The sequence below is a fragment of the Megalops cyprinoides genome, chromosome 1 (genome assembly GCF_013368585.1).
Source record: "Megalops cyprinoides isolate fMegCyp1 chromosome 1, fMegCyp1.pri, whole genome shotgun sequence".
Taxonomy (NCBI): domain Eukaryota; kingdom Metazoa; phylum Chordata; class Actinopteri; order Elopiformes; family Megalopidae; genus Megalops; species Megalops cyprinoides.
The window spans coordinates 71,358,516-71,419,463 of NC_050583.1; the positions used below are offsets into that span (position 1 = coordinate 71,358,516).

The 60,948-nt window shown below is 40.5% G+C and overlaps 2 protein-coding genes across 3 annotated transcripts; one reads left to right on the top strand and one right to left on the bottom strand.

The window, feature by feature from the left end:
* The first annotated feature begins 18,977 nt into the window (after positions 1-18,977).
* Positions 18,978-47,425, top strand: phkg2 (phosphorylase kinase, gamma 2 (testis)). The gene is made up of 10 exons (XM_036534996.1): positions 18,978-19,350; positions 20,649-20,752; positions 32,221-32,396; positions 40,054-40,108; positions 40,284-40,349; positions 40,725-40,888; positions 41,671-41,761; positions 42,260-42,413; positions 45,025-45,150; positions 46,552-47,425. Exons 1-10 carry the CDS (start codon positions 19,264-19,266, stop codon positions 46,795-46,797), a joined length of 1,269 nt encoding a protein of 422 aa, XP_036390889.1. The 5' UTR covers positions 18,978-19,263; the 3' UTR covers positions 46,798-47,425.
* Positions 47,426-52,476: 5,051 nt separating this feature from the next.
* On the bottom strand, positions 52,477-55,002 carry ccdc189 (coiled-coil domain containing 189). Of its 2 annotated transcripts, none has more exons than XM_036548225.1 (8): positions 54,718-55,002; positions 54,516-54,544; positions 54,354-54,419; positions 54,029-54,192; positions 53,742-53,812; positions 53,457-53,573; positions 53,233-53,317; positions 52,477-52,863 (listed from the first exon to the last, which is right to left on the bottom strand). In XM_036548225.1, exons 1-7 carry the CDS (start codon positions 54,718-54,720, stop codon positions 53,234-53,236), a joined length of 534 nt encoding a protein of 177 aa, XP_036404118.1. In that variant the 5' UTR covers positions 54,721-55,002; the 3' UTR covers positions 52,477-52,863; position 53,233. The 2 variants fall into 2 exon arrangements, with proteins under 2 accessions (XP_036404118.1, XP_036404110.1); XM_036548217.1 differs by having other exon boundaries at positions 54,700-55,002.
* Between the last annotated feature and the right edge of the window lie 5,946 nt (positions 55,003-60,948).

The window sequence follows — 60,948 nt, forward strand, 5'->3', positions numbered from 1 at the left end:
GAAGACGGCTGAATGGGCAGGCATTGTGTGTGTGTGCATGAAGTGTTAAAGAGGATAAAGAGAATAAAGAGTAAAAAGAAGTAAAGAGTAAAAAACAAAGACAAAAAAGGGCAAATAAAGGTAAAGAGCAAAGAATAAGGGTAATATTGGCCAAAAGTAGCATATGAGTGTGCTGGCAATTGTATGAATGGGTATGATTGAAGAATGAATGAGGAGACTTTGTTGTGTCGTCCGTCATATGTGTTAACTCAGCTGAGCAATTGGGCACTTGAAAACGAAAGACAGGAACCTGCATGGGTTTGGAGTCATAATACAAATATAGAAGTGCATGCATGGGAGTATTTTGAAATTGGAAACATTCTAATAACAAGAATAAAGATTGAGTTTAAACTGAGACTAGACCGTGCAGGTATTGATAATAGTCCATGGCAAGTAAATCGAGTGATAGAGGTAATAAAAATCCACGTAGGCGAGTTTATAATTTGGCAGACTCACGGGAAGGAGGCAGAAAGAGAATTGTTGTCACTGAGATTAGGTTACCCCAGAAACTTTTCCTTTGAAACTGATAGCATACCTACTCCACCTTGGGAGCAGCATAGAGATGAACAGGAGGTTGCAGCACTGAGAATAGGCTATTATGGGGGCCCAGCACCTCATTGGGTTAAGTGTGCACTTAGTTACAGATATGTTCATTTAACCCCCTCCACATGGTTAGAGAAGAGAGGTAAAAAGAGAAAGCGCAGCAGCAGCAGCAAAGGTGAAGTGGATGCCCCTTGAAGGGCTAGTGGATGCAGAATATTTTGCAAATACCAGAAGGGTTTGCTGTACAGGGACAGGATAGACTGTTGTTAAACCCCAGACTTTGTATTACTGCTGTTCCCAGGAAGGTTAGGTGGGAGACAGGAAAGTGGGCACAGCTTAAAAGTACAAAAGAAAGTGATGGTTCAGAGCAATTGGAATTAGATACTTATAATCCAGGACCTAGCAGAAAGTATAAAACTGGGACTACAGTAGGGAAAATATTTGTGCTAATCAGGACAAGGGAAACAGACGGGGAGCCAGAGATTCCTAGGTCACTACCCAGCAGCGCCAGGCAGGCATACATGGGATCACAGACAGGAAAAATGGTGAGGAAAAGGAGTGCTGTGGGAGTGAGGGTAACTACTCCTATGGAAATAATGATAAAACATCATCCAAATTACCAGAAACTGATTCAAAAGTGTATGGAGAAGTGGCATAAAAGAACCACAGGTATCTCACAATGGCCAAAGGAGGGCACTTTTGATCTTGCCTGCTGTGAGGAGGTGGAGGCTGCTATTAAATACCAGAAACCAAAAGATGTGAGTGACAGACGCGAAGGCAAAAGAGCAAGAGAAAGAGAGGCGTTGAGCTGGTTTAAAGAGGAGGGGAAACAATTTGGGGAATCTGAAAAACAATAAGAAGCATGTTCAAAAAGGAGCGGGCTTTCCAGAACCACCACCTTACAGATGCAAACAGCACCAGCATTAGGAAATCCCGATTATAGCAAACCTTTCCACCTGTACGTGGCAGAACGTGCAGGTTTTGCTAGTGCAGTATTAATGCAGGACACACCTACGGGTAATAAACAACCATTAGCCTATTATAGCACGAGATTAGACCCAGTGGAGCAGGGTCTGCCACCATGCTACCAGGGTCTGGCAGCAGCTGTGTTTGCCTATTAGAAGGCCTGAACATTAACAATGGGGCATCCAGTAACACTGTATACATGTCACCAGCTTCATGCCTTGTTAACCAGCCCAAGACTTGTTCTGACCCAAGCCAGGAAAACTGGCTATGAGGTCATCCTTTCAGCCCCTGAAATTAACATTCAGAGATGTACAACTGTTAATCCAGCAACCAGAATGATTTTGCCAACTGAAGGGAGTCCTCATGAATGTGTCCCAAAAACAGAGGCCTTTCTTAAGGCTCGTGAGGACTTGCATAATCAACCCATTGTGGCTGACATGACGTTGTTTATAGATGGGTCCTGCTCTAGAGTTGAGAAAGGGAACCAGGCAGGGTACGGCATAGTGCGGCTGAACGCAGATGGGGCAACCTTTACTGAAGTGCAGGGAGAAAGAGTAGCACAGCCATGCTCTGCACAATTAGCAGAAATTAAGGCTTTAACAGCCGCTTGTCAGATGGCAGCCGATAAGCGTGTTAACATTTATACTGATTCAGCCTATGCTTATGGCGTTTGTCACATGTATGGTACAATCTGGAAACAGAGAGGGTTTTGTAGGGCAGACGGTACACCAATTATGCACGGGGAAGCCATTTCAGATTTATTAGAAGCCATGAAGTTGCCAGCAGCAGTAGCAATTGTTAAATGTCTAGCACACCAAAAAACAGACACCTTAATAGCCAGGGGAAATAAGATGGCAGACGAATTAGCACGAAAAGTAGCATTAGGAAATGAAGGTATCGGCTGGAGCGCCATGCCAGTAGTGGTAGCGGAGGATCTACCTCCTCCTGAAGCAGATTTAGTCTACCTTATTCAGGCCCAACAAGCAGCAAGCATATATGAAATTAGTATGTGGATAAAAAGGGGGGAGAGGAAGACTCAGGAGGGACCCCACAAGGGGTTGTGGAGAGGACCAGCAGGTCATTTTGTTGCACCCACATCACTAGTTCGCACTTTGATTCAAGATGCCCATGGTCAAGATCATTGCGCAAGGGGGGAGGTTATTAATCGCATACAACAAGCTTGGTGGTCACCATATCTGACAAGCATGGTAGACCGTGCATTGTATGAATGTGAGGTGTGTGTAACGTATAACATTAGAAAGGCCTTCTCAGCACCCATTGGGCACATTCCAGCACCAGATGGACCCTTTAGACACCTGATGATTGACTATGTAGATATGATTGTACGGGTCCAGGGGAAAAGATATATGTTAGTGGTTATCGACAGGTTTAGTCGCTGGCTAGAGGCAGTACCAACTAGTGGCCCAGATGCAAAGTCGGTGGCAAAGTTTTCGTGCAAGGAGGTGTTCCCACGGTTTGGGATCCCAGATAAACTTATTTCTGACAATGGGCCGCACTTTGTGGCTGAGTTGATGAAGATTCTGACTAGAATGTTGGGGATTAGGCGAAGGTTTGGGTGTGTCTACCATCCGCAGTCACAAGGGATGGTAGAAAGGGTGAATGGAACTTTGAAGGCAAAAATAGCAAAAATTTGTGCAGATGGCAATATTAACTGGGTAGATGCATTGCCATTGGCATTAATGAGCATGAGAATGCAGACTAATAGAAGTACACATCTCACTCCACATGAAATGTTGACTGGCAGGCCCATGCCAGTGCCATACTTGAGAGGCCCATATAATGGGCCACCACTTGAACAGCTGGAAAAAGAACTGTCACACTATGTCCAGCATCTAACCGCAATACACAAGACAATCTTACAACAGGTGAGAGGGGCCACTGAGGGAAGAGAAAGCAATATCCCAGGAGAACATCAAGAAATTCGTCCTGGGGACTGGGTGTACATTAAATGCTTCAAGTGGAAGTGGAGTGAGCCAAGGCGTGAAGGACCTTTTAAAGTGGTTCTTACGACGCCCACTGCACTTAAAGTCGAAGGTAAAACTGTTTGGTTTCACTTAACTCACTGTTGCAGGGCACCTGAGCCTGGACAAACTTTGAAAGACATAAGAGCAGCTCAGAATGAAGAAGCGGTGCCAGAAGGGGATAATAACCAAAGGGGGGAACCCGGAGCTGACGAGGCTGACACAGCAGAGGAAGCAGCAGGAGAAAGTGATGGCAATGGAGAAGAAGGAGCAGGAATGTCTGCAGCAGGAGCGTTGCCACCTTCAGGAGAAAGCAGGGGAAGCAGGAGAACAAGGAGCCAAAGAGCTTTAACAGGGGGCATTATAGAAGGGGAGGGGGGCCACCCTGGGCGTACTTACTAATGTTGCTACTAGTGGAGTTATGTCCAGCAGTGCATGCCTCATCCCCAGCCATAAGTGGAGGTCAGTTGGATGAACTGTTACAAACTCTGAGCAGACAAAGCACCTCACAATGGCAGACAAACATGTTTTATCAATGGATGAACTTCTCAGCTAGACAAGTGTCGCAGGAAACATGCATAACGTGTTATAACACAGACGCCAGACGAAGCCCCCAGGTGAAGCCATTGCCTTTTACACAAAAGGACTGTACACGAGATAAGATTTGTGGATTATACTGTATTCTGTGGATTATGGCTAAAGGACAATGGCGAGAACCTGCTTTGCGCGTGAAAAACTCGGCCAACTGGCCTGAGATTGGCGGAGAGGCGAAACACATGAGTGAGTGTAAACAAAGATTTCCAGAAGTGCTCGTTCAGCTGGCTGCAGGGAATGTTGGGGTACCACCTTTGGTTAAAGTGCATGATGGCACAGTGTTTCCATTTTGTATTGCGCGACATGAGACCCTGGAGGGGGAAATAGGTCTCTATCTGCTAGGGAGGTCCAATAGTACCTCAGATCCATGGCTAAGCTGCAGGGAGTGGGACAAACAGGGTAACCGAGTGTGTACCACAACAAAAGTAGCACCCATCAGATGTCAGGAAGTAGTTGTTAGTTATGGGTGGACAGCTAACCGTACAATGGACAACGGAACTGAAGTACAGGTCTCCTTTAGTGTGCCAAACTTCTTTGTAACCTGTTGCTCCGCGGACCAACCCGGTTTGCTGTATATGACTGATCACCATATGCAATAAACCAAATCCTTAATTACATCAGACTCTGTAAGAACTCTTATTTACTTCCAGAAGGCACCAAAGTGTGGAGGAAGGCCCTTGGTCCCTCTGGCCCAAACCCAGAGGATAGGCACCACAAAAGTTATGCTGTTGTGTGATTGATTGTACAAATAGATTCAACAAGAAATCGGAGCTATCTTTTTACAGACTGTCGAAAGCTAAAGAAAAGAGAAGCAAATGGATCGCTGCAATTCGCAGAAACACCTGGAATCCAGGCACCAAAACGTGTAGCTTACAGTTTTCCAAATACAAGTTGTAATCAAATAAAAATATTTGTACAAACCACATACAACCGGAATATCCATGGTGTTCTCATCACTTTAATTTCGCCAACAAATCCTTGAAGTAGGCTAGCCTACGACCACGCGTCAAGGCTTTTGTGGACATTCTAAAACGCTTAGGCCTACGTGAAACGGCTTAACGTGATTTAATGTTCCAAAACAGCGACCAGTGATCACCAAATTTCTCTCGAACATCTCTTGTCATAGGCCTAAACACTTCCACCTGTCAAAAAATCAAAACCAAAATCCGAGTATGGACGTACGTTATCTTAAGCGTTTTCCTCTCCATTGACACCCATTATAAGGAAAAGGCTTAACGTGGCTTAATGTTCCAAAATAGCGTCAAATGATCACCAAATTTGTCTGACATCTCACATGTCATGAACACCATCTCCTATCAAAAAAGCAAAACCAATAGCCTTTTTCATTATCAAAATGTATTTATTTTTCATTTATTCATTTCTGTATCTATTTATTTATTTCTGTATGTATTTATTTATTTATTCATGCTTATGTCATTTTTTGTCCTCCATATGATCAACGATTGCATCGGAACATCTGTAAAGCGGAGTGATTATAGTTAAAAGTGCCAGTGCTGTTATACTGAATATCAGCACTCATGGAATGCCTCTTGTCCAATCAAATTACTTGGTCGGAACTAACGGTTGTATAAAGCACAATTTAAACATAAAATGCTTCTCACAGCAAATATTGATATATGCGATTAAAGTAGATTAATTAATCACAAAGCATCTTTGCAGCCGTGTGTTTCTATCTACTACATGGAAGCAATATAGTGCTGTTGCTGTGATATCAACACTGAATAGATACCAGCAGTGTTTTTTCCCCGGAAGGATTTCACATGGCCTCGGAAAACTGGAGGTGTGCTTCTGCATCAGGTATGATTAACGGGAAACAGAACCTACCGCCACATACCGGGATTAGCTACTATTACACTAAAAATAGCTGTTCGATACATCGCGGGAGCTATATCGCCTAGCCCTACTTTAAGATTGCAAGAACTCACCTAAAACCCAGTCAGATACTTAAAACCTCAAACTAATGATGGACTGTTTGGATACACATTTGATTTTGCCAGATAAAAGCGGAAGTAGGGCGTGGTACGCCCGCTTTGTGTATTGGTAAGCATTAATCTGCCCCTCAGATGTAGAGTCTTAGGCTAAACGGTGGCCACAGAAATGTTTGGTTAATCTGAAAGAGGTTGGTGCCAAATACTTCTAATAAAATATTAAAGAACTCTGCCTTTTCAGCCAATCTTAAAGCAGTAACATCCAGATAGACCATAACTGTGGAGGGTTGCCTTCTCCCCTTCCTGAGCACAATCAGCGTGTGTGTGTGTGTGTGTAAATGTGTGTATCTATGTTCGGGTCATTTACCCTTTTATACCCAACAGTTAATTATACCCTCATGTCATGAGTAAAATGTTGGAAAACCCAATGTCGTGTGATAACGTGTATTTCTCAATATAGCAGCAAAACCACCATTTTACCAGTACCAGTTCCTCTGAGCCAACTCTCTCCTCTCAACCCATGCCTACATAGGCGGTTTTACCATAAGGCATCGGTAGGCAATTGCTTGGGGCCTTGTCCGACAAAAGGCCTTGTGAATTTGTGTTTCCTTTTTTTTAATTTATAAAACATTTTTCCTTTGTCACTCCAAACAAATGATAATCTGTAATCGATAAAAAAATCTGTCTACATATAAATGCGAGTCTATCCAATGAAATATCTATATTTGCTCATATTTATTATCACCCACATTTCACATTTAATGGACTATTCCACCTTGACCTTCCACCTTTGCATGGCTGTATTTGCGCCAAATCAAATGACGCAGCAATTCGAGCTACCATCAGAGACAGACAGTCACTATCTTTGTGAAGCGATTTCAAAGGGGATTTGAGAAGAGAAAGAGGAAGAAGGAAGATGCCCAGTTTAAGGAAAGTTTGCCTAAACTGATGAAATTCTTAAATAAAACAGCCAGAGACTCCAGGACAGAGGAGCAACAGGTAGCTGACATTATAACAGGTGTAACGTTAGTTGAAGAAACTGAGCTAGCTAACGTTAGCGCGCTTGTTCTGCAAATTTGCTAACTGTAAGTAAGCATGATGTTAATATCAGTGCTTTGGGTTGCAGACATAGAATAGGTCTGCTTTTGCAAAAGTGTATGAACTGATGTATGGAAAACATATGATTTGTACCTATGAGTTACTTTGCATGTTGCAATCTAAATGGGTAGCTTGCTGACAAGCTTGAGTATTCATCATTGGTAACAGACACTACAGCTAGCAGAAAATTAAAGATTGGGCTATATTACTTATAATCTTTTTCTTGCCATATTGTCTTCTTCTAACTGATTGAAGGTCATTTGAAATTCTTCAGTTAGAATTCTCATTTGGGTCTGTCCTTTAGTTCTGTGGCTTTGTTAACTGAAAAGAGCTGCCTCCAAATAGTTTTTGTTCACTAGCTATGATTGTGCTAAGCAAAATAGAGAAGAGCCTTACATTGGTCTTTGCCTGCGGCCCCTAAATCACTAAAACCACCTGCATGCCTATTAATGTTTGGTGTCATTGCAATGCTCATGAAGAGCTGAATGTAAAAATGATAATGTCAAAAATATATCTGGTATTTCCAGATGTTGGGATCTGAAGCACAAAAGTCCTCCGTTCAGTCCAGTCATCCGTTCAGTCATCCAGTCCGTGGCTCAGTTTCTCCTGAAACTTTTTGGATTTTTCCTTTTGGAGTTTTAATCAATTTTTAAAATTATTTTACACATTGGTTAAGTGAGGAGTTTTAGTAATTGGTGTCATTTGTGCTCGGTATTAGAGTGCCGGACGATAAACAAGGGCTTTAATTTCTAAGACTGTTGGGTTCAGACCATCTAATTTTTATTAAATTCTCATTTCCTTGACATTATTGTACATACTTTTACTTTCTAGTTTTAATCTTACTGTACATATTTTTTCCTTTTATCTATTTTTATCTAATTTATTTTTATTTCTGCTATTTTGCACAGTCTAAGTTGGACCAGTTTTACATTTCACTACAAGTTGTACACTGTTTATAACTGTATGTGACAAATAAAGTTCTTGAATCTTCTTGAATCTTGAAATGAGCATTGTTTAAATGCTATAGCCTACCTGAGCATTGTTGCTGACCATGTGCATCCCTTTATGACCATGGTCTACCCATCTTCTAATGGCTACTTCCAGCAGGATAACACGCCATGCCACAACGCACACATCATCTCAAACTGGTTGCAAGAACATGACATTGAGTTCAGTGTACTCCAATGGCCTCCACAGTCACCAGATATCAGTCCAATAGAGCACCTTTGGAATGTGGTGGAACGGTTCCCGACCCTGTTTTTGTCCACGGACTGCCTTCCGGTTTTTGACCCTGCCTGCTTTTTGGTTTCGCTACTTGCCTGTCGTTATCATTAAACCCGCCTGGAAACTGAAGCTGTCTTGGTCTGCAACTGAGTCCTTGCCTGAGCCGTTACAGGTACAATACAACACAAGCAAAAAACTATAGAGTCAACAATATTAGAAGCAATGCATTACCAGGTGTCAGTGGTTGGCCAGGCAAGATGCAAACTAACGAGTGCATTATAAACTATTGGATTACTTTTTTTTTTTTTTTATAATTTTAATTTAGTTTGGTAGGAGACACTTTGAGGCATGAGAAGTTCCTTTAGGGGGTAGTGTTTCAGGTGCTCAGGTGAGAGCAGAAGAGCTGTGCCTGAAGATGGGGAGGGACTCAGCAGAACAGATGAAGTGTGGTATTCGTATTAGTAGTAACATGTTTTAAGACGTGTAAAATAAAACACACCCAACATTAGGGTAGTCAAAATAGCAACTAGGGCATAGTTTAAATTTTAAAACAGTCCATTAGCAGCCAGTGATGGGCATATGACTTTTTACTGAACTGCATTATTTCTGTCAGTTCAGTGTGAATATTCATGAAACAATGCATTCACTGAGTCACTGATTCCTTCAGTAAACTCAGACTTTGAGATACCTTGAACCTAGATGACAAGTTGTGTCATTAAGCCACATGGCAGACATGCCATTTAAATTCAATCTGACAAACAGATGTAAAAAATAAAAATACAACCATTAAACAATGACACAGAATGCCCTTCCTTCCTTAATTCTACCAAATACAATAGCTACAATGGTGAAGATCCTAAATGGTGGTAGTTATTAACCAAAGAACAATGTCTCCGTGAATGGTAGACTTCATGATAGACTACTTTTCCAATACTGAAATAATATAAAACACAGGTCATACTGTAGACCCATCCCAAAGTTGCAGGAAGTGCTCAAGTGTCAAGGCACAGAAGTGAATTTTACAAAAATTGAAAAAAAATATACTATTAGAGTTAAAGAAACAGTAAAAATGGGGAGGCAAAGGTCAAACTCTGAAGATTTAAATGGGTTGGCAGAGATTAAGGACAAACAGGACATCAAACAGCTTATTGCCTACAGGAAATCTCAAAACCAAGAAAGAGAGATTTTTCACACTGGAGCATGACCCCCATCAGATTGTAGTTTTAAACTATTCTGTATGGTCAGAACTCAGGCAGGGACTCAAGCACAGACAGAGGAGATGGATGCCAAAAACAGGTTTAATAATCCAAACGGGTAATCCGCAAAACGAAGTCAGGGCAGGCAGAGTCAAAAACCAGGCAGACACGGCGACCAAAACCACAGGGCAAAAATGGGGAACGAAGTCAGGAAAAACAGGCAAAGTCCAAAACCAGAAAAACACAGCAAACATACCACAAATCAGGTCCAGAAATCAAAGTCAAGAATAAACAGGCAAAGCAAACGGAACCAACAGGCAAACCAGAACAGACAGCGAGTAGCAAAACAGCAAACTGAGACGAACTGGCAAACAAGACAGAGACAAGCAGGGTAGATATAGGGCTAGGCTGATGAGGTGATGGGAAGCAGGTGTGCTGGCAGGCAGGTAGAGACAATCAGGTGGGCGGAGACAGGGCGGAGAGTGGGGCAGGGCTAGAACACAAGGAAAACAAAAGCACATGGACAGGGGAAAGAAAACAACCGGCTAAGATGCCGCAGTCATGACAGAACATGACAATATCAAGTAAAATTATGCAGATGGGCTGCAAGCAAATCATTCCATTAAAGAATCCATTCAACGATGACAGCATTGTAGACCAGCTTCTTACAAGTAGGCCTAAGTTAGCTAGATAGCTAGCGATAATGTTAGTTGAAGTTACAGTTACAGCTATTCTTTAACTGCAGTAAACCTATGCTGGCAATGTTCACATTTTAGTCACAACCTTGCTATAATTTAACATCAACATTGATGTTGTTAAACGGTTAAACTACAACAGAAATTCAACATGCTAACATTACAGAGGTAATGTTGCGTCACTAATATATATGGGTTGCTGTCATAAGATGTTAAACATTATATTAGTTGGCTAGCTTTTTCTAAAATGGTGTTCTTGAAGTTTTAGCACATATTTTTTGGTAAGGCATATCTTGCCAGTTATTTTTTCATAGAGAGCTAACATTAGCTTGCTGACAGAGCACTTTTTATGCCCCCTATTTATTGTCTCTGTGTGTGACACAGATGGGGGGGTTGGAAAGGTCTTGGCACTATTTGCATTACCTACTGCCCTGGTCTGGGCACAGCTCAGCAATAATATGATACTGGTGACAGCTGAAGTCTTTTGTATTTTGTTATTCACTAGAGACAGACTTAACTGACTTAAGTCTCAGAACTCTCTATCTAGACTTCTCGGCTCTCCCTGAGTGAATAGCACAGTATTAGACAGGTTATTAGCAGGAAATGAACAAGCAAAGTAAACAGATTTCTAACATATGCCTACACCATGCCATTTTCTACCTCTGATTCTAGGTAAGGATAATGAACCAACCAACAAAGGAGCTCTAAGACCAGCAGTCCTTCCATGGTCTTCAAATAAGTGATGGGACAGATTTGACAGATCTTCATTAAGAAATGTTGTATACTGAGAAGAATATATTTCATGCTGAAAATGCCAGACTCCAGAGGGAGGTGTTGGTTCTACAGAGAAGAGGTGTTGCTCCTTCAGAAAAAGAAACTGACTTCTGAATGCCAGACTGCAGAACATATTTTAATGAGCGTTGAATGATTCATAGGAAATACACCCTGGAAACAGTACCGTATACTCCGGTACTGTTAATGATTGTGTTCCCCCCTAATTGTTTACATGTCCTCATTTTTAAAAGCTATGAATGTAACAATTTATTTTGTTATTTTTAGTATTTTTATATTGTAGATGGACTGAAAATTTTTGGTAACAATAAACTGGATTTTATTAAAACACATCATTAGTGTATTCTAATCATTTTTTCTGCCTTGAAGTGACCCATCCAAAGATGTTTTCCAGCTGTCAAAATAAATAAACAAATAGTGATAGGGATGAAAAATGTACACATTATACCAATTATAACAGTGCATGGACATGGACATAGACATCACCAGTAGAGAACAAAAACACTACCAAGTATGCTTTGAAAACTCCTGTTTTATCAAAAGATATCAATTTTCTTTTGAAAAACATCCTTTTCTTATCTTATGTAGGCTTTAGCTCCAGCCCAGCAGAGCAAAAGTGTGACACCAATGTGGTCTTCAAGGAATAGAGTTTCCCACCAGTTTGTAAGCTTATGTTAGAAAAAGACCAATTTTATAATTACATTTTCTCTTCCTATGCGTATACCAGACTTAATATTATATACACACTACTAGACAACGAAATGTTGTTCTATTAAGGCTCTTCTCACAACATTCCTGATGTGGAGCTTGACAGCCCATATCCTTCTCTGTTTCCACCACCTGGTCATTCTCTTCAGGTGCAGGTAACTCATCACCTTCTCTCTTACTGAAGCACACTACATTACCTCATTTAGCAGACACTCTTACCCAGAGTGACTTACAAATAAGTGCATCACCATGCTAAGAGTAGACATTGTAAGGTATTACAAGAGGTCAGTAAGATACAAAGTTAAGTGCTAGGTTTAGTGTGGAGTTTTTTTTTTTTTTGAACATAACAATACATGACAAAACATAACAATACATAACAAACATAACAAACGATAGGATAGAAAAACATGCATAGGGGGAAGGTAGACTACAGACACGGCTTGAACAAGTTTTTTTTTTTTTTTCTCTTGCACAGGAAGAGCAACAATAATTGTCAATGTTGTTGACAATTTGATGCAAAGGCATCAAGCATATGAATCTGCATTTCCACATACTGAAGTGGCAGCCCTGGCATGAACATGAGTAGAGTTGTATGTTTTTTATGCTATTGATGCAGGGTTCAGCAGAGGGGTCATCAGGTATCTTTGACATGGGTATCCATTGTCACTAAGTAGATGTCCTTCCATTTCCCATCCATCTAGTGTTGATCCATCTTATCTAGCAGCAATGTTTGTGACTTACGCCCTGTACTTCAGGGCTGCAATGGCTTTTGAAACTCTACAGATGATCCTGCTTACAGTCAACTTGTGAGCCCCACAAAGCACCCTGTAGCATGAAATCTCAGGGTCACTAGTAGCATTGGTGAAACAGCAAAGTTACTTGCATGTTCGATGGTAATTTCATTTATCCTATTCATAATAGTAACTGAATCTTTACTGAAGCAGTAGCGTTGAAAAAATTCATTGTTTTAATAGAACTCAAGTGGATTGAGTCTATCACTAATTTTCCTGTGAGGAATATGCCACTCCTGCTCCACCAACAGTATGCTGCCATTGTATGATTTCATAACCACTTCAAAAGACAGTTTAAAATGGGTCCTCAATCATGATTTAAATCTGAGTTTAAAATTCTGGAGCAGCCCAACTAATTTCAAACCTCATTTAAAAGTGCAAAATAAATCTAAATTAAATACAGGTATAAATCAATATTGAATTACATGTAATCTATGTTTACAGTTTTGTGCAACATGATTATCAGATAAAACAGATTAAACTAGATAAAACTGAATCCTTGTTGGTGCAACCCACCCTTATGTCCAAATTAAGTTAGCTAGCTAGTTAGATAACTAACTAAAGTATAATAACATTACCAACTGACTTACTATGGCTTCAGCAGTGAAAATGTCCAGGTTTTGGTAGAGTCCATTAGTCAAAACTCCCAGGTCACCTTTGCAGAGGATGTAGCAATCCATATGTGAATGATATGAGGATGGAAGTTTGAGAGGGATAACAGTTCTTAGTATCTTCTAGAAATTATTTTTTATATTTTATTCAGCCCTGAAGCAAACAAATCTGTTGTTGCTGCGTTAAGTAATATCTACTATTTTCTGTCCATTTATTTATTTATTTTTCAGAAAATTCTCTCAGAAGTATGACAAGGGATTCATGCTTACTGCAGGATTTCTTCCTATAGGGAAATGCCTCCCAAATCCTGTGGGATATTCTGCAGGATTCCTGCAGTATTCCTGCAGGACATTTCCTGTAGGATTCCTGTAGGAGTTTTTGTAAGGGTGCTGTGTACAATCTTACCATGCATCAACTTAGCTGCAATGATCGCTCAAACTAATCATATGTTCATCAGTTTAATTCTAGCCATGGGAGCATTAACCATCATAAAATCTTCCACCTAGTAAATGAAAAAGGAAAAATAATCACCACAAATAAGCAATACAGCAATTCGCTAACCGTTTCTAAAGGTTGATCAAGACTATATGATTTTCTAACTCATCCTGAAAGGATATTAAGGAATAAAAATTAATCCTGAAAGAAAACCTTTCTTGTATGAATATGAGTAAATTCAGAGGCATCCTTTGATTGAAGGGAGAGACCATTCTATGAGCTGAGTGTTCGGACTCTTGCTCTTTACCCTACTCACATTATTGATTTTGTTAATGCAAGTTATGCTGTTTTCATTTTTCTTCTTTCAGAACAGCTAAATGTGCTTAATCTGCATTACCCGGTTAAAAGGCGATGCCTCCCTTTCTAGCTTGAATGCCCCCTTGCCAACAACTTTTGCCCCACGAAAACCCTGAAGGGGGTGGTACCACCCGTGTTGAGAAACCCTAAGTTATTATATCTGTTTATAGGTGCTCTAAAAATCCCCAGGAGGGAATTTCCCCAGCTTTCATTTGACATCCAAATTGATATGCTCCTATGAACTTCACACTTCTCACGGGTCCTTTTACATGGAATTGCCCTGGTAATAAGTGTTCGGGGACAACTATAGTATGCACTGCCATGAGTCATTAAAATCACTCATGTTGTACTTCAGGGCTTCTGGGGGAAATGGAGTCCAGTCTTCTGCAATGTTTAAGATGATTTCACACACTTTTGTTGTTTGCCTTCTGATGTGTATAGGCAATAGTCTGACTCATTACAAACTTGCCACCTAACCTCATGTAAACATATAGAACTTGGGTAAAGTCTCATACTGACACAAAGCAAATAGCAATAGATAATAGTTCATTTTAATTTTCTTTGTTATAAAATTCTTTATTGTCCTCTGATTTCTGTCTCACATTTTCTGCCCCGTCACCATCACAAAAGGTTCAATCTTTCTCACCATTGGTTTTGACATATTTTACATCGACATGCACACCTGTACATAGTGGCCAATTTTCAAATTAATTTATCTTGGCAAAAAGTTGATGACCACGATCATTGTTATGAATGCAGGCCACTTAACAAGCCAACTAAACCCCTAACCAAGTGGTTAATGCCACTAAGAATAGACCTGTATGTATACCTGTCTTGTTTAGTCAGTTATTTTAAAATTAGTAATTGTATGTAATCAGAAATATTTATGTTTTTGTAGTTTTCTGTCCGTCCACATTGTTTATTCTGACTTTTATTTTGTAACCGTGGGCAAGACAGCAAGCATGGAGAATGGCATTTGGCCTCTCTTTGTATTTTTTCCTTATGAACAAAGAAAATTCACCATCCATAGCAAAACACTGCTATGCAGGTGTTGTAGCAAAAACAAGGACCCTGGCCACCACTGAAATGGGGGAAATACAGCAACCCTTCAGCATGATTAGCAAAATAATTGGATAAGCAGTCACAAAAATAAATGTTTTCAGTGAGATTAAAGTTATTGATTTTGTATTTTTACAAATGATACCTTGTTCTGAAAATGTAACATCTGTGCATTAGTAGAGATTATTTGCAATCGGATGTTGGAATATTCACAGTCTTTGCACTCTATACTTTCTCTATGCTCCTCCCTGGCCATTACTACATTCTCACTCTGTCCTTTATCTGGCTCCTCCAACTTTCCCTTCCCCTCCTATCTCTGTTGGTTCCCTATCCCTACTTTCCTCCCTGGTAACTGTTTCCTCTACCTCTGCTCATCCCTCTCATCCATCTCCCTCATTATTGCAAGCCACTATGGCTCTCTCCTGATCCTCTTCTTTGGCATTTTCACCATGTTGGTTGTGAAGTGAAGGATGTTGCACAAGTTGCTCAACATAATGGACAACACTATACACCCCCTACACAACCTACTGGTCAGACAACACAGTGTCCTCACTCGGAGGGTCCTTCAGCTCCGCTGCAATAAGGACCGTTACAGGAGGTCATTCCTGCCCACTGCAACAGCCATCTACAATGATTCCCCTCTGTGCCAGGAGAGGAGACTCCTTCACTGAGTGGAAATGCACAATTGCACATTTTACTTTTAACTTGCACATCTCAAGTCCTATATCCTTGTACCCTCTTGGGGGGGGGGCTGACTCTGTGAACCTAACCAGGTTTTCTTTATCAAACCCTGAGTTTCGCCCTATCTCCTCCCTCCTGCTGAGCCTGAAGCAGCTGTTGGACATGAGGTGTCCTAACTCAGTCGATGTTGAAGCTGAATTCATTCGCATAGCCAACGTCGGGAGAGGATTTTGAGACCCCAATTAGATATGCTATCATTGCCTGATGACTACCTAATCGAACGTTACCGTTTTTCATCACACTCTATCATTTATCTGAACAACATTCTCCGGCCTTACACCTCTGATATTACACACCGCATATTTGCTCTCAGATCAGAGCAAATTCTTTGCGTTTCTCTTTGTTTTTCTTTATTTCCAATGTGTTGCCTTTATAACATAACAGACCATATCGGGAAAGCAACTGTTTGTAGAGTCGTATGAAAAGTGTCCCTTGCACTTAAACGCCTACTGCACATTTTAGTAGTGTTCTCTGGGCACAAACCTCTTAGGATCATCAAAGAGGAATTCCACAGGATTGCAGGTGACTGATGTAGAAATCATTCAGCAGAGGTTAATGATGATCTTAAATTATATTCTGTTCATGACATTCTGCTGTGACCTCAGACTGGGATCAGTAGTTTTTATGTTGCAGGGGTATGGGCAATGTGATAGGCTGCATTGATGGCACACATATACCTATCACTGCTCCTTCAGTTAATGAAGTAGACTATGTGAATAGGAAGTCTTTCCACAGCATTAATGTGCAAGTACATTGACTACTGTCTTACAATAACAAAGACAATGCATGACAATATACTGCAACTAATATTTCTCATTCTCTGCACTGTCAAGATCATATGTGATGCAGCACACTTGATCACGAATGTTGAAGCTAAGTGGCCCAGCTCTGTGCATGACTCACGAATATATCATGAGTGTACCCTGAGCAACAGATGTGCACATGGTAAGTAAAGCTTTGTACAAAATTCCCTTCTCTGCTTTTAACACCCTCAAAATGTATCCACTATATAATTACAGGAGAGTTTGATGGCCACCTGCTTGGTGACAGAGGGCACCCACGCCAGCCCTCTCTGTTGACACCTTACATTTACATTTATTCATTTAGCAGACGCTTTTATCCAAAGCGACGTACAAAAGTGCATATAGTAGGCAAACAGGCACAGGCACAAGGGCAAGATGTGTACAGGTCATACAAAGCAGATAGTGCTGAAGCTGAGCACAAGGTCAGTGTAGCGAGACAGAACTAATCTGATGTAAGGGTACATATATCAAATACAATCACTGGGACAATAAAGTGCTGCTATAGTACCTAGGCAAAAAACGTGCTACAAATACAAGGTAAGAGAACTACAAGTACAAGCCAAGAATCTTAGATCTACAAGGTCAAAATGGCAAGGGTGTCAGTCCGGTAGAGCCTGAAGAGGTGTGTCTTCAGCCCACGTCTGAAGGGTTGGATTGAAGGGGTTGTTCTCAGGGGGGTGGGGAGTTCATTCCACCACTGGGGGGCGATGATGGAAAAGCGACGTTGTGAGGAGAGTGGGCCTTTCGTTCTGATGGTGGGAGGAGCGAGGTGTCCGGATGTAGCAGAGCGAAGTTGTCGAGCGGGTGCGTAAGGTTGGATGAGTTCCTGGAGGTAGGTTGGGGCAGTCTTTTTTGCAGCAGAAAAGGTATGAGTCAATGTTTTGAAGCGGATCCTGGCTGTGATTGGGGGCCAGTGGAGGGATCTCAGCAAGGGGGTAACAAGGGAAAACTGGGAGGATGTAGATGTATACCTCTGTAGACCTTTCTGAATCCCTCTCTGTGGCAGCAGACATGTCTTCAGCATCATCCTGTGATGAAGAGCATTTGGTTTCAGTATACATTAAACTACTATATTTAGGAAAATCTCTGGAGTATTGAGTACTTATAACTGCAAGGAGTTCTGTTGTGGCAGGAGGCTAAACAGGGCAGATGACACCATCAGTGACTGTTGGGAAAAAATGAAAAACCCAAAAAAGGAATATATAACACACACACACACAACACACTCTCACATCTTATTTAGGCACTTGTGTCCTGGGGGGTGAGTGGCTTGGATGAGCTCCCTCCAGCGATGCCTTCAGCCACTGGTCGCCCAGTGTTATGGCTCAGGGCCAGCTCTTCTGCCTCTGTCAGAGGTAGCGGTGGTGGCCCTCCACCCATTTTGCAGGCCTCTGCCTTCTTTCTATTAATTGAATAGGACTCAAATGTTAATCTACTAAACAGGATATTAGGTGAGAGGACATTTATGTGTGTTAAAACATTCTGTTGGGGGGTTAAAGCTACTACAAGTTTATATAACCACTGAATGATATTTATTTTGTTTGTTTAATTGTCAAATATGATTAAAACCAAAGTGAGGTACAATCATGAGCCTGTAGGCCTAAGCAAAATATGTCTTACCTGTTTGAACTATGTTTTTATATTTCATTTTCAGCTGTTGCCAAGTGAGCTTTGTGCCCATGGGATTGCACCTAAATGAAAACAGAATTTTATTCAATAATATTCCACCACTTTTTCACCTGTAATATTAAAAGGAGGTGTGGTTAAATGTTAAATTAATAGACAACTGCATTCAAACGTACGCATTGACTCGGGCAGCAATTCTCTCCCACGCCAATTGTCTCTCCTGCTGCGTTGCTTTTTGTTCTGAAAACGTGCTCATACTCGCCATAAGCACGTAACGGAATTTCTAACTCCAGTGGGGTGAAGTAGGACGACCTTTTTTTTCTCGCCGGTTGCCATGGTGAATCGTAGTATCGGAGTTCCATTGATGATGGCTTGTATAGTCGTCACGCACGCGCTTAACTCAGAGTGAACATACTCAGAGATGATTGAACTAATTCAGATCAGCTGTTCTGGAAACGAAAACTCGGAGTTTCCCATCTCAAGGTTCATCAACTCAGACTTCAGGGTTAGGCTCAGAGTTTGTTAAACCTGTTTTGTGGAATACCCTCCCGCGACGCTAACTTACATAAATTATTACAGATATAATGGGAGGGTCGTTGCTAGTCAGGAACCAATGAAAATCATGATATGCAATTTAATGTACTACAACCAATCAGGAGCAACAATTTTCGGAGCCAATAAGGACACAGTTTGAAAAGTTCCTCACAGGGAAGTTCCGGTGGAGCTTTGCTTACAGCCAGTCTAAGTTCATTTAACGTACATTGGAAGTTAGCTGTCATTCTGCGGAAACTAGCGTTGGGGTGTTTCCTTCGAAGTTTCCCAATGATATTTCTAATGAGCAGGAAAGGCGATCAGCAAACGTTTGACAGACAGCGACCTGTTTAAACTTTTATGATAGTAAAACTTGATTAGCTCCCTAGCTAGCGGACTGTATGTCGATGATATGCACTTTGAAGTAATTTTACCAATATGTAGGTAGTAAGTCATTTGTTTTTAATTTAGGACACAGGCAACATTACAGACGCGCGTTACCGAAGAATATACCAGAATGGAATGAGCATTCGCTATCTAGAGAGTATTGCCGTTCTACTTGGAATACAGGCTTGGAATAGGCCCCGTCGTCAGAGACAGACTGTAAAGGTTGGTTGTGTGGGTTTGTGGAATTGTGCTTTTTAGTTTGATCTCCACAAAAGTGTTATAGTCACACGCAGTAATTGCTTATTCTGTATTAATAAATACTGACACTTGCGAAAACATGTTTTTTCAGCCCTGCGTACACTAAACTGTCTGGGTAGCGTACTTCCTCAAACAAACCGAAATTGCACAATTCTGAAACCAGACATATCTATTGTTTACTAAATTGATTGATATAACTTTTTCGTGTCAGTATTTTTCCCCCAATATGTATCTTTCGTGTAAGGTATAATGTGCACAATTTAGTATTAAAAACATTTTATTAATAACTGGGCTAGTCTAGTCTCTTACAGTATCATTAAACTACGAGCATTTTTTTGTGTGAAAATGTTTATTAGTTGCATAGATAACAGTAAATTATCTTTGGCCTATGTGGCCACCTTTCTCTGGTGATTCATGTAAAAATCAGTTATTTGATTCCGTCAGTTTGAATCAGTGCTTTGATTCCGTTAACAGTTTCCTTGTCAAGAGAATTACATTTATGAAATGTTGTCTCATTCTTTGAGAAAGTATATTTCTACTGTCACCAAGTTTGTCCACTAGATGGTGCTTCCTGGAGTTGGTCATTAGAAAGACGACATGAATTTAAATATAATTCTCTTGAAAAGATCATCACATCCTTTTAATTAAATCATTAAATCATTAAAACCAAAATGACTCCTGTTAGTTCAGTCCAGATTGACTTGCCTCTCAGGATGCATGTGGGACAGGTGGCAAACAAAATTTGAGGATGTTCCAAGTTTGTGTTCAGTTTTTCTCTTGCAGTTTGTGCATACTTCCAACACTTTATTGCTGTCATTGATAGTATAATCTACAATTGCGAATTAGATTTTTCTTGGTACGGACATGTCAAAAAAATTGTGCTCACTGATGCATCACTATTGTACCTCCAGTTTATTTTACTGCATATTCATTTTTACAATTAGCTATTTTGGAAACATTCATAATTAAATCTGTATGACCCAGCAAGTCTAAGGCCAATTCTAAGTCACTAATTGTCAAGTCAAAGTCTTTTTTTTTGCACTTTTTCATGTGGACAGAGAAACATGCAAAGTAAAATGTTATACACTTGGGAAGGCTAAAATGGTAAATATTGAAATTGTGTCAGAATGTAATGGTTTGGGCTGGAAACTTGGGACCTTGGCACTTGATACTCCACGGCACCCATAAAAAAAATAATAAAAATATGAGTCATTTTCTAACCAGTAGACATGCTTTAACTCATTTTTTTCTGCTGTTTTCAGGCATTCACAATGACTCGAGATCTGGTACTTGGAGAGGAACTTCCAGGTTGGGTGGGAGCAAAAGAGTTCTATCAGAAATATGATCCTAAAGAGGTTATTGGTAGGTGAGTAATCTAATGCAAAATGAGTGAATTTGTTACAGAAGCCTTGTGGGGATCATATAGAGGACCCTTTGGTAAACTTGTAAAGAAGGTTGTTTTTCTTCCTGTCAGTGTGTTAGACTTTGCTTGGCAAAACACACTTAACATTTCTATGTTGAACTATTTACTTGTGATCAGCAGTGTCCTGCCTTTGAAGTCTGTCCCATCATCAGCAGGAACACTTTGCACAGTCTCTGTATTGATTCCTTCATGTAGGTCAATGGGCAGTAGATTCTTGTAACTCAGTAAATGTTATCATAGTGATACAGCACACAAAGATACACTGGAAAATGCCTTGCAGTTGTCACAAATCTTCTGTGAGTAGCCTATTGATGCTTATAGAATCTGAATATGGGCATGTTTCACATACTCAGTCCTGGTCATTTTCTTAAGTGCCAAACTACTGAAGTTCTTAACAGTTCATATTTCAGGGTAGTTGTACACACCAGCAGCAATGTCACCAGACACCAGACCAGCTCAAGGACCTAAAGAAATAAATTATGTGCCTTTCAGGAAAAAATCCTCAGAACAAAGGAGAACATCATTTTATCTGGTCCCTTTCCTGCTTCCTTCTAAGGAGAGGCTGTAATGTTTTTAGTCCTCAGTAGCTGGCTGTAAAACTGGTGTTCTTCTCCAGAGAGTAACTATATCCAAGCAGACATGGTATTGCTGTTTCATCTGAAAACATTGAAAGAGCTTGTAGAGATTTCTGATTGTTTCAAAAGATTGATCTCCAGTGTTTGATTGTTAATGACCATAGTGCATTTAAATATGTCCATTCTATGATTCTGACATTCTGTCAGTTAGTGTAAGCTTATGGGATATTCATCAGAATATTGCCTCTTGTAGGGTCATCATGGCTAATCTGATAAAAAAAAAAAAAAAAATCAAAAAGGGACACCTGCCCAACAGCACTACTGAAGTCTGAAGTAGTCTAGCAATACTGAATGTGAGATCACTGGCATCTAAAATGTCTGGTAATAATGCTTCTACAAAACGTGCCCTACATTTTAGCAGCTAATGTTGAGGTTTTGCTCAATCGTTACTGTTCATTTTGCTTAATCCTTACTGTTCGTTAAATAGTCAAACTGATTTGAGGTCGTTGTCATTCTTTCGTCAACCTAGGTGTACCTTATATTTGCATTTGTAACATAGACTGTTATTGAAATGTGACCGGTAAGTTTCAAGTTTGTCAGGTTAAAATAAATTCTTTCCGGACACCGGACTGGCATGAAAAATCCTGAGATATATATATGTGTGCACATATACACATTGTGAAATAGCACAAGGCAGCTCAAGGCTAAAAGGTTGTCACAGAGTGTTTACAAATTCTCCCCCCTCCAAAAACTCCATAAAAGAGCCCCATATGGTTTCAAAACCAGCTTCTGGCTGGCACTGGGCAGATAGAACTACAGAGAATACTTAAAACTGTATAACGCACTTAAGACATTTGAATGTTTATAGACCGTAGTAATTGACAACAGAGTAATTATAAAATGTAATCCTAGAATGTCTGGTTCTTGGCACACAGTGATTAGTGGATGTTAATTGCAGGAATGGAAACATAAAGGCATAAAGGCAAGAGGGGAGCAGAGGGGGGAAGAGGGATGCATGTGTGTAATAAGGAAAAATCCCAGTAGATAAGCACTATGGCAGCATACTTAGGGGATGACAGGCAAAGGGCCAGCACAATCATGAGGGCACTCCTAAGGCAGTCAACACCAGACCACAGCCAGATCAGCTGAACACAGAGTAACCAGGCCATGATGTAGTGACAGCAATGACCACTTAGTCCACCAGAGACTGTACAATCAATGCCAGCACTGTGCCGTGTCCCTCAACTAAAAGATTTGAAATAAAGATAAGTTTTTTGCCTAGACTTAAAGGTGGAGAGAGAGTGTGCTTCCTGAACCAAGGTGGGTAAATTGTTCCAAAAAAGAGGGGCTCCATACAAAATGGTTCTACCACCTATAGTACTTTTACCCACTCTTGGAACAATGAGAAGTCCCACGCTTTGGGAACGTAGAGTTCATTTTGGAAAATATGGGTGAATAAGGTCCTTAAGATAGGGAGGGGCAAGCCCATTTACAGCTGTAAATGTAAGGAGAAGTATTTTGAAATTAGTGAGGTTTTTGATAGGTAGCCAGTGGAGAAAAGCTAAAACTGGGGTGATGTGCTCAAAGCGCTTTGTTCTGGTTAGAATACGAGCAGCTTTAGGGAGGCATATGCACATCCTGACGAGGGCATTACAGTAGTCCAATCTAGATGTAACAAAAGTGTGGATTAGCTTTTCAGCGTCGTGTGTTGATAGAATTTTTCTGATTTTGGCTATATTCCCCAAATGAAAGAAAGCAGTCCTGGAGGTGTTTTTTATATGTGTTTCAAAAGAGAGCTCAGGATCAATTGTGACACCAAGGTCTTTGATGGTTGCAGTTGAGGCCAGTGAGACACCATCAAGATTTAATGTAGTGTTGAGTTTGCTCCAGATAGACTTTGGGCCAGCAACCAATATTTCTGTTTTGTGTGAATTTAGAAGGAGGAAATTATGGGCCATCCATGTCTTTATGTCTTTGAGGCAGGCTTCCATGTTTGATATTTCCAAGGAGACATCAGATTTGGCCGATATGTATAACTGGGTATCATCTGAATAGCTGTGGAAATTAATGCCATGTTTACGAATGATATTTCCAAGAGGCAATACATTCCTCAATCATGTTTAACAATGGAGGTAACAATTTATCCTTAAAGATTTTATAAACGTCTGTGGGTATCTGGAAAAGGAGTTTTCCCGCCTTTCATATTGACAATGGCATCAAATAATTCTGAAATTTGGATTGGGGAATCAAGAACAGCTTTGGCTTCATCTCCTAGAGAAGGAATCTGTAGGAATCAGAGGTTTTCAGCCTTTTTGAGGCTAAGGCACATCAAAGGTCAAAGTTGAACGTCAAGGCACACCAACTTAAAGTTGTTATCGATTATGAAGCATGTCACACACATTATGATAGGCTATAATGTCATTAGCGAGATTTGACCCATATTGCACTACAGCAAACTGTCAAACAATTTTCTAACAGATAGTTAAATCAGACAGGCAATCGTATAATAAAAATGCATTGAAGTGCATCAGAGCAAGAACTGGTCCGACAGAGTGGGGCATCATGAACAGCAACATACTAAAATAAAATAAATAAAATGAAACATTATTCCATTAACCCTTTCGCACGTACAGTCACACCAGTGTGATTTGCCATTTAGTGTGTATGCTAAAACCGGTGAGATTAGAAGACTAGATTGGAAAAATTTTAGCTTTGAGGAAACAGCGATTTAATGTTTAAAAATATAGCAATGCTAACTGAAAACTATGAGAAGCTTAATAACGCTAATGAAAACATAACAAACCATGTAATGTAACACGTGAGCTACATAGCATAAAAATAAGTTACATGCGAAAGGGTTAATAGGGTTTTTGTATCATGGATAAATTATAGACCTACATAAATTCTCGTAATAATAGGCTCCGAAACAGAGACAACGCCTGACAAACAGTGCAGAAACAGAAGCGCAGAAGCACAGAAACGGCATACTAGCTCCAACAAATTTAAGATTTGAGATTTATATTTGTAAAATTTATATTTATCTATAATTTCTTTATTGTCATTTCTCAGTACTCACATACATTGAAATGAAATTTGTCCTCTGCATTTAACCCATTCTGTACACTCGTCGCCGGTACTGCTTACGAAGCCGCGGTACTTAAAAATGGTCTCGCGCCCCACTGGAAGCAGAGAGAAGCATGGCATCGCTGCAGCTCACATCCTCCCAGGGTGACAAACTTAGCTAGGGTTGGTCGAAACAATTAGACCCTCTGTTTGAGTCCCAAAGCACGAGCTCGGCGATCGCCAGCTACTTTCCCATTACCGTGACGTTCACTGCTGTGAGTGAGAGGGATGTCAGGTGCCCAAGCTGATGTGGTATATATTTCCACATTTTAACAGTGCAATTAAAAAGTATAAATATAGTACAAGAATGTGCTGACAAAATGTATTTTGCAATTCATCTTTATTGATTGCCTACATTTAGCAAAAAAAAAAAAAATGAATATCTGAATCCCAAAATTGAAAATTGAATACCTACCCAACAAACGAATATCTGAATAGTTTAATATTTGCGTCCAGCCCTAGAAATTTATGTTGTCATTGTTGGGACCAAGCGCATTTACTAGAGTTAAGTTCCAGAGTACTAGAGCTAAGACTTAGCAAGGAGTCATGGATAATAATGAATCTTCCTCCAGGGTCTAAAGTGGGTTTATGTTTGCAAAATGGTAAAGAGTTGTGTATAAGCAATGCAACTCCCCTTGCATGTGAGGAGAAAGAAGCTGAGAGCACCTGATCAGGCCATCTCCTCCTTAGGCGTATAATCTCACAAGAGAGCAGATGAGTCTCTTGAATAAGTACCAGTTTTGGTTGAAATTGTTTAAGTCTGGTCATTACTACTAAGACCCCTGATATTCCAAGAAATCATATTTAAGTCAGAAATCCTGGTCAGATTGTAGAGAAAAGTATCTTATCAACTCTGACGATGCAGCCTGTGCCTTGCCATTTGTGTGAGTCAGTACATTAAAACTCAGTAAACAAAACATTAACAAAACACCCAACAAGTCTCTGCACTTGATACCATTACAAAAACCCTGAACACTGTGATTAGAACTTTCACCATCCCCCCTCCCACTCAGAGTCCACAACATTGGTTAAGCTAGCTGATCCTTATGAAAGGAGCAGCAAAACGCATGAAAATTGAATAGCGTTAAGCAACAAAGGAAAAGCACCATGGGACTGTCGTCTGACAAATATATTGTAACATAACATCACTAACACCTCAGCTATAATACTATAATGGTAGCTTGGTGATTAATCAAAAATTGAGGGTTAACTGTCCAGAAACAAATTGAACACATTAGCCTGTTAGCTTGTATTAGGCTTACAATGACATACTGTCCACTGTGAATGTTACATGTTTATGATGCTAGTGTCGAAGGTAGCAGTGGATGGCCTGGCTACTTGATCTGTCCTGATGCAATCCTCAGATAAAGGCTTCCACTTCTGTGGGGGATTGGAAAAGGTGCTGGCCGTTGTTGTGCAAAACTGTCATCTTCAGTGGGTCGATCAGTCTGAACTCGATGCCCAGTTCCCGTAGATGACCTTTTATGCCATTGTATTGTTGCCTTTGCTTCTGTACTACTAAGTTTCTTGTCTCCTTAAAGTGGCTAATGTGTGAGGTAAGGGTCCATTCACTGTGGTGAGGGCATTCACTGTGGTGAGTATATGCCATGTGTATGGTGTGTGTGCAAGTGTTAGTGTCAGCAGTTCAGAAGCCTGATGGCTTGTGGGTAAAAACCGTCCCTGAACCTGCTGGTTCGGGTCTGGATGCTCCTGTACCACCTCCCAGATGGCAGGAGCGTGAAAAATCTATGGCTGGGGTCAGAGAGGATCCGCTGTGCTTTCCTCCCACAGCGCTGGCTGTAGATGTCCTGGATGGCTGGCAGTTCAGTCCTGGTGATGCATTGTGCTGATTTGACAACCCTCTGCAGAGCTTTGTGGTCAAGGGCGGTGCAGCTGCCGTACCAGGCTGTGATGCTGCCAGTCAGGATACTCTCGACGGTACACCTGTAGAAGTTTGTGAGTATCCTGGAATCCATGCTGAACCTCCTCAGCCGTCGGAGGAAGAAGAGCCGCTGCCTCGCTACCTTCACGACCACACCCGTGTGGTGTGACCAGCTCAGATCCTCGCTGATATTTATCCCCAGGAATCTGAAGCAGCCGACCCTCTTCATTGCTGTTCACTTGATGTGGATGGGGGCATGCCCCCCTCCCCACAGCCTCCTGTAGTCCACGATCAGCTCCTTGGTCTTGCTGACGTTGAGCAGGAGGTTGTTGTCCTGACACCATGATGTCAGGGCTCTCACCTCTGCTCTATAGGCAGACTTGTCTCCGTCTGTGAAGCAGCCGATGATGGTGGTGTAGTCAGCAAACTTTATCACAGTGTTGGAGCTGTGTGTGGCCGTGTGGTCATGGGTGAACAAGGAGAACAGCAGAGGGCTGAGCACACATCCCTGGAGGGCACCGGTGCTGAGTGTCAGTGTGGAGGAGGTGGCGTTGCAGATCCGCACCGCCTGTGGTCAGGAAGTCCAGGATACAGCTGCACAGGGAGGGACTGATGCACAGGTCTCGGAGCTTCATGACGAGTCTGGACGGCACCATGGTGTTAAAAGCTGAGCTGTAGTCGATGAACAGCATCCGCACGAAAGTGTTTTTCTGGTCCAGGTGGGAGAGGGCAGTGTGCAGTGCGAATGCTATCGCATCGTCTGTGGACTTGTTAGGCCTATAGGCAAACTGGAGTGGGTCCAGTGTGGTGGGCAGGGAGGATGTTATGTGGGTTTTGACTATTTGCTCAAGGCACTTGACCAGTAGGTGACAATGACAATGTAGGTGTGTGCTACTGGGTGGTAGTCATTTAGGCAGCTCATGTTTCGTTTCTTCAGGACTGGGATGATGGTGGTCTTCTTGAAACATGTGGGGACTACAGACTGGAGCAGGGAAAGGTTGAAGATGTCTGTGAAGACATCTGCCAGTTTGTAGGTACAGGCTTTGAGAGCACGGCCTGGAATATTGTCTGGTCCAGGAGCTTTGCGTGCATTTACCTTTTTGAAGGATGTACACACGTCTGCCCGAGATATTTGAAGAGGGCAGTTGTCCTGTTCTGGCAGAAACTCCGGCTTGGTGTGTTTCTCAAAGCAAGCGTAGAAGAGTTCAGCTCCTCTGGAAGAGAAGCAGGCACCTCCCCCCACGCTGCAGCGCTTTCCCTTGTAGTCTGTGATGGTTCTTAACCCACTCCACATGTGTTGGAGCCACTGTAACATGACTACACCATTTCCCTGTATTGTCCCTTGGCTGTTTTTATTGCCTTTCTGAGCTCATACCGGGCTTTCCTGTACTCGCCTGGGTCTCCGGAGTGGCAGGCTGTTGTCCGTGCTCTAGGCACCAAGCGGACCTCTCCGTTAACCCATGGCTTCTGGTTAGGATAAGTCCGTACAGTCACCCACGGTACAATGTCGTTGATACATTTGCTTATGTATCCCATTACATACTCGGTGTAATCGTTGATGTTGTTAGCAGCGATCTGGAAAATGTCCTGGTCTGTAGTGCGGAAGCAGTGATGCAGGGTGGCATCTGATTGGTCCATCGTGCGTTGTACTGTGCGCGTCAAAGGCTGCTCACGTTTCAGTCTCTGCCTACAGGCTGGCAGCAGCAGGACCGAGGTTTGATCTGATTTGCCGAAGACTGGGCGGGGGAGGGCTTTGTAAGCTTGCCCGTACAGAGTGTAAACATGGTCCAGGAGGTTTTCACCCCGCGTTGGAAAGAGTACATGCTGGTGGTATTTCAGCATTTTTGAACTTTCTTCAGGTTGGCTTTGTTAAAGTTGCCAGCCACGATGAAAGCAGCCTCCGGGTGTAGAGTTTCTCGCCGGTCAAAAACTGTACAGTTTGTCCAGCGCCCGTGTGGTGTTGGCATGTGGGGGGATATAAACAGCAGTGAAAAACACTGCTGTGATCTCTCTGAGCAGATAAAAAGGTCTGCATTTGATCATGAGGTATTCAAGATCAGGAGAGCACCCCGTCGATATTGTTTGTACATCCACACACCACCGGTTGTTGACCATGATACACACACCACCACCCTTGCCCTTACCCGATTCCATTGTTCTGTTCCGGCAATGAATGGAGAAGCCCTCAGGTAGAATGGCCGAGTCAGGGACCGAGGGACCCAGCCACGTCTCCGTGAAAACAAAGATGCTACAGTTCTTAATGTCCCAATGAAAGGCCAGTCTAGTTCTTAGCTCATCCAGCTTATTGTCCAGAGATTGAACATTCGCTAGGAGAACGCTAGGAAGCGGGGAGCGGTATTGTCTGCTCCCCAACCTGACCAGGAATCCCGGCTCTTTTCCCCCTTTTCCTCCGGCGGTGCTTCCGCCCAGGTAACCAAGGTGAGTCGAATCTGACCAAAGGAAAGTTCATCGGTGTGGTTCCAGATTGCAAATTTAATCTGATATCCACAAGAGTCTGTTGTACTTGATTAGCGTGTTACAGGTCACGAAAAAGCTAGAAAGCAACATTAAAAAAACAAGAAAAACGCAAAATTGAGGAGGACATTGAGTGACAGCAGCCATCCACGTCGGCGCCATCTTAGCCATCTTCCACTGGTAAGTCATGGAAAAATATGATATGGTGCCCCTGGAACATCACTTTTTTCTTTTGATGTACTGTTCTCATCACCCACACCTTATTTTGACAGTTGAGAAATTTCACAATAAGAGCCCGAAGTGGGCTCACTCAATGATGATTGGATTCAGAAATTTTTCAGGATCCAAAATTTCAGGCAGCCAGTATTGTAGAAATGCTACTGCGTCTCCATTCTTGGTCATCTTGGGTAGCTCAATCGGCCTCAAGTTGGAAGGCGGAAGTCTATTTTCCAGGTCATCCAACTTCGAGGTTGACATTAGCACTTTACTCTGGAGGTCAGATTCGCTGTTTGTGAGTGGTATAATATTGTCCTCCACTTTGCTAATGCAGGATTCAGCTGTTGACATCCTCTCAGAGAATGCGTTTATGGTTTCTTTTATTTCTAAATTTGACAAAGCTACCTCACTTAGTTGAGTGGAGAATTCGGTTCTCATGGCTTGGATGGCTGCAAGGATATCTGCCCTCTCAGTGTGGCTAGCCTCTTGCTCCTCGTCACCATCCTGAATTGACAGCTGGTCCATGCTATCACAGTCATTGTCATCTGAAAGTCCCATCTTTTTATTCTTATTTTTCATCTTATTTGGCATGGTGAGTTCTGCTTCTGGCTGGCACTGGGCAGATAGCATTAGAGAGTCTTAAAGTTGTACAATGTACTTTAAGACATTTGAGTTTGATAGACAGCAGTAATTAACGACATAGTAATTATAAAATCTGCCCTATAAAGATCACATTACAGATGGATCACATTACAGATGAAAAAACTCTGACATTTACATTGTTGTTATTTCTGTCTTTACCTTTCAAAAACCTGCAATTTCATAAGGGTGTGTAGACTTTTTATATCCACTGTATACCAGTAATTTTTCATCAAAGACCTGAGAACCTGAACCTTTTTGGAAATATGCAACAGGTCAACTTTAAAATGAAGTACATAAAAGCATCTAGAGGACAAAACTTTGCATGAAAGCTTTTCACATTACATTACATTACATTTATTTAGCAGACGCTCTTACCCAGAGTGACTTCCACCACAACAGAACATATGTATCCATTCAAGTTGAATGAGCAACAGTGTCAGACCAGGCTAACAACACTTGACCAGTGAATGTAAATGTAATACTATTAAAGCCCTAGCGTAAGTTAACCTGTGCAGCCTGATTAGACAAGGGAACCCAAGTATACTACCATTCATCAGTCACTAGATCACAGAACCTAAAACACATTGCAGTACTACACAGAAAATACCCAGCAAATACTACAAGCAGCATGTGTTAGGGGGCAGGGATTGAGTTGGAACAGAGATGCAGTCTGAAAAAGTGTGTCTTCAGTCTGTGTCGGAAGATGGCCAGTGATTCTGATGTCCTGACCCCCGTGGGGAATTCATTCCACCACTGAGGGAACGGCGCATTCAGGTATCATGTTTGAGAGGAGTGACCCTGTCTGGATGGACTTGAGTTACACCCTGGCTGCAGAGCGTAGCGGTCTTGGTGGAACAACACATGGTTTGAAAACCCACCATAGGTTGGAGGGGGATGTCCCATTCACTGTCCTGTATTTCAGCATCAAGGGTTTGAACTATGCAAGTGATAACAGGAAGCCCATGAAGTCAGGTGAGGAGGGGAATAGCTTGACTACATATAGAGAGATTGTAGAGAGGTCTTGAAATGGGGAGGACCTGGAAGGGATGAAGAGCATCTCAGCCTTAGCCAGATTACATTCATAAAGAGGCACATTAATAAAGAGTAGTTGATGTCAAATACATTTTTAACATTGTTTTTTTTTTGGTGTTTTTGGAAGCTTTGCATAGCTACTCTTTTGATTCTCTGTCCTGCTGATCAATATTTTTCTGTAGCATGTGCAGTCTCATTCTACACGTGATGGGCTGTGAGTTCATACAAAGAGTAGCAGCAGCATGCAGTGTTCCCTGGGCAAGTGTTGGTCTTCTGTTTTTTTTTCTTTCCTCTTTATATAGTCACCCTCCTTTGTTAACAGGATAGCTGGAGCTATTTCCTTAATGAGATCTATCTTCATGTGGTAATTTCAATACATTGTGCAGCATGTATTTAGAAGAATATTTTGTAAATGTATTTAGCAGGTCAGTATTAGCTATGTTAGTCTGCTAACTAGATGGTTGTACCTTTGGCAAGTACAAGACAGAATTAATTGATTTTAGTGCCTCAATCCACACTGATGAAGAAAACTCATTTAATTTTGCTATCTTGCTGGGTTTAATTTTCTAGCTAGCTGGCTAGCTAGTTACCTTACTTTCAAGCTAAGAAATAGCCTACATATACAGACTCCCCTTGAACATTATGCTTTTCCCATTGTGCAATCCTTATTAGATTTAAAATGGCAGCTATTGAATGAGGATTGTTGACGGACAACAGCAGTGAACTATTCAGTATATATCTGCCGTATTTGCTTTAAATTTTGATATTATTACAATTTGCTGAATGTATGCAATATACAATGGCTTTTTGCTTGAGCTGTACTATGCCTCACTTGCATGTTGCTTTGGATAAAAGCGTGTGCCAAATGAATAAATTTAAAAGTACAATACATCTTAGGGGTTAAAGTGGTCAGCTATTTTCTGTCATGATCTCTTATACAACTGTAGAATCATTTTTTGTTATGTGCTCAAAGAGAACATGCCATGTTCCTTGCTCTTTGGCTCATAGTGAGATGCTGTTTGCCAGTCGCAGCCTTGACATGATTATGTAACCCTGGCTTGAATTAAATTTAATTTAATTAAAGTTAATCTGGAATTTGTTATGCCCACTTGGGAAAATACACCCCAGGAGAAATGGATGGTGATAATAGTTGTATTCAATATTTTGCTAATTCTTGCTGTCATGTTTCAGTTATAACTGATGCTCTTGCTCAGTATTTCTCAACCCTCTCCTGGAGGGCCCCCTGCCCTGCATGTTTCAGATCTCTCCCTGCTCCAACACAGCTGATTCAAATGATCAGTTTGTTATTAAGCAGCTTCAGGAGTTCATAACGAGTTGATCATTTGAATCAGCTGTGTTGGAGCAGGGAGAGATCTAAAACATGCAGGACAAGGGGTCCTCCAGGGGAGGGTTGAGAAACACTGCTCTAGCTACATATTTACAGGATCACTTCTCTCTCTTCCTAGAGGTGTGAGCAGTGTGGTGCGCAGATGTATACGCAAAGAGACAGGGCAGGAGCTAGCAGTGAAGATAATTGAGATCACAGCAGAGAAGATGACAGCACAACAACTGGAGGAAGTGAAGAGCTCCACTCTGAAGGAAATCCATGTCCTTAATGTTGTGAGTGGACATCCCTCAATCAGTAAGTTAGGTGTTTTTTTCATGTGTTACCTTCTTTCTGTCTGCCTGTTGTCTGTTTTGTGAGGGAAACAGCTGCTCTGTTAATTTTGTGGCGTGAGGACATGGGCAGGAGGAGGTCAGGTGTCAGATAGCGCTAGTATTTACAGTGCAATTTACAGAGTGGTTAGAATATACAACTAGAGAATAAAACAGTAAAGAACTATTGTTTTTTTTCCAGGAAATTACAACAGACTGAATTAAAACAGTGAAAGAAAACTAAGCACGGGCAATCCAAACTTTGAGGACATAGTGTGCTCCTGAATACCCCACTGAAAATCGTATTTTGTAGAATTGACAATTTTTTCACCAAGACATAAAAGACCTGAACACAAGTGGTAAATCAGTTTTTACAAAAATGTTAGATTAGGATTAAGACTAATATTCCCAAAACATTAATATTTTATAGGTGTTTGTGTGTCAGGCATATTATATTGCACTTGAGTGTTGGGGCGGATACGCACTTGTCTTGACCCTGTGTTTGGTACTGGCATTTGTAATGTGTGTGATTGGAGGTTTCCTTATTTAAGGAAAGTAAACTTCTTGTTGCCAAGGATTTGTTAAGCAGCAAGCACAACCACATATGACTATGAATCACAGCCATGTACATTGGTGCAAAAAATTATCTCATGTGACTTTAGAGGCATGGGAAATGTCTGTGTGTGGGCATAGATTGAAGGGCTCTATAATAATGTTGCAATGTAATGCTACTTACTTACAGATAGTTGGCAGGCTTTGATGAACATTTGTGAAGCATTTGTCTGTAGTATATTTAGCTTGTTATTTAAATAGTAGCATAATTTGCTCCCTGTGTAAATATGTATTAATTACTAATTATTAACCCCTCTATTTGGTTATCTGTTCAACAGCAACAAACTTGCTTTGGTGGTTCTCAAAAATGTTTAGAGTGGTAGATCACTTAACTGGTCAAAAATGTTCCTACATCCTCCTTCTGACTCCTGAGAGATAGATAAATACACATACACTTTCTGACAAAGAAGCACCAACAAACTACACAAAATTATTTATGTTATCACACTAGGCTATTTACTTCAAAAACTGATACAGCAGCACAGTTGTCACTGCACTCACTGTGCAGACATGAGTAAGGGGAGTTTGGCTTCACACTGGAGAGCTTAAGTCTTGTATCATGGTTATCCAGTGTCACTGGCTGACCTGCCTGCATCATGCTGCTACAGCGGGCACAAGAAATGTGAACATGGCATGGACTCTCATTTTTTCCAAATGAGAGTGTAGATGGCTAGCTGGCTGGTTATCTGTTGTGAGTTGGCCAAGTTAGAAAAGTTAGGCAGTTGACAGGGAGCTGATTTCCTGGCATGTAGTTAGTTATTTTAATGCTCTGCGTGAATACTTGAACAGTTAAGTCAAAAGTATTCTTCTTCTTCGTATTCTTCTATTCCTACCTACGGTAGGTAGTCTAGATAGGTAGTCTACCTACCGTAGACTACCTTGAAGCCATTTGGATTTTAATGAATTAACTAAATATGAGGCAGAGACTAACATTTGCTGTCACTGAACCTGTACAAAGCTTTTCCAAATGATCTACATTTACATTTACATTTATTCATTTGGCAGACACTTTTATCCAAAGTGACTTACAAGTGAGGTACAACACAAGAGAAAAACCATACAGTTAACAATATTTCAGTGGTTGGCCAGGCAAGGTATAAACTAACAGGTAAAGCTAATGATTGTGTTAAACCATTAGAATACATTTTTATAGTGTAGTAGGAGACAGTTTGACATATGAGGAGTTCCTTTAGAGAGTAGTGTCAGGTGAGAGTGGAAGAGCTGTGTCTTCAGATGCAGGCCAAACTCTACTCATGCGTCAGGAAATGAGCCTCCTTGCTTCTTTAATGACATTTCCAAAACACATTGGAAGCAGATGAAGCAGACAAACAACATGAATAAGAGTAAAACTGTATAAGGAAAACATATGAAATGACCACAATTAGACTTAAACTAACCTAATCAGGTAAGTATAAATGAAATTTACATTTTGTTTCTTCTCTTAATGTATATAACAATAGCTTACTGATATCAAATGACACAGTAGTTAACGTATTGCTCATAGAAAACAATACGAATTAGCAACATGCTAACGAATAGTAAAAAAAAACAAAACTCTAACAACAATGAATTACGTCAAAATAGAATGTTAAACATACGAACAAAAATTAACTTACAACCATTGCTTTCTGAGGGCTACAGCAGGAGAATTAATTGTGATTAAAGTGGCAATTCACTCCCATTGCACCCTCATTTACAACTTAGGGTGTACTCACACTAGGCAATCCGTACTGTGCCAGAGCACATTTGACCTCCAAAGTCCAGTTCATTTGACTAGTGTGATCGCTCCGTAATGTGCCCGGGCACGGTACGCTGAACCCAGGCTTGAAGAGGTGGGCTCGGGCACGGTTCAGTTGTACTAGGGCACGGTACGCATCAGTGTGATCGCTAACCGTGCCCAAGCACGGAACTCGAACAAGACGTCAATGATGCGACTATCCCATTTAACAAATATATCCGTTACAGCAACAGTTAGCTGGATATCTGTTAGTTACACGCCCAGTCATAATTCCTTGAAACCATCATTTGATTAGCTAGCTGACTTCCTTAAATATAACAAGCTGGCTACCTCCAAAATTAGATTGGTTAGTTCTGTAGATCTATACCTAAAAATAACTCTCCCGCATTAGCTTGATTACTAGCAAGCGAAATAAAACTAACCATACTTTTCATGGCGATGTAAGCATTGCTGTTGTCATGGGCTTAGTCAGAGTATCACAAATGAAGCAGCCAACCTGTTTAAGTAGCTAGTCTTCAACAATCGTTCAGATAGCTAGTTCGCTAACAGGCTACCTATGTTTGTCAAATCTATCGCTAGATAGCTAACGTTAGCTCCCCAGCCAGTTAGCATCGATTATGCAACACAGCAATTTTCAGTTAATCGTGCTACACGTATAAGAAGGTTTCTCGCGGGCTACAATTCACGTCAATAAGGTGAGAACCAGACCCGTTATTAACCCAAATATTCTCAAATGAATTGAAAAGTGTACTATCCAAGCAGTAATAGAAGATGCTTGTTGCTGTAATGATTACTGGTTAACATTAGCTAACATTATTGTGATCAGGCTACTGTAATCTGACACAAAATATTGGCCTGTCCCTTAGCTTATTGACTGAAACGTCAGATGCCTCCTTAAAAATCTTCTTATACATGCAGCATGATTAAATGAAAATCGCTGTGTTGCATAATCAATAAATCTATAAGGCATGTGAGAGGGCCATGTGTCACTCGAAATAAGCCACAAAGTAAGTACAATCATGAACTCCATTGTGCTGTGCGAGAGCACTTTTCTTCAACACAAAATGTTGCATTGTGATGATGTAAGCGTGCTTGGGCCCAGAACGTTAAGCGCAATGTGAGCGCAGGCCAGCTGGGGAGTGGGGATGGGGGGACAATCGTGCTCAGGCACGGTACAAGGCAACCGTGCCTAGTGTGAGTACGCCCTTAAAAGAAGGAAGAAAAACTACTTCCTCTGTTTTCCTCGCTACAACTATAGATAATTCTAATATACACGTTTCTATATGTTATCACTTAGTGGTCGGCTGTGGTATTACATTTTCTACAAACAATTAAACAACAAAACATGCAGGGCAGAACAACCCTCCAGGCTCCTTGCAGACCTGGACGGAATTAGTGTTGTTGAGCCTAGCTGAACGGTGATGTCATGCTGGATCGACAGGCTGTCTGGGATGACTAGGAGCTGAGTCTTGGAAATGTTGAGTTGAAGTTGGCGCTCCTTCATCCAGGCTGAGGTGTCTGAGAGACACCGTGCTGAGACTGTGAGGTCATTGGGTTGGAACGAGAGGTAGAGCTGGGTGTCATCGGCATAGTAGTGGTAGGAGAAGCCATGCGTCTGAATGATCAAGCCCAGTGTGGTTGTATATAGTGAGAAGAGGAGGGGGCCAAGCACCGATCCCTGAGGTACCCCAGTGCTTAGCCGGTGGGACTTAAACTCCCCACCTCTCCAAGATACCTTGAAGGATCTGTCTGTGAAGTAGGGCTCTGCCGGTGGTGCCCAGTTCAGCAAGGGTGGACAGGAGGATCTGGTGGTTCACTGTGTCAAATGCGGTGGACAGGTCTAGCAGGATGAGGGCCGACAACCTGGAGGCAGCTCTCGCCACCCACAGGGTGTCAACAACAGACAGGAAGGCCGTTTTGGAAACCAGATTGATTGGTGTCCAACAGGTCATTCTGGGAGAGGAAGGCAGAAACCTGGGTGAAAATGACTCATTCGAGGGTTTTAGATAGGAACAGGAAGAGAGAGACGGGTCTGTAGTTTTCTGTTTAGGAGGGGCTAAGTGAAGGTTTTTTGAGCAGCGGGGTTACCCGAGCCTGCTTAATCGCGGTGGGGAAGGTGCCAGTGGTGAGTGATGTGTTGATGTGTGTGAGTGCAGGTAAGAGTTTGTGAAAGAGAGCCTGTAGGAGATGGGAGGGGATTGAGCCCAGGGGGCAGGTGGTGGGTCGGTTGGAGAGTAGCAGCTTCTCCAACGCTGAGACATCAGCCTCAGAGATAGGAGAAAATGTGGACAGTAGTGTGTTGCATGTGGATGGAGACTGGCTGTGAATGTGTGGAGTGGAACTGACTGCTGATGACATCCACCTTTCCAGTGAAAAATGTGGCAAAGTCATCAGCAGTCAGAGAGGTGGGGGCTGGCAGCGGCAGAGGGCAGAGGAGAGCGGTGAAAGTCGTGACAGTTTGCGGGTGTCTGAGGTACTGTTGATTTTGTCCTGGTAGTAAGCGGCAGTAGAGATGTGTGAGATGAGATGAGAGGAGAGGAGAGATTGATACTTGGTCAGATCAGCGGGGTCTCTGGATTTGTGCCATTTCCTCTCAGCTGCCCTGAGCCTGGTCTGATGGTCACGCAGATCCTCAGAAAGTGAGGGGTTGGAGGGTGTTGTGTGTGCAGACCTGGAGGAGAGAGGGCAGATGCTGCCAAGATGGTTTGGGTAAAGCAGAGTGTGTCAGTGGTATCTAGGCTGCAGACTGGCTAAGGCGACATCTGAGTGTTAATCAATCCATACTCATGAGTAAACCATGAGTATGGATTGATTAAGTGAGGGTACAGATTACTAAGGGAGTTTATATTTTTGACCATGTCCTCAAAGGGACTCTGTATTCAATTCAATTCAATTCAATTCATTTTTATTAGTATAGCGCTTTTTACAACACAAGTTGTCACAAAGCAGCTTTACATTGTTCCCAGTTCCCAGTATAGCCGTTAGCGGAATGTTAAAATGTTAAGGTAGCAGGTTAGCGTAGTGCACAAGAATGTTTGTCTTCATCTTTTATGAGCTAAACTGTAGTAGAAGGTTGGTATAAACCCCATTTTCCTACAGCTAGATAAAGTGCAAAGTGCAAATAAGTGTACTAAATTCTTTGATTCTAGAAGAAAGAAAACATTACACAATATACTGTAACTGCACTTAGAATGATCCACACCATCCACAGTTAAAAAAAGACTGGCAGTCATCCTTAATAGCTACCATGACACATTGCACCTACATAAAATTGTTACACAGTATTTCTGACAGTTGTGTATTACTTGAATTACATACTCACAACTCTTGACAGACAATGTTCAAAATGTATACTTCCTTACTGCAGAAGTGGCAGCCTTGTTGAATGAAGACTCACTCATAGAAAGAAGAGGGAGTCTTGTCTGAGGGAGTCCATCTAACCACTTGTTTAACTGTTTGTTATATCATGATACCATTACACTACATTAACCCAGGGAGATCCTTGGTATGTGTCCTTTAAAGAGAGAACAAACTTACATTAGACATGTAAGCAAGTATTGTGTTCCTTATTGTGTTTTCCATTGTGTTCCTTATTAACATACATGATGTGCAACTAAAACTTGCACCAACATAAAATCATTACTTTATCAGAGATATAATAACCACACCCTTCAGAGTCTGCCTCCCATGAATGAGAAGCAGGCTAGACACTTCTTGTTCCTCAGACACCTGTTTGCCATGCACCAGTTTGCCATGAACAAGCATCTCAGAAGATTTTTGCTATTTTGATTCATCTAGTTTTAAACCTAACTGAGGGGGTGGGCCTTAGAGCTGTACTTCCTACCTTACCATCTAACTGCCTTCTTCTGGTATTGGGTTCTTTGTGTGTTAACATTTCAAAAAATGACCTCTTGCAGTCTTCCTGCTCAACACCTAATAACATTGCTGGCAAAATTGCAGCTTCATTTCTGTGGCCATAAAACAGTTACATCAACAGGTTATGCACACTGTACATAATAATGCTCTGACATGTGGCATTCGAACATCCACTTCAGTGAACACACAGCTTCTCAGAAATGGTGCACTTTATTGTGCACACTGATCTAGCACGTTTAGAAGAAACATTAAACTTGAGTACTCTTTTTATTTTAGCTAACTATTTGAGTTTAAAAAAAGTTGTAAAAATGGAGCCTATCTTTATATGAAAGTAACAGAAGTGTCTACCTTGAAAGTAAGACATATTTGGCACCTAACCAAATTTGTTCTTCATCCATCACTTTTCAACAAGAGTAATAACAAGTGACATACACCATCAGAGGTGTACCTTAAATGAAATGTAACATGCAGGTTGTGCCCTCCCACAAATAGACACCAATGTATGTGAATGATACAAACAGAAAAAGGACAGAATATCAATGCCTATGTAAACAAGAAATTAAAAAAAAAGATAATCAGGCAGTTAAGTGTGTTCTATGAGGGAACACACTTAACTGTCTGTATGTGATTACAAAAGTAGGATTAACTGAATGTCATCTTCAGCGATATATTAGCTGTCTGGTTGAAATAACTTGTTCATCATACTGTGCAGCTAGCCAGGTGACCTCAGCTCTGCTTAAATTCATGACCTTTAAGGGGTCTTGCATATTAGTGGTTATTTGAATCAACATGGCAGCCAATCCCTGTGTTGAGGTTAGATCAGATAACACTGTACGATTATAGGCTGTCATGCAGCTGTGAGGGGTTTGAGGTTTTAGGTTAGCCCATGAAATTTAAATTTCGACCCCTCATTTCCCTGTCTATTTCCCTATAACTAAGCAACGTTTTGCATTAATCAGAGATCGGAAAATTGTTTTTAAAAGGCTCTATATTAACACACCTTGAACAGCTGAATCATGGAGTGTACACAGTTTATCGAGGGGAAAAAATCATGAAAACTAGATGGTTTTTTTTTTTTGTACTTTTTAGACAACACTATTTCAGGGTCCAAAGATGTTAGATGTTGATATTTTACTTTCTGGGGTAACTGTGGTGCCCAGTGCATTTAGATGTTATTTATTTCATCATGGTACAGAGCATAAGCAAGGAGTATCTGTTTGAATTTGAGTTTTTAAATTGAACAATGTTTGTAATAATCAGAAACACAACAGTGATGAGAACCTTAACTTAATCTTCAACTTAATATTATCACCAATGGCTTCACTGCAAAGAACTGAAATACTCTCTTTTTGTATATTTTTGCTTTTTTTGAGTGTCCATGTCTCTTGGTAATTTGTCTCTTTCTTGCTTTCTAAAGTTACCCTCATTGATTCCTATGAGTCAGCAACCTTCATATTCTTGGTGTTTGACCTGTAAGTATAACAGTGCATTCAGCTACACTATCAAATACACTTGGTATTGAATATACTGGAAAGAATTACATACATTCTATAATGAAATTCTGCATTTTAAATTTAAAGGTTCTGTGCTATGAATTGGGGTAAAACTAAAACTAATTTCTTCTCTCCCTTTCCTGATACTTTTCAGCATGAGAAGAGGAGAGCTGTTTGACTACTTAACAGAAAAAGTCACTCTTAGTGAGAAGGAAACTAGGTCAGTGTATGTTTGTTTGCCTAGCACTCCAGTCAAGTTCATTGGCTCAAAGTTACCTGTATAATGCACTTAATCCAAAAGCTCCATAAAGCAATTAATTGAAAATAAACAAAAACTGTTCCTGACAACTGCAGTACACTAACCTTGTTCCACCTCCATACATTAAAGTGTAATGCTACATCAACATTTGAATTACCCTTTTCTCCAATACTATACAATCTGTGTACTTAAATTTTAGTTTACAGCATTAATCAGGTCTCTAAAACACAGGGACAGAACATGACCATTTATTATTTACTTACATATTTTTATACTAATTTCAACAATATTATACAGCACCTTTACATCTCCCTCTGCACATCTTTCATATGTCAGGAGTATAATGCGAGCTCTTCTAGAAGCTGTTCAGTACCTCCACTCCCTGAACATAGTCCACCGGGATCTGAAGCCTGAAAACATCCTCTTGGATGACCAGGGGAACATTAAGCTGTCTGACTTCGGCTTCTCAGTCCAACTCCAGCCTGGTGAGAAACTGAGAGGTGAGAGACTGGGGAAGTAGGAGAGAGGATGACAAAAACAAATGATATTTGTTATTTAATAGCAAGAGCAAAGTTGTACAGAAGGAATTAATGATTTATATTCCTAGATGCTGAACGTTTTTCTTAAAGACACCCTGCTCTGTCTGAAATCATTAACTCACAATAGTGTTTCAGCTCATGGTGCTTATGTCACGCAGAGCCTTTCTCTTTACAGCCCTCTCTATAAAGCATCTGTAAACACACAATAGCTTTTTTATCAACAAAATTTAAGCACTACACAAACTATAACATCAGGGAGTTTTAGCATGTGTCACCATGTCAGGATGCAGTTATGATTATTGTACCAGTAATATACAGGGTCAGCCACTGCTGGACTACTACATGTTCCAGAAGTCTGTTTTAACAATACAGGACAGGCTTCCTTTAGTTTTCATGCCCCTAAATTCCGGAAAGTCAGGCGTGGTGCCAGGACAAGATACAGAGGGGTGCAATTGCACAAAAAGTTATAAATACTATGTAGACATTGGGATATAAGGAGACAACTGGGGTTGCACTGAGGTCTGTTTGAGAGTGTAGAGCACCCCTAAGCACCCCCTAAGCGCCCGGCCTGTGCCTAAGCCCTAAGCGGCCTAAGCCCACACGTCCAGTTTTTGTACAAATTGGAAAAAAAACAATCTTATTTTAATGGCAATTTTTATTATCTGGTAATTTTTCAGACCTATTGAATTTGGTTTAGGTTTAGATTTAGATGTTGTATACATTTTCTGTTCCCCTTTCACCAGAATTGTGTGGGACTCCAGGTTATCTAGCGCCAGAAATATTGAAGTGTTCCATGGATGAGACACACCCAGGATATGGACAGGAGGTTGACCTGTAAGTCTCCAAATAAAAAATTTAAATGTATTTTTTTTTTATTGTTTTCACTCCTTTGCTTCTTTCCTTAAAACGGAGGCTTTCACTCTCTTGCCTCCTTCATGTATCCGTATGGTATCTCTCTCTTTGTCTTTCCTCCTTTTAAATGGACAGCAGTGTGGCCTAGTTGTAAGGATCGTGGCTCGTAACTGAAAGGTTGCTGGTTTCATTCCGTGCGGGGGCAGTGCAGTTGTATCCTTGGGCAAGGTATCCAGAATTGCCTCAGTAAATATCCTGCTGTATACAGTAAATGGATGACATGTAAAATTGTAACCTGTGTTAGTTGCTCTGGATAAGACCATCTGCTTAATGAAAATAATGTAATGTAAAGTATATTTCACTTACTCTCCTCTATTCCATCATTGCCTTTGTATGGTGGTTTCTCTGCCACTGTATTTCTCCTGTTACCTCTGTCATATCTTGTCGCCTTTGTTTCACTTCTTTACCTTTTTTTTTAAGTTGGGCATGTGGGGTGATCCTGTTCACCTTGCTGGCTGGGTCCCCACCCTTTTGGCATCGCAAGCAACTACTGATGCTGAGGATGATAATGGAGGGGCGTTACCAATTCAGTGGCCCGGAGTGGGACGATAGGTCTGATACTGTCAAGGACCTGGTGAGGCCCTCTGTACATTTTTTCTCTTTAATCAAGGTGATGTGTGTAATGCTGTACCAGTGGTTATTTTCTATACCTTAGTGTGACATTCCCTGCATTATGCAGGGTAAATTTATGACTAATTACAGTTCAGGGTTCCTGCAACACAATGATGTCACAATGTAAAAATGACTGACTACATCTACTGACTTTGTTGTGGCAAAGTTGGTAAGGTATTTTAAAAGGTGATTTGATTGAGTCAGGCTAATAACTTTGACCTAGCAAGCTGGCTGGTTTGCCAGCTTTGAGTAACTAAAGGGTAGAACCCTGTTTAGGGTTGTTTAATCCATTAGCTAACCATTCAAATTAGCAAGGTGACTACAGTGGATTTAGAAGGCCTACACACCCTTTCAAAATTTCTTTTTTTTGGTGTCTTAAAGGCTGAAATCAGGTGGTATAAAAATGGAATGTCTTGGGTGCTTAGGCCTGCACACCCTTAAATTAATGCTTAGTGGAATTCACCTTTTGCTTTGATAACTGCAGTGAGTCTGTTTGGATAAGTCTCCACCAACTTCTCACTTCTAGATTTTGCAATGTTCTCCCATTCTTCTTTGCAGTAGAGTTCGAGTTCACTTAGATTGAGAGGGGACCGCTTATGAACATCTCTCTTCAGGTCAGTCCAAAGATTTTCAATAGGGTTGAAGTCAGAGCTCTGACTGGGCCATTTCAGGACATTGATCTTCCTTTTTCCAGCTATTCCACTGTGGATTTGCCTCTGTGCTTTGAGTCACTGTAATGCTGAAAGGTGACATACTTCCCCATGTATAACTATAACTATAAAGCAGGTTTTTGGTATTTTGCACTATTGACCAGAACTGCTGTCCATGCTGAAGAGAAACAGCCTGCTAACGTGAAGCTGCCATCACCATGCATGACAGTAGGGACTGTGTACTCAGGCTGATGGCCTGCGTTGGCTTTGCGCCAAACATGTCATTTGGAATGAAGGCCAAAAAGTTATACTTTAGTCTCGTCACACTACAACACCTTTTTCCACATGGGAACAAGAGATCCAGAGTGTCTTTTTGCTTGGTTCAGATAAGCTGGATGCCGTTCTTTGCGAGATGTGGCTTCCATCTTGCCACTCTACCCCACAATTCAGAATTTTGGAGAACACATGAAATTGTTGCATATGGTGGCCAGTCCTTGCCATGAAGTCCTGCAGCTCTTTTAATGTTGTTGGCCTCTTGGTGACCTCCTTAAGGAGTTTCCTCCTTGCACAGTTATCCTTCTTGGTAGGATGGCCTGATACACGTAAGGTCCAGGTGGTGCCATATTTAATTCATTTCTTGATTGTGGTTTTTATTGACATATTTAAAGCCTTTGATATCTTTTTGTAATCTTCTCATGATCTGTACCTTTCAAGAATTTGATCCTGGAGATGTTTTGGTTCCTCCCTGTTGCCCATGGTTGTTTCCGTACACTGGCATGCGCTATCCCTTCAGTTTGTCACAGGTGAAGTTAATTAGCTTTGGGCAAAATTTGGATGGTGAATGGTTACACCTTAGCACTATCACAACTCCCATCATAAAGGGTGTGTAAACTAATGCAACCAATGTGTTTTCATTTTTCTGTTTTACATTAATATTCACAAATGTGTTGCTTTTCTGTTTACTTTGATATTGTGGGTTACCATGTCTAAATGAAAGTGGGGGAAAAATCTGATTTAATAAGTTTTCATTTCAGGCCTCAAGACAATAGAAACAAGAAATTTTAAAGGGTGTGTAGACTTTCCAGATCCACTCCATTAAATTTATGTGGATCACTGCACCTTGTGTGAATGTTTAGCTAGTGGATTTGGAAAAAATGGGATATGCCCTCCTCCCCTATCACTGTATATTCCACAATAACACACTGAATAAACATGAAAAAATTCAGACTGAGCTCTACAGCAAAGGCTTGCATCTGAGCCATGTCGTTAGCTGACAATGGCCAAGGGTCCAGAGTGTTGGAACATAATTAGCTTCATTCCACCAGGGTGGAGGGGGTTATCTCAGTCAGGATCCCCTTGCCACATTACTTACATTACATTATACATTATACATTATTAGAAACTTCCACCGACTTGTCAAGCACCTGTAAGTTGCTCAGATAATGTTGAAGTGAGATGCACTTATCTTCCAGTCAATGTTCACTCTTCAGCTGTTCACTGTGGAATCTGTACTGTGAAAAATAGCTGTTTTCTGCAGTAATCACAGAATTGTATTCCTTGTATTTCAGTACTCCTGCACAAGTAAAGAGGATGTTGCAGTGAAGCAAATCTAAAGTTAGGGAGAAAATAAGGTGGAGGAAAAGATAAAAATGATTATGAATGTAAATTAGTACATTAAGTAATGTGAAAATAAGGATCACTTTTATACAAAAGTATATAAGGATAAATTAAGATAAGTTAATTATTCTACTTCCCAATGTGACTTATATTATTTTAAGGTACGCATGAAAAGTGTTAAGCATCAGAATAGTTGTTTATTTAAAAATGTAGTTTTGAAAATGTATCTATAGGCTGGTAGACATGCCACTAATTTCCTGGCCCCTGGCCTTTCCCCTCTCCTTTCCTGTCTCCCCATTCTCTCAGATCTCCAGGCTGCTTGTGGTGGAGCCATCCGTCCGACTCACAGCTGAGCAGGCTCTGGGTCATCCTTTCTTTCGCCAGTACCAAAGACAGGACATACACCACTTTAGCCCCCACAAGTCATTTAGGGTGAGTTTATCCTATCAGGACAGGGCAATTCAACTCTGGTTCTGTATGGTCCAATTACCTTTCCAGCTGTCTTAAACCACTAAAATCTCAGTTTAAAAACTGAAGTGGGAAGGTAAATTGGTTAATCCAGACAATGTCCTTTGAATTATAGTTGTAGTTAATTTGTTGCCTTTTTCACTTTTATGTTAGTTTTCCTTAAAGCACATGAGCATGTACTGAGACCTGAACAGCTTCTCAGTTCAAGTAAGCGAATCGACACGTCCATACTTCACGCAACATCACACAAATGCAATATTTACTGTATTTGCTGACACATCTGAGACACAGTAAAACGATTAAATGAAACGATTGTTCACATTAATTTGAGCCTTGAAATCTAGCTGCAACATTTGTCACAGTATTTGTTCATGTCTATTTAAAACATGCTGGAATCACTGTAATCCCAAAAACTGTTTCATGATTACGTATGACAGTTAATTTCAGACAATAATATTCAATTTGAGTTAGGGATGTAGTGATACTCAGTTCATGGTTCAGTTAGAGACTGATTTCACAGATCAAAAAACAGAAATGCAGCTTCATTGGGTTTGTATGACACTTGTCTGGTTCTTTCAGCTATAAGGCCAATGTAAAAATAATTTCAAATTTTCTTAAGAGAATGGAGTCTGACTACACTACATGTTTTGGCAAGACCAATAAAACCAGCCATAGCAATCAGTACTCTGCAAATGGCTGTACTGCAAATTATTTGTTTATTATTTTGCCTAATGTTTTTGTTGTGCCCTTTGTCTAATCCATGAAGACCTCACTGTCACCTTTCTTTCTTTATTGTTCATGCCTGGATGTGCTATCAATAAGTAGCAACCACCGTAATTCTGGAGTATTTTTAAGATATAAGCCCCCGTGAATGTATTCTGTTAATTTTGCAACATATCAACTTATTATTACATTTAGGTATGTTGTTACGTCCTCTAAATTAAGAGGGATCTGCTACAGTAGCCTATATTTTTCCAGAGGTCATTTTATACAATAACGGCAGCGCAAGGGAAAAACGTCACAAAAGCCCATTACCATAGAGCCTAATTAGATGCTGTAGAGTGATGTTTCCACTGCCACCTAAAACATGACAAATTAAATTGGTGCATCCATATAAGGGGTTAACTGCCTAGCTTGAATGTAAAACCGCAAACCAGCACTGTGGTCCTCCAGAACCAAGGTCGAATGTCCGTGGGGGTAGTGTCTGCCAGTCTATAAATACTGTATATACAAGTATATAATGTAGTATTTATATGCTAACAGACACTGCACTGAGAGTACTCATAACTTCTTGTCATTGTTCATGTATGTAAGTACCAAGTCAGGGATGTTGTACACATGTTTACAATGATCTTTTTCCTCTAGGTTCTTATCTTGACAGTCCTGGCTTGTATTAGAGTTTTCAGCCGGTACCGCCGGGCTAGGCCACTAACACGACAACTGTTGACCAGGGACCCCTATTCCCTGCGTGGAGTACGCAAACTCATCGACGGTTGCGCCTTCCGGATTTATGGCCACTGGGTCAAAAAGGGAGAGCAGCAGAACCGGGCTGCCTTGTTTCAGAACTCTCCCAAAATCATTCTGGTTGGCCTTGAAGAGGTTGTCACTTAAATTACACTTTGTTCAAGTGCTTGTATAACATGTATATTGTAGTATTTGTTTAATAACTTTGACAAATATAGCATTTAGCGGTCTAGCAAATTTTGATACAGAATTTTAACTGCTATTCTCTTTGTGTGTGAAAAAGGGTATGTGAGTCCCACAAACTGTCATCATAGTTCAGCACTGTTATCAAATAGTCTGTCCTCCCCATATTTCTGAACTGAGCCAAGGAAAGTGTAATTTGCTTGCTTCACCTATTTCTGTTCTGCAGTCTAACATATTTTCAAAATTACCTGTGAAATACGGTGCAAGATGTAGCACAAAAAATCCTGCAGCTGCATTTCCTGAGTACAACCAGCTGATAAAATAATTTTCATCTACCTGAAATTTCTTCTGTTCTCACTACGGGCACAAGTTTGAACAGAAGTGGAAGAAAGTTGTGGAGCTAGAATTTGAACTAAAAGGTGGTTCACACCAGTTCACACCTGGATGGTGCTGATGCATGCTTGACAAAGGTACTTGAAACTTGTCCGTTAAGGCATCTGGATATTTCTTGAAGGATATGATAAAAGTCTTAGTTAAATTCTGACAGTTTGCCTAAATATCCTAAGCAAATAAGAGGTTAAAATCTTTCTGAGTTGGGACCTGTGCTTCTTTAATTACGGAAGTGCATCATAACATTAACACTTCAATCTTCATGAATACTCACATGTTCATTGTGTTTTGAAATTTGAATTTGCTGTTAAAATATGTATTATGTTGGATGGTCTGACAAGCTAGTTGATAGTTGACTGTGGGAATTACCAGAATCGTTTCTGTTGCCTCTTCATCTTTCTGATTGACCTCTATAGTTATGGACTTGTAGTGTTTGTAGTTAAGCTGAGCAAATGGTTATCGAAATCTGCTGTTTGATGTCCTGGATCCAAGGTTGGAAATTCAAGTGATTGATGTTTCCTGCAGGTTTTTCAAATTCACTTCAGCTGTTAACAAATTATAAATTTAAAGCAGAAACCAAAAGATGAATACTTGAAAAAAATTTCAAACTTCAGTTTCCTTGTCTGTCCTGAAAAGGTGATATCATTCTGAAGTGTTTTTATTTTGGAGACAAGATTTCTGTTTGAGTCAATTTAGGGAATGCATGTGTTAGCGAAGCTCTCTTAGATGTCTTCTGTATATTCTCCAGTGTATAAAACAGAATGGTGCTGTTACTCTGTGTTGGAATATATTCCAAAGAGACATTTGAAGACATAATAGATTGACAAAATGTCTCTTGTTTCAGTATATTAATTTTTTTGTCAAGGGAGGGGCATCATTGGCTGCCCTGTTATGACTATATTCTGTTCTTTATATTGCAAATAAAGGGCCTTAATTTCATGCTGGTGCAAGCAAGTTGTTAAATTCATGTAGCAAACCCCTGTGTTGTGCAAGAAATGCCTTATGTGTTCTCCAAAAATCACTGCTTACACTGTGTGGGAGATGAGGGGGTGGCCAGTGCAAACAGAGGCGTTGTCTGATGAAAAGTTGTATTTTCATACAAGTTTTGCGCTGAGGGCATAACACCACACAACCAACAAACCAAGTCCAACATTTCAGTGCAAAAATGACAGTGCAGCGTGTTTTTGTGTGTAAAACTAGGGGCACACACCCTATGGTCCATCAAAAACCAGTGGTGGCGGACTATCACCTCTTCTCACCAGAATGTGTTCCCCCTTCAGTCTGTAGTCATCCATTGGCGACAGCCATTGGTCCCAATTAAAAATGTAGAATTGGCAGTAGATGTAAAATCAGAAGTAGATGAAAGCATTTCCCCCCCGAGCAAATCGTTGTGGAGGCAGCATCTTTATTAATGAACAGAAACGAGCAAGAATGGGAAGGAAGACTCAAAATCGAAGAATAAACTTTTTAAAACTGCAGTTATGGCGGTGATGTGCAGAGACAAGAGCAAGGACCAATTAATCAGCTTGGTTGAGGAGAGGCGACTGTCCATTACACTACTGTTATGGTACAGAAAACTCATTAAATCCAATTTCTGGCAGGATATTGTGGACCAACTAGGTGGTGTTTAGCTAGCTGAACTATTTGTATCATGTTACGTTATTCAGTTAAACATTAACTGGACAGAGATAACGTAATTGTTTCTGATAGAAAGTATAGCCAGCATGGGCTGCTTATTAGCAAGCTAACAGACACTGCTGCCCTCTGAGTCTTGTTTGTTCTTCGCATGAAGATTCTGCTAATGAGCATACTCTCTGAAAATAACATTAGCTTGCAAGTTTAAGTGATGTAGGTGTCAAGTTAGCAGCTTAGAAAGTGAGCTATCCTGCAAGTCAACTGCTGAAAAGTGGAATTGTCTGGCTAGCTAGTGATATAAGTTGTCCACAGACTGAACAAGGTTTGACTGTTTTGAGCCTAGTTAAGAAGTTTGCTTCTATTTGAGAATAAAACATTATGGTTTCTATGTTTGTAGTGGATGCATGTAATCTCTTATTCTGCTTCAACCTGGGTTTTGGATATTTCAATCCCTGTTATTTTTTATTTATTTATTTTTGTATTTTGTTCCATTTAAATCTGACTGTGAATCTGTAAATTTACAGAATTCCCCTGTTTACACAGGGCCATTCCAATCCTGGGTCTGCTGATCAGATTGCAAAATGAACACAAAAGATGATATATTTATAGAGAGGGAGAGAGAGAGAGTTACATACAATATAGCAGTGGCATACAGAAAATGCAGTTAGCCCATATGTTTTGCAATAGTTGCATTCACATTTGCATGCATTCACATTTTTCTATGTGTCATTTAATATATGATGCTGCATAAAAATAGATACTGCAAACTATCACCTTCCCTATGAAAAACTCTGTTTGCAATATAACCAGTGAACTGTGGTTTTATTGGTTGTATTTCCTTTGCTTGCTAATATGAAGATCTGACAGAGATGACGACAATGTCTGGTGGTCATTGGACAAGAATACATCAACAGAGGACAAACTTAGAGTAGTCATACACATACATTTTTTTTAATTGTTTTGCAGGGTAAACCAAGAAAAAAAACACAGTAGAACTAATTAGATATCCCTGTACAGCTTAAAACCAAAGACTACTTCCACAGTGACCAGTGACTTAGTGGACAATCTTGGAGCTGTCTTGAAGAAGATGGAAAAAATAGCACACATAATGGCTGTGTCCATCTAGGTCTTCTCCCTACACATACCGTAGGCTGAGGCCCTGTTCATGCATTAACATGCGTCTTGGGTGATCCGATCACAAGTGGACAGCTCTAAGTATGTCAGTTGACACCTGGCATTAGAATGTGTCTCCACATGCGTCTCAAGTGACCACTTGTGATCGGATCTCACTTCCCCGCTCTACATGCAAATAAACACACATACCAAATGACCAATCACAACGAAGAGATGGATTACATGCTAAGAAGCCGGTTCTGGATTTTGTCCTTAAAATGAAAAGCTAAAATCATATTTTTAAAGAGGATTTATGATTTACTAATTTCTTAATTTTTGCCATTGCTATTTTTTGTCAACAAAAAGGTTGACAAAATAATAACAATGACGATAATGACGATAATATCAGTCGCTGCGCTGAACCAATGTTTGACCGGTCTAGCCACCGCTTTTTCTAAAAAAAAAAAAAAAAAAAAAAGCGGACAGTGTGTACATGCCCTTAGCCTACATGAATATTTGCGTTTGGGTCATTAACTGTCTGTTTACCTTTCAAATAGCCTACGTTCTACTACATCTCACGGTTTCATACAGCTGCCAGGATCATGGTGTCCCAGACACCAATAGCCTATTTAACAATAGAACCGCAGCGGATTAACGCGGGAGTGTGTCAAAGTGACTCTTTTATTTTAAATGGAAAAAAAAGTCATGTATGTGTATTTAATTTTGAAAATCGGTATGGGGTTAAGTTAAGGCAGGTCTTTAAAAATCATAAGGATACTTGAACTTTGTGTGTTAGTATAACAATGTGTTTTCATCTTATTTTGCATGACAGTGCCACGAATAGACTTGCTTCAGAAAAGATTAATCACTGTCAGTAAATCCAAGGTGTAACTTCATTGAAAAGACACGATACTAAGCTTTATCTACATAGGCCCTACATAAATCTTTGCTGACCTGACAGCGATCTTGATTGCAATCTTGCAATCTCAACTATTTCTATTACTCTCATAATTTGGGGGTTTTGTTTATAAATGTATATTTTGATGTTAATCTAACGTCGGCTTGTGTGTAGACTAAAGCTGTATGTGCGCGCGTCCGCCTAGACGTGCTTAATTGATTAGACTACTTCAATACACCGTCATAGCAATGGAGAACTTTAATCCTTGTAAGTAGGTGGTCCTTCAGTGTGGCCCAGTGTAACGGGTGTGGGTCGGCGAGCGAGCGAGTTTCAAACTGAAGTTCTCACTGCTCGCTGCCAACCCCTTATAGCCAGCGTCGTTGCCAGTTGAGCTAAAGGCAAACTGCCCCTAGCCTGTCGGCAACAACACTACTTAACCAGGTCTCGGGGGGGTGACGTAGCCGCTGCAACCGGTCAGCTACCTGCTACCCGCTACCTAAGGCTTTACACAGGACTCACACGAGGTAATCACTTCAGCTCTGCTACACCAGCACACATTTACGTTCACACTACTAAAAGAATGTGGCCATATGCGGCCTAGACCACCTCCGAATGTGGTCTGAGCGATCGGATCTCAGTGTGTCCTCAATGCATCTTGGGTGCATTCACACCTGCACTTAGAGCTGTCCACTTGTGATCGGATCACCCAAGACGCATGTTAATGCCAGGTGTGAACAGGGTCTGAGTATTACTACAGACCTGATGAAGGCAACACGCAAGACGGGTAGACTGAACCTATCTTGGGCAGTAGGGAGAAACGTTTTGTAAGATTTTACAATTTACTTTATGTTATGTTGAAGTCGCTTTACTTTTATGTTAAACACAATGGGTTTTAACAGAAATAAATACAAAGACCTACATTATACACGCGCACACACACAGGCACATACACATGTAAAATATGAACAGAAAATAGTTATTGACATAAAACTTTATTTTCCAGCGTGTGTAAAACAGTAATTAATGCTTTATTAATGATTTAATAGAATCAACCAAAGTCTTACATTTTTCAAATTTTCCCACGATTATGGATGAAAAAAGGATTTTGAATGCATGTTGCATCATGTTTATACCCTTGTGAAACTGGCAGTGATGGAATAACACAATATAGTTCCTTTAGACTGAGATCAACTTCAAGTAAAATTTGGTTGCCAACTTAAATGCCAAATTTTGACACCCATGGTTCACATGTTTTAACTTATAGTACCTATATCCTATATATATATAAAATATAATTATAATTTATGGGTACTATGTATAAAAAGTGCTGTAATTCTTAACAGTTTATATGATATTTTTGTTAAACCCCTTGAATTAAATCTGAAAGTCTGCACTTCAATCACATCTTGATTGGTTTATTTCAAATCCATTGTGGTGGCATACAGCCAAAATCATGAAAATTGTGTCACTGTCCAAATACTTACAGACATAACTGTATATGTGTATGTATATGTATATGTGTAGTGGTGTGGAAAAGGTAATTGCCCCCTTTCTTCTGAAATAAATAACTCAACAAAATTTTAGTTGATAATTAAATTCAGATGACTGAACACAGCCAGGCTTGATTGCAATCAGCCCTGTTGAGTTTAAATGGCATATACAGTATGTAGGACCTTACCATGAGAGAGAAGTAGTCACCACAAAGCTTCTACAGGCACACAATGCCTGGATTTTTTGGTGCCTTGGGACCTGGACGACTTGCCATCATTGAAGGAAGCATGAATTCTGCTATGTAGGCTACCAGACAATTCTTAAGGAGAATGTCCATCTATGCATGAGCTGAAGCTAAAGTGTGATTGGGTGATGCAGCAGGACAATGATCCAAAACACTGAAGCAAGTCCACATCTGAATGGCTAAAAAGAAGCAAAAAAAAAGTTTTGAAGTGGCCTAGCAAAGTCCTGACTTGAATCCAATAGAGATGATGTGGCAGGACCTGAAAAGAGCAGTTTAGTTTAGTTTGCGTTTAGTTGCAGTTATTGCTGCTAAGGGTTGTCCAACCAGATACTAAGTTTAAAGGGGCATTTACTTTTTCACAGGGGTGATATGGGTGTATGTTATTTTCCCTGAAGGAACAAAATAAACATTAAAATACTGCATTTTGTGTTTACTCAGGTTCCCTTTGTGCATCACATTTTGTTTGAAGGGGCAAACTAGCTGACAAATTTGTAATGACAATGGGACAAAAATGTTTAATATAACCTTTAGTATTGTTCAGAATGTTCACTCTTTTGAACAATTTTGTACAATTACGCGACTATCCATTTATATTCCATCCAGTACTAAAATTACTCAAACTACCCACCCTATTCCGTGCCTGAAGACACACAATCCTCAGTGTGTAAGTCACAAGGTGTTCCAAAATAGGACAAAGATAATTCTAATCGCACCTGCGAAAGGGAGGCGAGATGGAGTGACTTACATTTTATAAAGCACGGCTACTAAGCAAACCAACATACTAAATGACAAACAGAAGTAAGTAGAATTTCCATGACAACAGAAGACAAACACATATGTTTGCATAATCACCTGGTCAGTGAAGACATACTTGTATAGTGTATAGTGTCGGAAGTAGGTTTTTACAAAGTACTGTGAAATCTGAGTCACCTGCTCTGAGCTGAACAGGTCAACACCAAATGGAGGTCTCTGGGGAAGAGGGAATCATAGACATAGGTAAGACATAGTGACACAGTCACACTATTAATATTGCAATAAAGCATGCAGTGTAGCAAACTAAATATATACAGTTATTCCATATATTGTTAAACTCAGTCTGTGACAAAGACACACATAAAAACACATGCACACACAAACCCTGGCAGAGTGACAAAGCAGAACCTCGTTGCAGTAAGTGAAGATGTCATCAATGTTGATGAGGAAAGTCTCTGAAATGAGAAGAGGGATCAGCAACTTGACACTTACACTGATTTAGACACATTACAAATACAGACAATACACATTACAACAAAGATGCATAAAATTTAAATTCAAAGGCCATTTCTGTTAAACGTACTCCTGATGTATACAGTCTTATTCAGTCCATGCTTATTTTATCTTGTTCACGGGTAAAATGCCATATCACATGACTTATGTGTAGTCACCCATATTGTTTTCATGAATGGCCTTGACGATGGACAGAAGCACAGATGTCTGTTCTCTGTTGAATCCCCTCTGCCAGCAGAACAACAGCGTGTGGAAATACAGGTCCATGAGCACTCTTATCCTCGACTGGGTCATGTGAATACCCTGCACCCTACATAGTGCTCTGAAAGTATAAATATCAAATTGTTGTAATGTTAGAGCAATGTCTTAAGAATATCCCGTGTTAGATAGGATCACATTTTGTGATTCACCCATACTGCTTGTAATATTAATTCACCCAGAATATCACCATAAGGCAGCAAAGTGATGTATCAAGGCAGAGACCTCCCTAGTTCAGCTGTAGGCATAGCATTGCCAATTTCTTCCATATCCGTGTAACCGACGTCCGCCCTGCAGGCAAACACAACGCGTTCACATCACATCACAGCATTCAAACGATGAGAAATGCAGAGCGACAGCCAGATTTGCACATTTAATTTAACCTACCACAGTAACACCTTGGCCTTAAGAGATTCCTAAGTAACAGGAAAAAAAATACATATTAACAATTATTGACACTTCGACTTAATATTATTACGAATAAATATTATTACTACAAATCAATGTTTATTTTATATATACGGAGGCTATCATTTTAATTTAGACAAGAAAACAAACTTGCCGTTCTTACCGTGGCTTGCCGTCTTACCATTTTTTTCCGAAAGCACTCCTCAAAATTCTTTATTAATAACTTTTGAGGTTGTCTAACTTAAAACTTTCTCGCTAGAGTTAGCTAATGGTAACAGTATGGATGATGGTATTTAAATCGTGGGAATTCTAATTTCTGAAAAATGTCAACTGTCTTTCTAGGACCGTTGCTAAGGACAATTCATAACTGTTGTGTAGACTCAGTAAGGTCTTGTTTGGTTACTTGCTCGACAGCTAAGTGCCTTGACGACCAGTGTCTAGCCAACCACAATTTTCAACCGGGTTGAAAATGGGCTCCATGAAGCTGGCAACAATTACTTAGCTTCCGGTTCCGGTTTTTCAAAAGAGAAGTCCCGAGATCACGATTAAGTTCACGAGATCAATTTTTATAGTAAATAGGCTATTAAATGTAACTTGTAGGCCTAGTTAAATAACGTGAGAGATAAGCATTTGTAGATGGACGAATTATTTTAAAGCACTTATGATTTAGGAAAATTATTGTAATATGTGAGTATTTGGGTTAAATTATGAGAGCCCCCTTGAGAGGCAATTCATACTTGCCCTCACACACAGCATCATAATCTCTCACACACACCACTATACTCTTACACAAACACTACTATACCCTCTTACATGCACAATCATGCTGTCTTTTATTTATCTGACTGGCAGCGTTAGCGTCCAGCTTGAATGCCGCGAAAACAAAAAAACATATCTAAAATGGGAGAGAGCTGTTGTGCGACTGACTGTACAAATTGATTCAACAAGAAATCGGAGCTATCTTTTTACAGACTGCCGAAAGCTAAAGAAAAGAGAAGCAAATGGGTCGCTGACCATTTTATAAGGATAAGGATAAGAATGTTTTTATTGTCATTCTGGAACATGTTGTACATGAAAGGGAACGAAATTAGGTACTCAGGTCCCGGTTCAGGCAATAGCAATAGTAGTAGTAATAGTAATAAAATCAAGAAGAAAGCACACAAGAAAACACCACTGAAAATAAAGATAAGTAAATAAATATATAAATAGGCTAATAAGTATAAAGTGAGCAGAGTGTGAGGATAGGAATGTGTCAGGTATGTTGGATTTTTGGGTAAAATCATACCTTAAGTTATGTACAGTATTGACTACTAATCAATTAAATATGTAGCACCTTGCATTTATATTGTGTAACTGTAAAGTTGTTGTCACCATTTATTAAAAAAACATCCATGATAATGAGCCTTGTGTTCTACAAAGGGGGGGGGGGGGGGGGGGGGTGTCAGATGGTTAGATAGCCGCTAGCCAAGACAAACTCAGTTTTCCTCATAAGGGGGTACTCCACAAAGCAAGTTTAGACAGTTACTCAGATAACGTTAACCCCTTCGCACGTGACTTAATGGCGCATGCGCAGAGGTTATTTTCGGATTTGGACTTAGACTAAGAGATAGATGGCGGCGTTATTTTCGGACTTAGAGAAAGACATGGAAATGGCGGCGTCTGCTCTCCACGAAGGGGCAGAATTGGACTTTTACGAGTTACTTGTAAAGGCCGTGGGGGAGTGGGAGCAGGCGAATCATGTCAACCTGTACACCAGGTGCTCCAGGAGTATAGAGGCGGCAAAGAAACGGGCTGCTGAAAATTTCTAAATGCAATTTTGACTATGACTTTGCCCGGTTGACTTTAACTTTTTAGCTCACAGAGGTGAACATGTCATGGCCATTAGTCTGTCATCTACCCATGAAATTGACTACCGTAAACGCTTTTATTTTCGTATGTTCTAAATTTCGTGGTTTTGGCAAACAACACATTTAGTGGAGTTCTTAATTTCGTGATTGCGATGCATCTAAACATGAACAATGCCGACTTGGCTTTTCAAGTTGCACACCGGCCGTGGTTTCAAGATGATAAAGCGAAACTTTATTATTGTAGCTTCATGTCTATTGAAGCAAAAACTCATGTAGGCCTATGTCCACAGAATAACATGTTCTTGATTCTGTGGCAGTATGTTTTGTTATGGTAGAATTTCATTGGTAACGTACGATTTGGAAGGAGTAACTACTTTAACAACTTGATGAACTTGCTTATTATTACATTTCAACATGTTGAATAAAATTTTTTGTCCACTTCATGAATGGGTTTGTTAGGTGATTTTGTCCACACACAGACAGACACACACACAGACAAGACAGACGGACATACAGACAGAATGATTTAGAGATAGGCGCAGCCGCAGACGCAAACATGGCATAACTTTTCCCCCTCCCCAATGTAACGGCGCCGAAGGTGCGGCCTGTGTTTTATCTTTATTTTTCATATTTGTACACATAGCCATAGGAACAGTTGGAGGTTGTGAAGTGTCTCATAAACAATAATCAGCTATCACCTCTATTGTTCCCTCGGAATAAATCGTTCATTTCCGTCGTAAGAATAGTGAAAATATTTATTATTACGACAATGAACGGCAACCAAGTCCGAAAATAACCTCTGCGGAGGTAATTTCCGTACACGTCCGGGGTGCATTAAAGATGGCGACAACCCTGAGGAATGTCTGCCCTGCGCAAAAATCAAGGTGACCCCTAGCCCAGTAATACTAGGCCGGCTGGAGTTATGCTTGGTTAGTCCCCAGCTCCTGCTCGAGGTGGGCTAGGTGACCCCCCACAAGACACATAAAACAAATTGCCGTAAAAATAGGTGCGAACTTATTCTTACGACAGGACAATGTCTGCTATCGTCGTAAAAACCGACCGCATTTTATTCTTGCGACAACTTGGTATACATGTTCACGTCGTAAGAATAGTGAAAATTTTTATTATTACGACAATGAACGGCATCCGAGTCCGAAAATAACCTCTGCGCATGCGCCACCGGAAATCCAAATAATGCCGTAAGAATAGACTAAAATTAATTGTTACAACTCGTAAGAATAGCCACTTCCTATTTTTATTCTATGTAGCTTGCGTGTTACGTTACATGATTCGTTATGTTTTCATTAGCGTTATTAAGCTTCTCAGTTTTCAGTTAGCATTTGCTATATTTTATGTTAAAGCACTGTTTCCTCAAAGCTATGAATTTTTCCAATCTAGTTTTCTAATTGCACCGGTTTTAGCATACGCGCTAAACGGCTAATCACACCGGTGTGACTGTACCCGCAAAAGGGTTAAAAGTTTCTACAAATATGTTGAAATTTTGTTTATTATTAGCATCTTATGGGTGGCTAAATCACACTCCTAGGCTACCTTTGTAATCCTGCTTTGTGGAAGTAGGCCTACGCCCAAGCGTCAAGGCTTTTGTATGCCTTAAGGCTTTGCTTTGTGTATTTCCCCGGCGTCGAAAGGAGGTAGGCCTACATATATGTCAGGAAACCCGATTCCTGGCCGCATGTCAATGTCCATGGCCCACTGGTTCTTTGGTAAGTTGTAAGGATCACTGTCGAGTCCAACTGCCTTTCTCAAACAAATCAAAGCCGAAAGAGTCTACCGAGACCTAAGTGTTTGTAGCTCATATTACAGATAAAAACTGTACTGAGTCACTATTAATGTGTTTCATTGCTTATTAGAATATTATGTAACTTTAGCGAAGTATTCCCAGACACTGCAATGTATGTGAAATATTGCACAAAAAGTGTTTTCCGGCCACAACTAAGTGCTAGCTTTACGAACCCAACCCATTAAAAAAAAAAAAAAAAATACATGACAATTAAATACATTTTACAAATTAACATGGCACAGGCAAATACCGTAGGCCTACGTACATATCAAAATCTTCTCGACGTGATATTATTAGATCGTCAGAAATGCTTGCGCATAGGCTACTACTCTTACGCCTATTTTAAGTCATGGCACGGGAGGGGTTTAGGGTTGCCACCTGTCCCGGTTTTCCCGGGATTCTCCTCTTTTTTGAGCGACTGTCCTGGAAAATTAATATTCTTTCCCGGGACACGAATTGTCCTGTTTTTTGTGGAAATGTACTTCTAATTTAGAATAGTTTCGAATCAGAATCAGAATACCTGTATTGTCATTGCACATTGTTGTACAACGAAATAAAACCTAATTTGGTTTCCTTCTACTGCTGTACTGTTTTGTTCCTGGTTATGTTTGTACATCCAATCCTGTGTCCGTAAACGGGTAATACACAGCGACGATTGCCCATGTCTATACTTTTATTTGATAGTAGCAGAAATACGAAATCTTACCTTATTGCCTAGCAACTGCCCGGGCTGTAGTTCTGCCGCGCGTATCCACATCCACAACCCCACCGTGAGTTCAGGTGCTAGCTAGAGATAACGTTAGTTTGTATTATTATTAAGCCAGAGGAAGACAGGGTAGCAGTAGCGGATTTTAGCAGTGTATACCACTTCACGGCCACAGCTACTTATCTGGCAATAAAGTAAGTGCGAAAAAGAGGTGAGAAATGTCAGTGTTAGGTTGCCCAAATTCATTAAGTTAAATAGTTGTTTATAATCTATTATAATACATCTAATGTTTTCATTGTTAAAGGGAGTATACGTTTGGACATATGATTGGATTTTATTCTAGATTTTAATCAGACAGTATATGTTTACACGTTAAAGTAAAAAATCTATTTAATGTAGAAAGGGACAGCAGCAGACAAAGGAGTCCAGAGTGAGTGCAACTGCGTCAGGACAAATATAGGTAAGAGAGGCGATAGGGAGTCCTACAACGGTTAACATAGTATATTTGCAAATATGGTTTAACCCCCCCGCAAAAAAAAAAAAAAATTAATTAATTAATTAAAAATAAATAAAAAATTGTCCGAGTGTCCCGGTTTTTCACACATCAAAGGTGGCAAAGATCGGAGTGGATAACTAGTCATTATACATACACATAATGTCGAGGGTAATTGTAAGATCCGTCAAAAGATGAGGGAGACGCTATTTGTTAGCGAACCTTTACTGGACATCGTATGGAATACAGCATACATAACTTGAGCAAGTGGCACTCATGTTGGCTCGATTACACACTGCAACCTACTTCCTGCTCCGCGATAAGCGCGTGAGTCTCACTATGTGCGCGTGCAGATTAACATGAAAATCCAATACACTACAGTAATAATGTTAAATAACAAAACTTATCTAACACTCCAATTTTTTTTTTTAATTTTATTCAATTGTTTTTAGAAAAACAGACATGGATCAAGGTTTTGTCTCCATCATAAACTCTTGCTTTTAAAGTAGAATCCTGCATGTTGTCCATAACGGAAAATACTGCTGGAAATACACTGATTATGAAAAATAAAGGTAGCACTGCAGTAGGTCTCTCGTTTCATTGGATGAATGAGCGGAGCCGGGCGGTGCTTCTATATCTTGACTTACAGCATGGTTGATGTTGTAGAGAGCATGTATTGCTGGCTGCTCAACGATGTGATCACCATGAGGCATCGATCAGAATGCAGGCTCTTTTCCATCCCCGTTATTAATCTTCTCCACAACTTGAAAGAATGAATTTGTAAGTGTGTGAATTACGTGTTTATGTGTGTGTGTGTGTGTGGTCCTGTAACCGAACAGAAATGATACAGTGTATTAGCAATACAGTACGTATTCAATAGGTAACAATTAAACAGAGCTAACATGAATGACTGCGTTGCAACTGTAATTATATAAACTAGCTAGACTTCTAATATCGTCATGTTAAGCCAGGTAACATTATATTCAAGTATAATGTGCCAACTGGCTAATTATCGTTACCAGGGCTGTCAGCAGAATTTCATCATAGGGCACGGAAAGCTGACCACGCACGCATGCACACACACGTCGACAGGGAGCCGAGAGGGAGAAACATCATGCACTGATTAATGAATAATTAATCTGGCCTACCTATTTGAAGTTTACTCTCCTTCTCCCGGTCGCATCGAATTGTTTGAGCACTTCCTCACAGTCCTGACATTGACCAATAGCGTAATTGAAAAGCGTTTAACCGGAGGAGAATATACGAAGTGGACTTGCACATGTTGAATATCAGTAAACACTCAGAGGTGGTCACCATGTCATGCCCGGTACTTAATAAAGCCAGTGTATCACAGTTTGTTGTTTGTTTTATAGCTAATTTCCTCAGTGCATCGAGAGTTAACTGCAGGTGACTAGCAAGCTAACTTTAACTTGCAAGCTAGCTAATTGATGCACCTAGTTAGCAAGCTAATTTCTGCTTCGATAGGAATTGAAAAAAAGCACAATAAATGCCAAATAAATGCTCACGCTATTACAGTCATACAATACAATACTTTAATTCTGTCA

What these genes read in the sequence shown, in the direction of transcription:
- phkg2 (XM_036534996.1), top strand. Translation starts at nt 19,264, where the DNA reads ATGAGCATTCGCTATCTAGAGAGTATTGCCGTTCTACTTGGAATACAG. An exon ending in GAGTGGACATCCCTCAATCA is followed by an intron (nt 32,397 to 40,053) that starts GTAAGTTAGGTG and finishes TGCTTTCTAAAG; the next exon opens with TTACCCTCATTGATTCCTAT. An exon ending in CTGATACTGTCAAGGACCTG is followed by an intron (nt 42,414 to 45,024) that starts GTGAGGCCCTCT and finishes CCATTCTCTCAG; the next exon opens with ATCTCCAGGCTGCTTGTGGT.
- ccdc189 (XM_036548217.1), bottom strand. Translation starts at nt 54,720, where the DNA reads ATGGTAAGACGGCAAGCCACG. An exon ending in AAGGCCAAGGTGTTACTGTG is followed by an intron (nt 54,420 to 54,515) that starts GTAGGTTAAATT and finishes GTTTGCCTGCAG; the next exon opens with GGCGGACGTCGGTTACACGG. An exon ending in TGCTTTGTCACTCTGCCAGG is followed by an intron (nt 53,574 to 53,741) that starts GTTTGTGTGTGC and finishes CCTCTTCCCCAG; the next exon opens with AGACCTCCATTTGGTGTTGA.